General features: G+C 43.7%; 2 protein-coding genes across 2 annotated transcripts; one reads left to right on the forward strand and one right to left on the reverse strand.

Annotated features, from left to right (window-relative positions):
• The first annotated feature begins 6,927 nt into the window (after positions 1-6,927).
• Positions 6,928-9,688, forward strand: LOC123090633 (endo-1,4-beta-xylanase 1). The gene is made up of 3 exons (XM_044511954.1): positions 6,928-7,330; positions 7,435-7,612; positions 7,846-9,688. Exons 1-3 carry the CDS (start codon positions 6,996-6,998, stop codon positions 9,514-9,516), a joined length of 2,184 nt encoding a protein of 727 aa, XP_044367889.1. The 5' UTR covers positions 6,928-6,995; the 3' UTR covers positions 9,517-9,688.
• Positions 9,689-15,366: 5,678 nt separating this feature from the next.
• On the reverse strand, positions 15,367-24,935 carry LOC123090634 (homeobox protein knotted-1-like 4). The gene is made up of 5 exons (XM_044511955.1): positions 24,596-24,935; positions 24,287-24,403; positions 23,952-24,063; positions 16,058-16,314; positions 15,367-15,905 (listed from the first exon to the last, which is right to left on the reverse strand). The coding sequence occupies exons 1-5, from the start codon at positions 24,845-24,847 to the stop codon at positions 15,669-15,671; spliced, it is 975 nt and encodes a 324-aa protein (XP_044367890.1). The 5' UTR covers positions 24,848-24,935; the 3' UTR covers positions 15,367-15,668.
• Positions 24,936-72,089: the final 47,154 nt, after the last annotated feature.

Raw genomic sequence — 72,089 nt, forward strand, 5'->3', positions numbered from 1 at the left:
CGAGGGCATCAGTTCAGTTTAACAGCCATGTCGTGCGTGGGCTATTTACCTGCTCAAATGTGTCGCACCACAGCCATTCGCTCGAACAACGTCGCACACAAGCCAATTCACCTCAAATGTGTCGCACAGGAGCTATTGGCCCATTAATATGTACACAGTGAGGATACATGCAGAATAAAATTATTTTAGGTTACATGTTTTTGCCAGAACTCTAGTCTTCCTTGTGAACCCATTTTGTTGGGCAGCTATTTGCTGACGGCCAAGTTGAATTTACTATCGTCCGGTGCCTGCATTCTCTTGTGTTGAGAGTAGACTTCTCTTTGTCACCCCTAGTGCATGGCAGTTGTGAGAGTACATGGGAGTTGTGATCATCCTTAGCGATGGTGTAGTGAGAAAACTATATTCCAAGGCCTACCAGGGATGTTTTTTATTTGGCTGCGTCCAAAATTTTAGTTAGCTGACCTGTGAATGTAGCCTGCTTCGTGTCAAAGTCGCCAAGTTGATGTGGGAGTGTGATGAAGCTGAATCGCAAACTAAGTTTTTGCACTCCAAAATATGAATGGTAGACAACGGAAGTCTTTGAAGAACATGCACGGAGAAAAATTGTAAGCTCCTTATAGAGGTAGTCTGCTGTAGAAAGTATTGGATACTGGAAATAACAACTTACACCAACATCCTGCATCATTATGTTGACATAGCAAGTATTTTAACATGGCTAGAACATGGCAGTACAAACTTTAGAATCTTCATACAAATAAAATCCGGCCAACATGCACAAAAAGACAGCTCAGCAAATGGAATGTCCCAAATCCCATGCAAAATTGCTGGACGCACCAAAGATCGTACCCAGCCAGATCCCCCACTAACTACATGTGTCAATACCTCATTGACCAGTTTTCGGATGTAATTTTTTTTGAAAAAACCTCACAAAAAAAATCCTAGTGAGAAATAGAGAACTTAATCATTGACATGCATGCATCTGCCACGACATGGATTAAATTGAATAACAAAAAGATAAAAATCTGAAGAAATAGCTACAAACAGGGAACAACATAAAACATAAAACCTAATGTGAATATGTCTCAAACATTCAAACATCCGATAGTAGCGGCACCTTTCCGATCAATATTCTCTATCAAAGTTCTGGAGAGAATGTCGCGTCAAATTTGCTTCTAAACCGCCACAACACCGAGTAAAAGTTTATAATCTTCTCTAATATCTGTTGGCTACATTTCTTCCTTCTTCATGCACAACTTCAACACCTAGGATATAAAAATATGAAATACCATACAATAAACACAAGATTGAATAAAATAACATTATTCATTATCTCGTGTCCCGATGAAGATACATAATTTGAAATACAATGCCGGAAACATAACAGTGAAGCATCACTTTTAAAAAAATTCAAAGAAGGGAACACATAACCAGATATTTGAAAATAATATCATACTAACAATAAATCCTTATACATAATTGTTTACAATATTAATTTTTTTATTTCAATTAAAGCTGGTTGCTTTTCCGCATTCATTCATTATGCTTAACAAACTTATAAATATACAAAATTAGTAGCACAAGAACTTGTCTAAATTACATGACCTGTAGTTAACGCAAGCGTATGTCTGCAAATGGAAATCCGGCCAGACAAATAAAATGAATTAGCTGATAAAAATCAGGAGATGTAGTACGTAATGAAAGGAGAAAGAGGAGGCGTCGCATCAGTCTATTATATACGAACAGGAGATCTCCATAAGATACGAACGCACAGAAAAGGAAATATTACAGGAATCGAAGTAAGGAGATGAACTTTCATTATACGTGCCTGGGAGAGGAAGATAGTAGCAGCATGGCAGCATGCGAGACGAACGCCGGCGCATGGCGGCGCTTGTTCCGTCAGGTCGTTGAGGGAGGCACGCGGGTGTCCGTGGGCAGCAAAGCATGGAGGTGGGGCCTGGAGATGGCACCACGAAGTAGCTCCCCGGCGACGGTTTTTCTCGGTGGAGCAGCTTGAAGGACGCACCGGCTCTGTCGTGGTGGCGGCTGCTGCTCCTTCGTCGTAGATGCCCGACGGCGGCACTGGCGCCACTCCCGCTCAAACGGCGAGAGAGCGGCGATGCAAGTTCTTCTCGCTCTGCAGAGCAGCAGCGGCATCGGCTCGACGCGGCTCCTGCCCAGTACAGGCCCCTGATGGCGGCAACAGAGCCCCGCTTTGCAGACGCACCCTGGGAGATCACTGATCCTTGTGCGGCCCACTGACTGCACACCCATCGGCCTGTTCTCGATGTCCCCGACGGCTTCCAGTCTTTCCATGGCCCGCCCGCAGCAATAGGGCACCATGAACTGCAGCCTGAAAAAGAAAGAAAAATGATGAGATCGGAAGTAAGTGGCGGAGGCAGGGGGTGGCCAGCAGGGGCCAAGGCCCTCCCATGATCACACTTTCCTTTGTATTATGCATGTGAACAGTGAATACTTTTCATTTTTCTTTAAGCCGGCCCTCCCTAAGATCAAATTATAGGCAATCCTGCCTCCGCCACTCTCGGAAGAGATGGGCAGGCAGCGACAGCGAGTGAGCGAGAACATCAAGAACAGCCACAGAACGGCGCGCTCCGAGACGTCCGCTCGTCCCCCTCGTTCCGCAGCGGCTTTCGCGACCTCCACCAAGCCCCGCTCCTGGGCGTCTTCGTCGACATGTATGACTCCGACATGCCTGCCTCCGTGCCTAACCGCCACTGGTCCGATCCAGACCACACTGCCACCGCCCATGGCAATGACGTCTTCCTCGCCCGCGTCCCCGACGTTGAAGACGAAGGGTCCGACCCGGATCACATGTCGCTGCCGTCCGCGGCTACTCTCTAGATTGAACGATCGAAGCGAGGCCGACCCGATACACAGAGCAAAGCAGCGGAACGGCCCGAAACACCATGCCGGCCAATCACAACCCAACACAGCCGAGGAGGTCGACCCGGACGCCGCAGGCCATTACGGCTAGACGAAGAACCAACCATGGAGCTAACGTAGATGAAACAAAAGCAAAGGAAACAGTCGACAAACCACCGGAAAAGGGCCTATTTATAACCCTTGGCGCGTGCTGCTGTCGTCCAATGTAGATCAGCCATCGGGTGCCACTTGTGAGGATGGTGCGGGGGCCTCTGGAGTGTCCCGGACTCGGGATTTTTGCAATGTCGCTGTCCTTCCTCCCTTTCAAAGACTTTGTGATGTGACAAGCGTCTCTTGTGCGTATGTAGCTGCAATGACTGTGGAAAGTGGAAGAGACAATAAATGATGACTTTTATTGGGTGCTTCAATTACCTGGTCTCGAGTTTCGGGGTGAAACCTATAGGTGTGACCTTAGTTTCTTATACTTCACAATGGCGATGTTCTGTGCACCATTAACTTAGCGCATGAATTGCTCGAAGTTTGTTGAGACTTGATATCCGGAGTGAAAACCCACCATTTGGCCTTCAATTGTTGGACCTGGCCATGGTGGCGCTTGCGCATCATTCCCTTACCGCATGCGTCCCTTTTGGAGAAGCCCTTCAACTGTAGCCGTGACTCTCCTAGGTCCTCAAGGTGCACAATGATCACATGGCTTGCTGGTGATTTATTGTCTTCATCCTGTCGGTGTTGGAGTTCCTTCGACGGATCGAACACTACTAAATCCGCTACTTGTCGATCTGATCTTATGGATGGGTGCTAAATTCTAGTGGCTGCTTATTGTGTTAGTTATTCTATAGTTTGAAGCATTGTATCTCTTATGTTGTCAATTTTGATTAAAAACTACATGTCATTAAAAGATATAGGATAGACTAGATCATACAGGTTGCTCCAAGGCATTTCAATAATTTTGCTTGACATTGAGTTGACATGGGAAATAGTTCTTCTGTTGTCACTTAAACTATTGATACTACCTTGAAAGAAGAAAGGAAATAAAAGAAAAACTAGAGTAAATTCAAAATAATGAAGCTTTCTAAAAAGTATGAATTAGTGATATTGGTCTTACCCTTAAAAAAGAAAGGAAATAAAATAAAAAACAAAATCAAAACAATGAGGTTTTATAAGGAATAATAAATTAGTGGTATTGATATTACCCTTTAAGAAGAAATAAAATAAATAAAGGAGAAAATTTGCACACAATTTATAGGAAATTTACGTTTTTTAACAATATGCAAGTATAAACATATAATACTGGAATTTCTGCAAAAAGAAGTTTTCTAAAAAGGAATGATAGTGGAATGAATATTACACTTAAATAATAAATAATATGAAATAAAAATAAAAACAAATAATAATAATGAAGTTTTTTTAAGGAAGGGTCAATTGTGGCATTGCTTTACCGTTTAAGAAGAAAGCAAAAAGGAAAAAAATATCTAATACAAACAATGACAAATTTGCACACGGTTTACAAAACAAATGTGTTTCCTATAATATACAAGAATAAGCACATAATAGTGAATTTCCACAACAAAAGTTATCATCAGAAGGAATGAATTAGTGACGTTGGAAATGAAAAAAAAAAATGAATAAAATTTTCTAAAAAAGAATGAATAAATGGCTTTGGTATTACCATTTAAGAAGAAAGATAATGAAATTAAAATAAAATAAAATCCAAATAATGAAGTTTCTAAGTAAGAATGAGTTAGTGGCATTGATATTACCACTTAAGAAGAAATGAAATGGCAAACAAAATCTAAAACAAATAATGAGAAAATATGCACACTATACACACAAAAATTAAACTTTTTAATAAATATGCAGGAATAAGCATAGTGGAATTTTCACAAAAAAATGTTACTATGAATGAATGAATTAGTGGCAGCGGTGTGACCCTTAAAGAGTAAAGAAAATGAAATAAAAACAAATAAAATAAAAAGTAATGAAATTTTAAAAGGAATACTGAATTATTGACACTGACATTACCATTTATGAAGAAATAAAACTAAAGAATAAAAACTTGCACCTAACTTTAATCTGAAATTGCACTTTTGTATTAGGCAAAAAGTAATAATACAATAGTGCTATTTTCGCACTTATTAAATACTCCTCCGATCCAAAAAAAGTGTCGTGGCTTTAGATCAATTTTAGTTCAAATTTGAACTAAAGTCACAACACTTTTTTTGGATCGGGTGGTGTAGTATTTGTGTGTATACATTTATACTCATCGAACGTCCCAAAAATACCCACAAATAAAAAATAGAAACCGGCTAATAAAAAAGAAAAAAATTAGCAAAGGTGCATAAAAACAAAAAAAAGGGATAGAGGAGAAGGTTAGGTCGTTAGACGGGCGAGATAGGGCTCGCTTGGTCGCAATAGGTAATGGGTCTCAGCCCGTTAATGAATTGACTGATCCAAAACAGAGGCCAACCAAACGTTACCGGCCCAAAACAAGACCCACCACACAACTAATATATAGAGTCCGTTATGAGAAATTGCCAGACTGGTGCGCTGTCTGTGGTCACTTAGGGCATATGTATAAGGAGCATGGGGATGGTGTTCATCCTCCGTCTTCTCTGTACTTCAAGGACCACAAGGGTCAGTTAGGGCATATGTATAAGGAGCATGGGGATGGCGTACAGTAATATTGAAAAGCTGCATGCTCGAGCAGCTTTCATGCTAGAACGGCACACAAAAGGAAAACAAGATGCTAGAGCCACACAATGATGAAGCAAACACGTTCAAAAAATTTGCAAAACAAACTTACAGCCACACATGAGTTTTACCTCCCCACATCCCAAAGAAATGCACGTGTCACCAACCAACATGCTGAGAAGTTGCTTTCATCCAAGTGGGTAAACGTGAGCGCAAAAAGCCTCCCAGAAATAGAGGCTTGGGTATTTATACTGAACCCCCACCTCAAATAACCCCCTCTTTTTTTTGAACTTTCAAATAATCCCCTCTTAATTTACTAGTGTAGCACCGTCCAGATTATACATTTTTCTTTCTGATAAAATCTGCCCAGATATTGTTTCAGTAGTAAGGAAAGTAATCTCCCGTCATCCAGTAGTAGCACACACAGCCTGCTTGAGCAAGCCAGCAGTAGTCCGGCTACTACCTTAACGTGCCCATATTTTCGCCGACGGTGACAGATCAACCGCCGATCCAGCCAGTTCTCCTCGTATACCATCGCCCAGCGCCCTGAGCATGCAAAAGCGCCTCTCCATCTATCCCCTGCTTGGGAAAAAAATTATATGAGACCAGGTCTCATATAAATCAGATGAGACCCGCCTTGATGGATGACATGTGGCATTCACAAATCACAAAGTATCTAATCTCTCCCCCCCTGATTTCAGGTGGGGGTGGGGTGGATGCTTTGTGATTTACGAATGCCACGTGTCATCCATCAGGATGGGTCTCACCTGCTAATCTGTGAGACCTGGTCTCATAGAATTTTTTTCTCCCTGCTTGCCGTAGCCCTCCCGCTCCCAACTCCAATTGGCTCACAGACAATCTCGCATTTAGGTCGTCGTCCTCCTCCTCTCCTTCACTCCAAAGTCTTCCGCCATGCTCATCCAGACTCCTCCTACTGGCATCCATCTCCCTAGTGTAGAGAGAGAAGAGAGAGCCTTATATTGCAGTGCAAGAATTGATTACGATCATTCAGAATCAGATTGTAATGTCTCCGATAATTCAACTCCTAAGCTGAAGCAACCATCCGCTCCACGGCATGCGGTAAGTGGATTAACCCATGAGCCAGTGGCAGATCAAGTGATCGCTACGGTTTGCGTATCGCAGCCATGTTCGGTTCCTTTCTCTCAATCTCTTTGAATAACGGCGCCTTGTGTAGCTTGCATTGCAATCCCAGGCAGATTACTTGCTTGGAATGGTTCGTTGGCCACTCTCCGTCTGGCTTTGCGGAACCTGGGATCGGCAATGGGTAGTATATATAGGCCACCGGTTATCCGCATTAGCCTCAGAGATCAGATTAGCCGGCCAGATCAAGCCAGCCGCCCTCGCGTACAGCACTCTCGATCGGTGCGCGCGCGTCGAGCAAAGCAATGGCGATCGCGGACGACAACATCATCCTCAACCCGGAGTTCGACGGCGGGCTGGACGGCTGGTCCGGCAGCGGGTGCAAGATCGAGCTCCACGACTCGCTCGACGACGGCAAGGTGCTCCCGGCGACCGGCAAGTACTTCGTGGCCGCCACGGGGAGGACGGACACGTGGAACGGCGTCATGCAGGACGTCACGGCGCGGCTGCAGCGCAAGACCGCCTACGAGGTCGCCGCCACCGTGCGCCTCTCCGGGGCCAACGTCTCGCCGTGCGAGGTCCGCGCCACGCTCGCCGTGCAGACCGCCGACAGCAGGCAGCAGTACATCGCCGTCGGCAAGTATGGCCATTTCCCTGCCCTGCCGGGTCACGGTGATCAACATTGCCTGCCAAGTGCCTTTGGTCTCATGCCGTGTGTCTTCTTCTTGTGCGTACGTTATGCAGGTTGCAGGCGTCGGACAAGGACTGGGCGCAGCTGCAGGGCAAGTTCCTGCTCAACAGCACCGTCGCCAAGGCCACCATCTACGTCGAAGGGCCAAAGGCCGGCGTCGACCTGCTCCTCGACTGCCTGGTGGTCAAGCACGCCCAGAAGGCGCCGCCGTGCTCGCCGCCGGACTTCCAGGTGAACGCCGGCCATCCATCAAATTTTACTACTCGATTAATTAGCTAAACTGTCACATTACGGTTTGCGTCAAGCTTTGCATGCACAGCACGTAGTGCTACAACGCAAAATTGAAACTGAAAACGGTGCAGCTTAAAGCAACCGCCATATGTTTTGCGCGGATCTTAAAGCATTCACAACAAGATCAACTGGTCAAAAGGTTTGACCATGTGTGTGTGTTTTTTTTTTCCCAGAATCTTGAGTACGGTGCCAACATCATCCAGAACAGCAACCTGGACGACGGCCTCAACTGTTGGTTCCCGCTCGGGCCGTGCGCGCTCGCCGTCCGTGACGGCTCGCCGCGCGTGCTCCCTCCCATGGCGCAGGAGTCCCTGGCATTGGACGACGAGCCGCTCAATGGCAAGCACATCCACGTCACCGGCCGCACGCAGACATGGATGGGCCCCGCCCAGATCATCACCGACAAGCTGACCCTCCACGCCACGTACCAGGTCTCGGCCTGGGTCCGCGTCGCTGGCCAGATGAGCGGCCCGCAGAACATCAACATCGCCGTCGCCGTCGACAGCCAGTGGCTCAACGGCGGCCAGGTCTTGGCCCGCGACGAGCGGTGGTACGAGATCGGCGGTTCGTTCCGCGTCGAGGCCAAGCCGGCGTCGCGCGTCATGGTGTACGTCCAGGGCCCTGATGCCGGCCTGGACCTCATGGTCGCCGGCTTCCAGGTTTTCCCCGTCGACCGAAAGGCCCGGGTCAAGCACCTCAGGAAGATCACCGACAAGGTGCGCAAGCGTGATGTGGTCGTGAAGCTGACGGGGGCTGACGGCGCCGTGGTGCAGTCGGCGGAGTGCGTGGAGGTGCGCGTGCGCCAGGTGTCCAACAGCTTCCCGCTGGGCGCGTGCATCATGCGCACCAACATGGACAACGAGGACTTTGTGGATTTCTTCACCAAGAACTTCAACTGGGCCGTGTTCGGGAACGAGCTCAAGTGGTACTGGACGGAGCCGCAGAGGGGGCAGGTCAACTACGCCGACGCCGACGACCTCCTCAAGCTCTGCTCCGACAACGGCATGTGCGTGCGCGGCCACTGCATCTTCTGGGAGGTGGACAACATGGTGCAGCAGTGGGTCAAGACGCTCTCCACCGACGACCTCTCCGCCGCCGTCAAGAGCAGGATCGACGGCCTGCTGACCCGCTACAAGGGCAAGTTCCGGCACTACGACGTCAACAACGAGATGCTGCACGGCTCCTTCTACCAGGACAAGCTCGGCAAGGACATCCGCGCCACCATGTTCAAGACGGCCAACGAGCTCGACCCGGACGCGCTGCTCTTCGTCAACGACTACAACGTGGAGGGCATGTGCGACATCCGCGCCACGCCCGAGGCGTACATCGAGCAGATCATCGGGCTGCAGGAGCAGGGCGCGCCGGTGAGCGGCGTCGGGCTCCAGGGGCACGTGAGCAACCCCGTGGGGCCGGTGATCCGCAATGTGCTGGACCGGCTCGCCGTGCTCGGCCTGCCGCTCTGGTTCACGGAGCTGGACGTGTCGGCAGCGAATGAGTACGTGCGCGCCGACGACCTGGAGGTGATGCTGCGGGAGGCGTACGCGCACCCGGCGGTGGAGGGCGTCATGCTCTGGGGGTTCTGGGAGCTCTTCATGAGCCGCGACTCGGCACACCTCGTCAACGCCGAGGGGGACATCAACGAGGCCGGACGCCGGCTGCTGCAGCTGAAGAAGGAGTGGCTCACGCACGCACATGGTCACGCCGACGAGAACGGAGAGTTCAAGTTCCGTGGGCATCACGGCGCGTACCACGTCGACGTGGTCACGGCCACCGGCTGCAAGATCACGCAGGAGTTCGCCGTCGACAAGGACGACTCACCCATGGTGCTCAACATCAATGTGTGAGCAATGCACGCGCGTTCCATCGATAACTCGATTTATATGGCGGGGAATTAAGTCCTACTAGATACTCCATGAAGCAAGGGGTTGTGAATCTAAGCTCGGATCGATGTCCGAGAAATAAGGGGTTGTGGAAATTCTTATGTTCATCAACTTGAACGTGCTATATACACGCAAATATGGGATTTGTACTGCATTTCTACGGTGTGCTTGTGAGAAAACAAAGTGCTAGCCAAATTAATATGTTTGCCTATTAATCATGAACATATTGCAAAAGAAGAATGGCGACGCGACTCCTTGCCCTTCGAATAGTTGCCCCAGGAACGGAGAGCATGTTCTGGGGTATCACGGCACGTACAACGTCATTGTGGTCACGCGTACTGGTGAAAGGATGAGTCGCTCATGGTACTCAACATCAATGTGTGAGCAATGCGCATGTTCCATCCATAAATTGATATATTGACCTTTCAAAAATAAATTGATCGGATTTGCTAGAACTCATTTGAATGTTTTTTTCTTTGGTCTCATTCGTTTTTGTGGCCGTCAGATCGAAACGCTCCACGATTCGTGTGTCCAGGTGGAGACTTCGCCCGACGGGGTGGCGCGGCCCATGTGTTGTCCCGCTGGCAGCCCATCTGTTGTTTTTTGTTGTATGGGCTGCAGCCTCCTCGCACTTCCGTCAGGCCCTGATGTGGATGTGCATGTGGATGGATCGGTTAAGTACACAGGAGAGGAGAGAAGGTACCTATTCCACCAACAACACAGAGATAATTCCCTGACTAGCCCACAAGACATAGAGGTTATACACCAACAACACAGAGATAAGGAGTAAATCAGTCCGCGTCTGCATCCTTTGAAACCACAATAGTATGCCAACTTTGAAACCACAATGGTAGTCGGGTGATGGTCCAAACACTGAGTTGTTAATGGGGAGTGTTTGCCCATTTATAGCTATGCTATCCATGTTATCTATTTATAACCCATGCATTTCATCAATAAAGTTAGGGGAAGCACCACTAACTTGATATGGGGGTGGGAGGGCATTGGTCCCCTCACCCCCAATGAATCTCCACAAGTGCACCAAATTAGAAAGGTCTTTTATTTTTTATAATAATGTTAATGTTATATTTGGAATGTTTTTACACGAAAGGAGGTGAAAATTAGCAAAATATTTTTAAGAACCCGAGTGCTACTTCTACTGCCTCGCGCCTCAAAGAGGGCAGCGAGTAACTCGCGGCGGCTTCTGGCATGCGAAGAGGCGTGAACGCATCCATAGCACGGATGGCTCTCTTCTAGGGACGAAGAGGAGATATTTGTACATGACAAGCAGGACAAATGCAGTCTGTATCGGCTGGATTATGTTCGTGGTATCGACAGAGAAGAACGATTAGTGGGTGTTGTGCGCTATCTCCAAATCTAAGCGTGGCAAGTCCAAGCGCAATCGCAAGTCGGATCGACGCGACGAGTCGCTGGGCTCGCAAATAAAACCCCCACCAAAGATATTCCCCACTTGGGTAACTACCACCTTCTTCCGAAAATAGAATGCCCATTAGTTTTAGTCAAAGTCATGTTATGCGCCACATTTACAACAAACAAGACACGGTTTCGTTTACCCATTTATAGTTATGCTATCCATGTTTAACTATTTAAAACCCATGCATTTCATCAATAAAGTTAGGGTAAGCACTGTTAACATGATATGGGGGTGGGAGGGCATTGGCCCCCTCACCCCCAATGAAGCTCCACAAGTGCACCAAATTAGAAAGGTCCTTTATTTTTCTATGATGATGTTAAAACTATATTTGAAACTTTTTTATATGAAAGGAGGTGAGAATTAGCAAAATATTTTTTAAGGAGTTACATGTAGGGGGTAAGCTAGTTCAGATCTCTTCTGGCATCCCGAAATTATTTAGAGGCTACAAGTAAGTTGCTTATAAAAATTAAGTATTAGGAATAGGATAGAGATGCCCTCATGTATTATCTTTACTTCTAGCTCATCATCCGGGCAACTATTCTATTATCTTTAGTGACAGTAACAGAATACAAGCCTTTTTCTCTTGCTATCATCGAGATAAATTACTTGGAGGTTATACCCAACTAGTGCACACTACACCCTCATGCAGATCACCCATCTAAACATGTCTAGTGAATAAACTAATAGATCCAAAAGCACGTATATCTATAAATCATCCGACAAAGAACCAAAACAAAGCAAAACATATCGTATATGATCTTAAGTATTTTTTCACAGTTTTTTATTCTTCATCTTTGTTTAATTTAAGTAATTTGCAGCTTCTGAAGAATCTCGTTGAAGACTTCCACAGAACTTACATGTTCCGCTGCATCCAATTTTATGTTGTTATTCAGTGTTCCTGTACTGAGGTGTATCTGTCTTTGCTTTAGACTCTTTTAGATGTCATGTTTCATTGTTTGCATGTTATAATTTACACTGATGATCTTGTCTCGATTCTGATTGCATGTGCACATTAGTATTTCTTCAGTTTATTTTATTTCAGTTCTATATTATTCAAAAATTAGGCTGCTCGAATAATTCTGAAAAATCTCCCATTCACTCTCTAATGGTTGATTAAACTTTATTATAGTGTTGCTTCATCCTTAATGTCTATCTCATCAATAAGCTGGATGAGTTTTTGTTTTTCAACTTTATGAAACACACCATCAATCTTTAGCCCAGCCCCACACAAAATTTTCAAATATGTTGGATTTTTTCTACCATCTTTGAATAATCGTGTTACATCTATTTTCTGTACCTCATTCGAAAGCTACCAACTCCACAAAGCCTTCTCGCTCAAACCACGATAATTCAAAAGAAAAGGCCAACTTCTTTCACACATGAGTCACCTCACCAAAGTCAACAAGTAGAGCTGTATGATCAGACAAATCCCTAAGCAACCCTTGCACTGTTAGGAGGGGACATTTGTGTTTCGATTCCAACTTGCTAAAATGCGACCCAACTTTTCATAGGTTGGAGTTTCAAGATTATTTTCCCGAGTATATTGCAGACCAGCAAGAGCTATCTCCATCAAGTTGAGATTTTCAATTATAGCATTAAACATGAACATACATCTATCATCAAAGTTATCAGTATTCTTCATGCATGCCTATGAATAATGCTAAATTCAGGCCCCACAAATAGGGCACATTCTGGTCTCCACAAGTACAGACTAATTCAGCAAAGAAGGTGGGTTCGTGCTCAGGTTGCGCCGCTCCATAAACAGCAACAAGGGGCCAGTCAGTTGATGTACGAGTTAGTTGAGACTTTTTCATTTCTCTTCTAGATGAGAATTAGCAAATTCGTCTTTTAGTAGTAAGATCTCTCCTACATACTTTCCCTTTTTTTTCAACATCCCTCCATGCCCCGCCTCTCTTTTTGGTTCTACGGATTTTTCATCGGGTTTTCTTGAAAAAAAAATCCTCATATTCATTTAAATGTTGGTAAATCACACCCATTGTGTATAAATTACTTACTTTTGGAAAATATGCAACATAAACGTTTGCGCACATAGTGTATTGTGTTATGCCAACTGCACCATCTGATCACTGCCATGTAGCAGATGTACACTCCACTCTTGCTTGTCCCATGACTTCCTGGGGACATGCAAGTGTTTACAGGACTCGCAGTGTTGCACCATCGTGATGTTCAATATTTATTCCCCGTTGCAACATACATGTGTATCTAATTTTAAAGAAAAAGAAGGTGGACGGTAGCTCGCTCGAGGTCGAAGATTGTGGAAAATGTTATTTCACGCGGATTTCGTATGAAAGTAGTATCTTTGCTAGAAAACTCACAGCTCCTTCGGGCATTGGGGTTGGACCAGTTATCCTTTCCTCGTCTCGTAAGTTACTCATAAGAATGGTTTTCCTTTACATTTTCTGATTTTCTATGCTGAGCTGGCTTTCTGCTTTTTTCCCTTTTTGTTTGCTTTTCTCTTTCATGTTTTTCGATTCTCTGTTTTTAAGAAATGGTATTGATATTTTTAATAATAATATTTAAAAAAATCATGGGTTGTTTTAAAATTCTGTTCAAATTTCCTTATTCATAATTATTTTTCATCCATAAACATATTTTCAATCCGTGATTTTTTGTAACACGGAATTTTTTTAATACATTGCTTTTTCGAATTCATGAACTACTTGAAATGCATCAAAAATTGGTAAACATTTTTCCTTTTGAGCCAAATCCATTGATTTTTCAATATGCCGTTCGTTACGACTGCAAAAAGGTGAGCACAGTGGAAATCTTGACCTTATGCTATTTGAACCTACCACATTCAAGTGTTTGTCAGAAAAAAAACCTGGCCCATTCAAGCGATAGAGGGACTATTCAACACTTAAGCGCCGTATACGGGTACTCCTGGTATGACGTATGTTGGGTCAAGAAGTCGAGCAACTAGTGTCTGGGACGGCCCAAGTAGCATACAACATACGAGTGTTGCCTACCCCCGGTTTTTTAGTATTCTTTTTGTTTGGCTAGGTTTATCTACAGTTTTGTGCTTTTCCTTTTGTCATTTTCATTTCCTCTTTTTCTTTTTAAATTTGATAAACGTGTTTCTAAATCCAAGAACTTTTTGAAAATCCCTGAACAGTGTTCTTGATTTATGAACAGTTTGAAATATGAGAGTATTTCTAAGTTCATAGACTTTTTAAAATTCACGAACATTATTTCAATTTTGCAAACATTTCTTAATATTCAGTTTAAAATTTTAAAACCTATACACAATGGCCTGTGGGCCATTCGGATTCTGTTGCTGCATATTACATTATTGTTTTTTGTTTATTTCTATCGGTTTATTCCGTTATTTGATTGTTTTTATAACATAAAAACATTTTACAATTTTTGGAAAAATGAATGTGTTTTTTGAATTCCTGTAATTTTTTAAAATCCGAACAATAGTAAAATCTACAATAAAAAATCGACATGTGCACATTTTAAAATAGTTACGAACATTATTTAGACCATTTTAAAATTCTAAAACTGGTAAATATATTTTTAAAATTAATGAATACTTATATAAAATTTTAGAATTTTAATTCTAAAAAACTATAGTTCTTAAAAAACTTTAATTTTGAGAAAATTTAAACACTTTTCGGACAAAGTGAAAATTCTTTTTGAAAACTTTGAATTGATAATTAAAAATAAGAAAATAAAAAATAAAAGGCAATTGAAAAATGCACTAAAGTTGGTCAGCACGTGCTAGGCTATTAAAAGGTCTGTGGGTAGGGCCTAAACTGCTTATGTTTTGAGAGAAGTGCATATTTCAATCCTGAACTTTAGTGCTACTGAATCCACCACTCCAAACTATGAAACAGCTTAGACTACACCCTTCAATGCTAATATCGGTTAAATTACCCCCACGAGTTGATGGGAAGGTGGCTTTGTGCGACGTTAATATCGGTTAAATTACCAACTCCTATATGTTGGTCCTATATGTCAGCCTCTAATCTTCCTTTCTCTCTCCTCTTCCAACTCCACTCCGGCCTGGGCCTCATTGTCACGGTGGCCTCCTCAACAACCTGGTGCGCCTGCGGCCTGCCCCGCCAAAGCCAACACGTGGGCCGCCTACAAGTTCTCGTCTGGCATCCCTACGCTCGTTCTCTGCCTCTCCCGCGCACGGCCGTAGTTCGAGGGTGTAGTCCAAGTGGTTTCATAGTTTAGGGTTGTAGATTAAACTCGCCCTAGAGTTTAGGGTTAAAATATCCACTTCTGTCTTATGTTTTAGAGACACAACTTTTTTTGACAATCTAGTCTAGCACAAAGTTAGAAAAATATCACAAAGTCACACGGCACAAAAACTTGTTAGCACCAATTAAGAGTCAGAAAGTTGTGTATTAGCATTTATCATTCAAATCAACTATAAAGCCACGTATACAAACATGCAAACATAGACGCATACAATGTCAAATCCCGGTCCCTATATATATGACCATTACACGAAAATGCCTTTCTCCTCAGCTGAGCTGCTGGATCCCGCCTAGTAGCTTGAAATCACTCCCGTTCGTTTGCTGTGGAATTAATTAATTCTCACTCACATCTGTGTATTTAGCTTTGTACGTGTACACACCACCAGTAAACCTCAATCACACCGTGCATCTCATATACTACCAACTTACGTACGTTACCTACGGCGGCGTGGCCATCACGGTCCACGGGGATACGCGCTTCCTCCGGCGAAGTAATGCCCGTCCGTCGTCCGAAAGGGGGCGGGAGAGCTGCTGGAAGCGCCGCCGTAGGGGTGGTGGTGGTGGTGCTGCGGCATGTACTCCATGGCCGGCGGCGTGGGCTTCCAGTGCCGCTTCCGCTGGTTGATGAACCAGTTGTTGATCTGCTTCGCGTCCAGCCCCGTCGACTGCGCCAGCGCCGCCTTCTCCAGTTCCTGCCGAGGCATGCACGCCATTAACTGCTGAAAAGGCCTTGCACACACACACACACACACACACACACACACACACACACACACACACACACACACACACACACACACACACACGAACGCCGTGACATGCATGGCCGGCGTAGGGTACGTACCGACGGGTAGGGCCATCTGTAGTGCAGCTGCCACCAGTGCAGGAGCTTCTGGCGCGCGTCTCTAGGCAGCTTGCCCTTCTTCTTCTTCTTGGAGAGATCCCGCCAGAGGCTGCTCAGGTAGCCGCTGTACTTGTTCAGGAGGTGGCTCTTGAGTTCCTTGTCCTCCGCGCAGTGACTCGTGATCTCCGGCAGGCCGCCGACGTCGCCGGCTTCTTGCTCGTCTTCCGAGGAACCGCCTCCTTCGTAGCTGTGGTCATCTGCTTTGTCACGTTGGCAATCGAGTAAACAAGGATGTCAGATAAACTTGCGGCTGTGACCTCAGATGCATGTATTGTAAGCAGCGCTTGCATCTTGTTCCCGAATAGATCCACTCAATGTGCATGAAATTTGCATAGCATCCGGAGTTAATATACCTTGTATTTTTTTATCTATATAAATAGTTAGGGTGTGAATAGATCTTAGTGGCTATATAAATTAATGACATAACCTATAAAAGTGAAGAAAGAATTATTTTCTACACGGATCTTCACATAAGATCTGACAAATACATCATCGACTAGACTTAAGTCTCACTCGACTGACATTTAGTAATCCTCAAATAGTTAGCCCCCGCTAAATCTCTACTACTTAAAAAGAACGTAAGGTTCTCATTTTACCTTTCTTCCCACCACCACTTCGTCCAACCTTCCATATATATGACAATCAATCATCTTACATTAATTTACTTACCTTTTGAACCAATTCCAATTTAATTTACTTACCAAACTTCTAATCAAAATATAAGGTAATTCATGGTCAGAATTTGATGAACATTTATTTACACAATCGCAGTATTATTGACAGGTAAATCACAAGCTAACGTACTAGAATATTTATATCCCGTTGCAACGGCATTGTTCTAGTTTATTTTAAAGAATATACAACTAACGCCACATCATTATGATTGACACATCACCCTAATTAGCTTAGCAAATGCATGCATGCGTCCCCCATATCCAGTTTCCTTCTCCCACACTCCCACGTGTTTATGTCTAACTTGCTTTCAACTGATAACCAAGAGCACATATAATGTTTATATTATTAATCCAAATATTCATCTTCATACAACCAAATTATTAAAATATATTGCAATCAATTCCCAGGGCAACACAAGCAGGGTATCATCTAGTTGCTATATAGCACACTTAGACTTAGAAATAATTATTTCTCAATTTGGTATTTTTCGATCGATCCTTATGTATTTGTGTCAATCTGCTTGTTTAAACTGAGTGGATCTTAGCGGGCTTAGGAATAGTTGTTTGTCAGTAGATAGATATAACCAGGCTAGCTTGGTCACACTTAAAGAAGTTTGACTTATGTTAAAGATAGCACTCCAAATAATTTGGAATAGAGTGAGTTACATATTAGCCGGTTAGAAAAATCTAGCTGCATGGGATCAAGAAGGCACCACTTCTCTATTGTTTTTTTTTCATTGGTTCCTCTGCCTCTCACAAGTTATATAGTGCCCAAAGAAAAGGGAATCCTAGTAGGAGTAAGCTTGTTGTGTAGCTTAGTTATATGTTAGGATAGTGTGTCTTTCACTATGGGATCAACAGACTAGAAACATGTTGCACGACCCCTTAAATCCCTATCCTGGTGCGGTCATCACAACCAAAAACAGGGAGCCAGTGGTATCCAAAATTGGTTTGGTGGCGATGGTGTTGATCCTTGGTGCTAAGTTTAGTTTTAATCAATGGTTTCTCCATTCTTCCCTTTTTTGTCTCCTTCCTAATCAATTCAGTAATGAAACATTGGTTTGGCATCCTGCCATGCATCATCATGGTGATAGTATGTTTAACAGTCTTAGAATGAAGTTTGTTCAGTTTGTGATGGCCGGTCTTCGACTTCTTCATTGGAGCATTGGATGAATGCCGAGATGCAGAGAATAGAAACCAAGATAACGATTTCGGCTAACCCTGCATGCAAGTTCTTATAATCACCATGGATCTGTTGTAGGTGTTGTTCATTTTATTTTGATTGATATGCTATATTATTTAATGAATAGGTTATGTTCATGCTCAAACAAATTATTGAGCTATCATATCTATCAACATCCTTTGGATTTTTTTTTGCATTGTTTTAGCGAGTGAAGTGCATCCTATGTCCTCTAACTATATTTCAGGTGTCTCACATAGGCCCCCGAACTATTAAAAGTGTCATCCAGGTCCATGAAGATCTTCAAAGTGCAATAAGTGTGTACATATGTACGTGACATCTTTGAAATAGTTTGAGGACCTACGTGGCACATGTGAAATAGTTTGAGGACCGGGATGACACACATATTGCACTTTGAGGATGTGGATGGCGATCTTCATAGTTCAAGGACCTACGTGATACCTCTGAAATGGTTCGAGGATCTATATATGATGCACTTCACTCTTTGTTAGCACACCACAAGAACACCCAAATGTTTTCCCTCCAAATGTGTATTGAGATGTTTTTCATTCTAAAGTCCTCTGGTAGCTATGGCGAATTAATCACAAAAACATGCGGTTGTCCCACCCCAGCCTGCACACAGTCCTTGCATATATGTAACCAGCGCATCACGGGATCAAAGTCTCAAAGCTAATTAACAAGGCAGACGCGTGCAGCGCCACAGAGAGCAAACATGTGATTGAATCAGACGCCCACATGCCCGTGCAGAAACCTCTTGTTGTGGCGACTGGCGACCCTGGCATGCATAGTGCTAAGCGTAGCCACCACCCTACGTAAATCAGACCGATTAACTAGTGTCCCCCCTCGTCCCTTGATGAACCCGTGTCAGTGGGCGGACCCGCGTCGTCGTCGACGTACGGCCACGACGACGATCGGCCGGCAGGCGCCAGACCAGGCCTAGTGAAATCGTGCTGCATCTACTGTACGATCTGTACCCTTCTCCTGCATGACGCTGTACGTTCCTCGTACCTTTGTCACGGTTAGTGGGCTCGCCATGCACTCTCTCTCTCTCTCTCTCTCTCTCTCTCTCTCTAGGAGGGTAAATAATTGTCACGGTTGGTGGGCTCGCCATGCACGCTCTCTCTCTCTCTCTCGTAGTAGTAGTTCAGATAGAAATTAGCGCTCTCTCTCTCTTCTCTAGTAGGGTAACTAACGTCTGTAGTAGCTGCTGCAAGCTTGCAACTAGCAAGCTTTCACTTTTTGCAATCGCTGCAGCTACGAAACACTTCAAAGAAGATACGAGGAGCGTTGCGTGTTTAGAGAAAAAGATCAGGGCTCTAATTCAAGACCCGTGCCATCTGTGCGGATTAAATACGGTTTGGTTTGGTCGTGTACTGTAGGACTATCATGATACGAGAGCAGCGATTCGGTGCTCAGGCTCATCTGCATCCGCTATAAAGATTTTTTTTAAAACAATACTAGAAAACTTTAAAAGAATTCTATTTTTTTGTATGGTAGATAATTTGATGCGTGAGGTGCGCTCTAAATTTCAAATAATTTGGACATCTGAGTGTTCTTGGAAAAAAATAGGGTCTGTAAAAAATATTACTATTCATGTATTGTTCTGACACAATTTGTCTTTTTTGTGGGAGCTACATATATGTCCAAATGATCTGAAATCTGGAGCGCACCTCACGTCACTAGTAGAAAACAGACCTTACGTTTGGATCATTAGTCCCCGTTTGATTTTGTTCCAGGACTAATGTGACCATGCAAAAGAAGGATTCTGTTGATTTTTTTATTGAATTGTTTCTTGACCGAGTGCAGATGAACCCGGGCTCATAAATGGATATTCGACATGCAAGTGCCTACCTTATTTAAATGTACCAGCATGCATGTTTTTGAAGGGGTGCTTAATTATTTTGAAACATGAGTGCTTGATCTGGAAACAATTCTTACGATGTGCCTGTATATACCTTTCACTCGTCAAACCTTGCAAACTAGGACAAGATAAAGAAAGAGTTGAAGGTCATATTTTCAACAAGATATGTGAAAAAACTAATGCAAAATTATTGGGTTATCCATCTCCTACGGTCCTACCGATATGAATATGACATGAGTAGAACAAATATGGATTACGTATTGAAAGGGTTGTATCTACATATAGATTTAACGTGTTCTGTAAACTTTAGATGCAAGTTCTAGTTACAAGATTCGGTGCCCATGCTCATCTGCACCCGCAATGAAGAGAACTTTTTTAAAACAATACTAGAAAATTCATTCTATATGTTTAAAATCTTATGGCTCTTTTGTGTAGAACTTGTTTTTTTTCAGGGAGTTATGTGTGTAGAACAAGTGACTTGCCAAGTTCATATGTAGGCCTTATCAATAACAATAAAAAAATGGCTCCCTCGACACCCCTTGACTTGCAAGACCTCGGTCCAATAGAATAGATTCATATCTACTTCATTGTACCCTGGTAAACAAGCTTAAATTCCCTCTTGCAACAATGCAATGTCCCTAAGCTAAAAAAACCAATGCATTGTCCCACCGACCCCACCTTGAGTGTGTTCTCTCCCAATCCCTTTCCCACCCCGCCTCTTCCATGTCGAACCCGCTCTTTGGTCATAATTAAAGCCACCCTCTTTCCACCTTCTTTGCTAGCTTAGGCACTATCGCACGCCAATTTCTAATGGTAGCGGGCTAATTATCTCCTCCATCGGCATCAAATCACACATTTAGTGTTCTTCTCAACCATAGCTAGTGGGATGCCTAGCATCCCTTGACATATCCCAACTACAAGTTGAAATGACATACTTGCCCCTAAGTGGTTTTGTGTTAATTACAACATGATTAGTGATGCAACCATGTGCTTGGGTCTATAAATAGTGTCTTCATACATTGTAAGGTAAGCAAGCATGGCGAGACCCCCCCCCCCCCCTGAAAAGTGAAAAGAGACGACATCCCAAACATCCCAATGATTTTTTTATTTCTTTGAGATATTAAGAAAGACATACTATAAACAGGTGGTGCGCTTTGGAGTAAGTGGTTGGAATCAACTCGCGTACACATGTAAATATTGCACAACGAAACCCACCCAGACTAAGAGAGAGCCCTTAAATTCCCCGTTTTGCAACTGCTCTATGTACCCTAGAACCTCCAGTCAGCCTCTGAGATGTCCAGAAGCTTGCTACCCCTGAGTTGCAGCTCTCAAAAAAGCTTGAAGCCTGCTCGGATACTTCCCAAAATCTCTGAGGTCCGAAATAGCTGGGTTGTCAAAAAGCATGCAACTCCTGAGTTGTAAATCTCTGGATAGCCCGAAGCATGTTCAGATGTTTTCCTGAGCCCCCAAGGCAGGTAGAATGACTGCATAATGTTTTGAATTTTGGGCTACCTATATAAGCACACCTTCTTTCCCATGAATAAGGTAAGGAATCAAGTTTCTTTTCCTCCATTAATGTGAATCTCAAATATTTGAGATCTCCTTCCCTAGTGCTCCAGTCTTGCTCAAACTTTAGGGGTAGCTAAAGGAGATCTTGATCTACACTTCCACAAAAGGAAAGATTGACCCCCCTAGATCCTAGGTGGATATCATTACCCGTGGAGTTTTTAGGGACTCCTAGATGGTTGGAGTCCTTCCAGAAGCTTCCTTGTTATGGTGTCCTCCGGATAAGTTTTTATAGGTTTTGGTGGTCACCTCAAAACCGACCTTTAATGGATTGAGGTCCTTCCTTTGGTGGGAGACACAAGGAGAATAAGGTGAACCTACCGTGGCATTCAGGAAGCTTTGACCCTCGCACCCCTCCAACTAAGATTAGCACTCTCCGAAGAGTGTGGACTTTTGGGAACATCCTAGCCTTCAACTTGTGGTTAATCTATATCCCACTCCTTTACTTTGTGCCCGTGCTTGCTAGCTAGCTGTTGCCCTTGCTTAACTGGTGTAGCTAGATTTTCCTTGCCATATAGGTTATTCTCACCTTAGACAACATATCCAGAGAACTTATTAGTCAACACTTATCATTAGAATTGTTAAGAAAATCCAAAAAAATTAGTCTTCTATTCATCCCTGCCCCACTCTAGTCGACCTCTTGATCCTTTCACAAGTCCCCCTTCCAACCTCCTCCCGAGTCCCATAATGCAAGAGTTTATCTAGCAATTTCTCCATTGAATTGTGGCATCCAACTCACCATGAGGGATATGCATGTATATATGATTTTATACGGTGGCACTAGCCATTGACTGGAAATGAATAATAATGACACCATTAATTGATCCTAGCACACAATCAAAAGGGTAGTACCAAAAGGATTCTCTGTTGATAACATAATAATGACTGGTTTTGTTTTGACGGATTCTCTTTTGACCTAGACTTATCAAACCTAGAATATTGATAACAAACATTTGGCCGTCAATCTTAGGAGATGAAAAATCGAGCATCGTCAAATGATGTAATAGGAGGATCATGGGAGGAAGGAGAAGAATGAAGAAGATGGGGGGGGGGGAGGTTGCAGAAGGAGAGGGGAACAAGGAGGCCACAAAGGCAATTATGATTGGAACATGACATGCAATGAGCTCTCCACTAGGCCTAAATGATGGACTGGTTGGGGTGGATGTGAACCTACCTGACATTGCTAATGGTGGAAATGTAAGATTGTCGTGCCACCTAAGCAGGATGAGGTGGTGGTGGTAGAGGGAGGAGGGAGTGACGACAAGTCAATACTAGAGAGGTAGGTAGAAGAAGAATGCAATGGATGATGCTGGTGGAAGCAAGGCAGGGAGGAGGCACAATAAAGGGATGAAGATGCGTGACATGTCATGCATACAGAGAAGAGGGATGGTGGGTTTGTTCTGTGGCTTATACTAAGTCGAGGTGTCCACATGGTTCCACTCCATTATCAAATTTGTTAAATTCGACACCACCACTCTCTTTTCCTCACATGCACGCACACATGTATATGCATGCATACACCAAAAGAGACTAATGCATGAAAGCATGGTATCAGCGAGATTCTTTTGGTTTTGAATTTCAAAAACCTTTATCTCTCAATCTATGCATCCAAATGACTATCCATTTTTCCTATTGGCTTTGGTGCGACAAGATCTTGAAAACTAGAACCCATGTTGAGATGTTTAATTAGACAACTTATTTTATGAGCAATTATTAGGTTCGAGTGACTCACTTGCTGGTTATAGGTGGATTACAACCACTTGGTTACCATGTTATAAAAATTTGGTTACCCAGTTAATTAATTAGTAGCTGATATCACCTATTACTTGCTGAAACTTGAATACTCACTCTAGCTCTGCATCACATTGCAATGCCTAGACATATAAATTATTTTCTTGTAAACCAGGTATAATACTATGTGGTAACTGTTTGATGCTAACATGGCAACTTGAAGTCCTCAAATCGAGATGAACTCAACGAGGAAGACATATCACTGATCAGATTAATAGTTTGTGTGATAATAAATACATCTGAATCCTAGTAATAGTTTATAATGATTATGGTGGCAGCAAAATTAATGCACGCACACACCTCCTCTCTCTACAGGAAAACAAGAGCACAACACTGTAAAGCAAGAGCGATGCTATACACACGACGAAATTGCAGCCGACATGCGCACGATCCCATGTGGCAGCATCAGCAGCGCTCGTACATGCAGGAGGTAGTTGGTTTTCGTGTTAGGTGATGCATGCACACTGTGTATCGTCCGCAGATCGTCCAATCATGCCGTGTGTGAAGCCATAAGACGCGTGCGCTACTTAGACTTGTTAAATTAGATTTTTTTTTTGCGGGATATGTTAAATCAGATGCACAGGAACAACTCACAGCCACATGCATGGTTGTTTGCATTTGCTCTGTATATTGACAAACGATCGTGTACTAGGGTCCCTGCTCTGCAATAGTCAGCACTGCCGTTCCCAATTTCTGAATCTGAGAAGCAAATACTAGTAGTTGTAACAAATGCGCATATACCTAGCGTAAACGACTCCATCTGCGCCTCCATGGCCCTGAAGAACTGGTCGGCTTCTTGGATTGGTCTTGTGAGCTCCTGCTTGTACCTGACCAGCACATCGCAGTAGGTCTCCTGTGCATGGAGAAAGTAAACATACTCATCTGTAAACCATACATATATATGTCGATGGTGTGCAGGCATACTATTCATCTCATAGAATTCTGTAGCTACATCTGCTAAACATGTAGATTCTGAGTCACACAGATCAATGAGGCCATACAGAAAATTATAGCTAGCCTCCATGGAAGTTAGATCGTTAAGATACTTATAGCTAGCCATTGGAGAGTTAGATTACCATGAACTCATCAAGTTCTGGGTCCGGCACCGGGTCTTGGTGCCGGTCGCCAGGATCTGAATCGAGGTCGCCGGCGAGGGCGGATAACCGACCGACAATCTCCGGCGGGGCTCCCACCTTAGATTAGGCAAAATAAATTAAAGGAGCACTAATTTGCACAGGTACAGAGATGAACACAGGAATTTTGAACACAGAAAGCTAGAGAATAAGAAGGATCTTGCTGGTGATTTTGTGATTAATTCCACGAACCATTAGTTGCAATATTACATGCGTTCGTAGAATTAACCCAGGAGGCCGGGACGTACGTACCTTCTGGCACTCTATGAAGGCTGTCAGGAGAGCAGGATAGAGAGGGTGCGACATGATCTTTGCTTTGACTGTATCCGTTCCCCTGTCATGATAGGAGTGTCTGGAAGGTTCAGGCGGCGCCGGCGCTGGCTCCGGCTCCGGCTCCGGCACTGGTGAGGTGGATGGCCCCGAGGTTGTGTTGTCTAAGGTGAGGTACAAGGGTGTGGAGGTGTTGGCCTTGGAGCCACTAGGAAGAAGGGGAAACTGATCCATGTTTGCGTACTTATCTTCTAGCTGATCCTAATTATCTAGTGAGGGGATTAAGTGTGCAGGAACGGAAGGACAGGCCGACCCTAGCTAGGGCAAGGAAAAGCTGAGAGAGAGAGAGAGAGAGAGAGAGAGAGAGAGAGAGAGAGAGAGAGAGATCCAGGCACAGCACAGTTGGCCAGTAATCCAGATAAGAAACCGGTGTCAATAATGGAAGGGAACAATTGTTGTTGTTAAGTGCATTGTGATTCAAGAAAAGGAATAGTTGTTTGTACCATGCCATCAATACTAAAACCCACACATCAATCGGATATCATATTTTAACACTTCTCCTCACATCTAAAGGTCAAAAGTTTTGCCCGGCTCCGATGTGGGAGGGGCGATGACGGCAGCGCGCTTCAGTTTTGTAGTCGTCGCTAGGTGTTATACAAATCTTGATGTAATTTTTATTATTTCTAGTGTTTGTTGTACTGTCATGATTGAAAATGAATTGTTTGGAAGTTTTCTCGCAAAAAAAAGGTCACACATAATTTTACTAAATATTGTGTTGGTTTTGTTTTAAACTTTTGAGACCTTTTGATTCAGATAACATACTTCCACCATTCCATATGTACATCATATTAGGGTACGACCTTAAGAAAAAGCCTCTAGCTAAAAATTTGATTGTTAAACTTCCATCCTTTTTTTTTGAGGGGATTAAACTTCCATCCTTGGTGAACATAATTGTCATGAAAAGTGTTTGACTTGCCATGCCTAAAAATCTAACATTCGATGGGTATTCGTTAATTCGGGTCCTATTTTATTTAACAGTCTTCTTAAATCTCAGTCGACTGGGACTTCGTTAAGTCTACGTTGATGCTATATCCATAGGATTTTACATTGAAATCTGTGCAAAATTTTCTTTTCTATTTTTTTTGTTTTTCTCTCTTGCATGTTATGTCACTTGATTGAGACTTAGTTAAATCCCAGTCGACTGTGACCTAGCCACATCCTTTATTTAAATATTACACAGGCCCTTAGATGGATCTAAACCACATTTGGTTTATGGACTCCACTACAAATCTGGCAATTCGAAAGTTTTTGATTGAAAATTTTGTTCGTTGTGGATGACAAGTTTAGTTGGTGAGCATAACAAATCCGTCTTAGTTCATTTTTTTTGGCCAGAAAATTGCCATGCTTGCAAGCTAAATTTGCCATCATCACACCAATATAAATTGCCATGAGAAGTGAGATTTTCCATGCCTAAAAAGCTGACGTCAGATTTTTACTGTTTTTGTTATTCTATTTAACACTTCTACATGTCTTAAATTTAGATCTCTTATTGTGAATTGTCATACTATATTGAATTGTATTGACCATACTAGTTCATTCAAAAATGAGAATTGTTGGAGAAAATCCAATAAAGGAGCAATATTTTTCAACAATGAAAAGTCTAAGCTGAATCTACTTACTAAATACGAACATGATCGCTCATCTATATATAGCCCGTATAACATGAAAAATATTCAGAAGTGTGATACTGCAATCTAAGTGTAAGTTAAATGAGAAAAATGAGGATGCGGACTAGGTCATGCCTCTTTTTATTGCGTGAATAACTTGCGTTCCATTCATCAACAGTCATGCCAGTACAAAGAACACCAAAAGTAACACAAATTACATCCACTTCACGTCTTTCAGTACGCAAAGATCGGTATGGCTGCACATAGGCCCCCCTTGTATCGATGAGCTTTTGTTGGCTGATTGTAACCTTACAGTGATTGAATGAATAAAACTCCGTAGTTTTATTCGCAAAAAAAAAAGAAAACTTCAGCATGGCCGCAAAAAAAAGACGATGGCAAAAGCTGAATTGGAGTTCAAAATGATGGCAAATGTGTAAACTTCTTTCTCGGGGGGTGGCTTTCAGCCACTATGATCCTTTCGCTTTCAAGAAAAGGCCAGCACTGTAGAGATGGTAATAAATACGGCAATAGCAGTTCAGAAAGCGCACCACAGCTCTCAGCTAGAAGTTCACACCGCACCTCGTCGAGAAATGAAGCGCGCGCACTGCAGAACGATGGAGACCTCACGGACATATGGGAGCCGCCCAGGCATCGTCGTACCGTCGAACGACAACAGATTATCGTCGGAAAAGAGGGGATTATTTATGCCTTTCTTCGTTAGCTCATCCGTTTTTCTGCTCCACCTGCCGGCTGTCGCTGCCCGGCTGCAGTGCCGAGGTAGCTACTGCGGCGCCATTCATACGCGGTACGGCGACCGGCCAGTGGCACCGAGCCTTAGATTTATTAAGGTTGCGCTGCGACAGAGCCGGAACTATTTGGTCAGTCCATTGATTTTTGGTGATTGCGGCTTGCGGTTTTGGAGCTTCCCTGGACGTGTCGCCGGATATGTGTATCCGAGCGGTATGCATGGCATGGGCGATTTTTTTTATAAAAAATTGCGTCTATAAGTTTTCAAATATTCAAATAAAAAATTGGGTTGGCACTTAGCCACACAATTTTTGGTAAAGGAAAATTGAGAAAAGGGTCATTTACATCCCCCCTCTAATTTTCGCCCGGCCTCATCTTTACCCCTAAATAAAAACAGTGCTCAACTATACCCCTTTCCATCTAGTGTCTTTATGAAAATACCCCTCCATGCCGTTTTCATCCGGTCAAAGTCCTTTGACCATATACGGGACATTTTATAGACATAGTTGCCCTTGTGTGCATATGTCACTAAAACATGTGGGATCTACCCTTGAAAAAAGAAGAAGAAAAAACCTCTCTCTTACAGGTGGACCTCACTCCGGAAACTATCTCTCTCACACAACATAAAATAAAAAAGGTTAATTAAAGGGATGGGGCCTACTGTCATAGAGTCGGGGTGTTGGGGAACGTTGCAGAAAATTAAAATTTTTCCTACGGTTTCACCAAGATCCATCTATGAGTTCATCTAAACAACGAGTCAAGGGGAAGAGTTTGCATCTACATACCACTTGTAGATCGAGTGCGGAAGCGTTCAAGGGGATGGTGATGATGGAATCGTACTCGACGTGATTCGGATCACCGATGACCAAGTGCTGAACGGACAGCACCTCCGCGTTCAACACACGTACGGGACGGACGACGTCTCCTCCGTCTTGATCCAGCAAGGAGGAAAGAGAGGTTGAGGAAGGCAGCTCCAACGGCAGCACGATGGCGTGGTGTAGTTGGTGCAGCAGTACTCCGACAGAGCTTCGCCAAGCACGTACGGAGGAGGAGAGGTGTTGGGGAGGGGAGGGGCTGCGCCTTAAGTTGTGTCCAGCAGCCCTCCCCTCACCCCTCTATATATAGGAGGAGAGGGGCAAGGGGGCCGGCCCTCTAGGGGAAACCCTAGAGGGGGGCGGCGGCCAAAGGGTGGGGGGCTTGCCCCCCAAGCAAGGGGGTTGCGCCCCCTTTGGGGTTTCCCCCCCAAACCCTAGGCGCATGGGCCCAAGGGGGGGGCGCCAAGCCCACTAGGGGCTGGCTGCTATCCCTACGCAGCCCAAGTGGCCCCTCGGGAGGGGTGGTCCCTCCCGGTGGACCCCCGGAACCTCTCCGGTGGTCCCAATACAATACCGGTATGACCCCGAAACTTTCGGTGTCCGTTTAACAACTTCCCATATATAAAACTTTACCTCCGGACCATTCCGGAACTCCTCGTGACGTCCGGGATCTCATCCGGGACTCCGAACAACATTCGGTGATCACATACTTGTCTTCCTGATAACCCTAGCGTCACCGAACCTTAAGTGTTAGACCCTACGGGTTCGGGAGACATGCAGACATGACCGAGACTCTCCGGTCAATAACCAACAGCGGGATCTGGATACCCATGTTGGCTCCCACATGCTCCTCGATGATGTCATCGGATGAACCACGATGTCGAGGATTCGATCAAACCCCGTATACAATTCCCTTTGTCAATCGGTACGTTACTTGCCCGAGACCCGATCGTCGGTATCCCAATACCTTGTTCAGTCTCGTTACCGGCAAGTCACTTTACTCGTACCGTAATGCATGATCCCGTGATCAACCACTTGGTCACTTTGAGCTCATTATGATGATGCATTACCGAGTGGGCCCAGAGATACCTCTCCGTCATACGGAGTGACAAATCCCAGTCTCGATCCGTGTCAACCCAACAGACACTTTCGGAGATACCTGTAGTGTACCTTTATAATCACCCAGTTACGTTGTGATGTTCGATACACCCAAAGCACTCCTACGGTATCCGGGAGTTACACGATCTCATGGTCGAAGGAAGAGATACTTGACATTGGAAAAGCTCTAGCAAACGAACTAACCGACCTTTGTGCTATGCTTAGGATTGAGTCTTGTCCATCACATCATTCTCCTAATGATGTGATCCCGTTATCAACGATATCCAATGTCCATAGCCAGGAAACCATGACTATCTGTTGATCACAACGAGCTAGTCAACTAGAGGCTCACTAGGGACATATTGTGGTCTATGTATTCACACGTGTATTACGATTTCCGGATAATACAGTTATAGCATGAATAAAAGACTATTATCATGAACAAAGAAATATAATAATAATACTTTTATTATTGCCTCTAGGGCATATTTCCAACACGGGGCTTAACTAAACCGAGATTAGCCTAAGCTAATCTCTGCCACGTCAGCTAACCGGCAGCTAAGCCGCCGCCGAGCACAGATCGCAGTGGAGGGCCTCGGGTCATCTCCTACGGCGACCAAATGGATGGTGGAGTGGCGCATTGGGTAGATGGAGATGGCGCGCATCCATCGGGGGTTGCGGGGCCGCCGGGGGTGGATAGAATCGTAGCCGACGGTGAGGATTGCGGCGGTGCACGCACGGGCTTGACAGAGAAGTCACTAAGGGGGCACGGGCGAGCAGGTTGAGCATCTTTGGTAGCACCCTGGGAGCTCCACAAGCATGCTGGACAGAAAAAAAGGGGCAACTCGAGCTTGAGGTGCTCGGGTTCTTCGTCAATGGCGGACGAAGGCTTTAGAGCTTGCGGGGAACGATGCTACGACACGGGAACAAGCAAAGGAAAAGGGGGGGGGGCACGAGTAGTGACTAACGTCGGTTCTTATGGGTAGTCCGGCAGGGTCGGGGGAGCTGTGAAGACGAGAATCGACGATGGCAACATTCGGCGTCCGGAGGTAAATATGACAATGAAGGCAACGATGTGGTGCTTCCTGGATCATGGGCATCATCGTTGAGATGTGGTGGAGCTCAGCGGAGCTTCTGGACATGGTTAGATGGCGGGGAGAGTGAGGTGGTTATGCGAACGATGGCGGTACGCTCTTAGTGCTCTTCTGGCATGAGGTTGAAGACGACGACTCGCAGCGCTGGTGGGTTGGGATGGCTACATGGGCTGGCTACAGGTAAGGTTCTCTCTGCCTTTTTTTCCTCTTGTTTCAGTTTTCTTTATTTTCTTTGCGAGGGGTAAAAATGTCCAGGAAACATCCGGTAGATGGTCAAAGGCCTTTGACCGGACGGAAACGACACAAAGGGGTATTTCCATAAGGGCATCAGACAGAAGAGAGGCAAAGTTGAGTACTGTTTATTTTTAGGGGTAAAGATGAGTCTGGGCACAAATTAGGGAGGGGGGGGGGGAATGGAATTGGCCCTTGAGAAAATAAGGATGCTATAATTTAAGTTTCAGCCGAGAAAAAAAAAGAGAAAACTGACGACGCAGACCAGGTCACAAATTGTCATGTTATTGTAGGTGAAATTTCATGTGTAGGTTTTAACCAATACAAACTTAAATCGTGGCCTCCTTATTTTCTCATTTTCACTCAGATCAGAAATTGTCATACCCCTCCTCTTCAAAAGGAACACATGTTAGCAAATACTTGCATACCAAGGAATCAAGAGGAATTGTTTAGGCTTCATGCATTTGGCTCGCTGCACCTCCATTTTGTTATATGGGTTGCAATGTGGAAAAAACAAAAAAGACCTAACATGCACTCCTCTTAAACTGGATGGAGTATTATTTTACGAAAATTTACATGAGTAAGCTTTTAAACAAAACGTACGTGCATTTTATTTCATAATTATAAAAAACTCACAAATACATAATTTGCTAAGTTATAGGAAATGGGTCCCGATATACCCAAATTCCAATATAATGTAGGTGTGGGTGTAGGAACACCTAAAGTGTTTGGAGGCAACACTGCTCCAAGTTGGGGTTCACATTGTTGTTTCTAAGGGTAACCGAAAACACTGCAATGCATAACATTGGAGTATAACCTCTAGAGCAGTCCAACAATTTTTTTTTACAATTAATCAAGCTGACATGCCATTCATTTTGCAACTCGGAGGCTCAACAAAAGGGGTGCCATGTAGAAATATATGATTGTCTTAATAGAAACAAAAGTTTGGAGGCAGCTCTAAGCTAGGAGGCCATGTCAAGCATTTTTCTTGGAGGCTCACATTTGTAGTGTATGGAGGCCTCCACTAAGAGGAGAGAATGCTTAGAGGAAAGAAATGCATACACTACATATGTTGTAGTTGCCCTTTTAGGGCTCTATTGTATTCACATAATTTTAAATGATATATGCATTTTATTTGTACAATTCATTTATGAGTAGTATGCTCCATGCTTAAAAGTCAGTCGAATGTAGAAGTTGGCATGACTCATTCACAAAGAGGAAGTTAAATGATACCAACGGCCAAAGATAAATTAATTGTTGAAGGGGAGAATAACACGCGATATTTCCATATTGTAGAGAATAGCCCCCATCGATGAAAGCTGCATTTGCAGTCTCCGGCAGATTTTGGGAGGAGAAATGGTTGGTTAATGCAACACCCCTGAGAAATATACCAAGCCTTCTACCATATATATCATGTGAGAAGTTATACAATTGCACATGTCATGAGTATGACCTCGCCCGATATTTCTTTTAGATGAGATTTAGTTGCGCCCCACGTTACCTCATGGCATGCCCTTTTAGGGCGGTTGGCATATGTCCAACTGAAGCAAAGACAAGACGAATTTCGTTGGAATCAAACCCAGAGCAGAGGATTCTCGGTTGACTCTATTTACCGGGCACTCACCCACTTTGAAGTCTTCAATGGACAACAACAAAAGATTTTGGGAATAGAAGGTAACCCTGAAGATAAAATAAATCATATGGTACCTTCGTTGAGGGGTGATCCTCACATAGAACAACCTCGCCCACCGCAATTGGACTGGAAGTAAAACAGAAATGTTGTTTCTGCCACGATGGTGAGACAGTAAAATACTTTTTCATCCACTGCAATTTTGTGCACCTACATGATCAATTATCCAAGTCGTGTCAGACTTTTATATTCTTTTTTAGTGTTGCTAATATGTTTGTTCACTGGGTCGACATGATTCCACGCAAGTCTACCACGCTAATAAGTATAGGAGCGCCGACCTTGTTTTCATAGTTGTTATTGTGTAAAGCTTACCGCGCAGTTGTCGAAATATGTTGCATGGAGCTTTTTACATGAGAACCACTACATCAGCACCGTTGGAAGGGAGAGAGAGGATTGGTGGAATAGTTCAATGTATTGCTTGAGCCTTATGGGCGTATATATAGGAGTACAAAGACCAACTTGGAGTACAAGACAAGGCAGAACCGAATCCTAGTCTATCCTATACTTCCTAATAATCAATATACTCAACATCCCCCGCAGTCACAACGGTAGCGACGTAGATGGTGAGACTGGAGAAGAATCCGAAGGCAAACCGACGGACAACCCCCACAGTAATAACGGTCGATGCATCATGGAAGTCATAGCTAGAGTGAAAACAGACTAGGTTGCTCAAGCAAGGCGGTAGCCCTTTGTGCCGTTTGTCGATATAACCGAGAGCGTGGGTGGTAGAGCCGTGGTGGAGGTAGCCGTGCGAAGAATGCCATGGTCGATGTCGAGTCGGGGTAGTCGGTGTCGAGGAAGTCACTGTGGAGCCGCGGACGCAAGGAGGCGCCAAGTTAGTCATGGGCGCAGTGGTGTCGAAGTAGTGGTGCGCCAGGAAGTAGATGATGTTGACGACGCGTCGCGCCGGGGTTGCCGACCCCGGGGACACATCATAGACGAAGGCACGCGTCGGTGTTGCCAGCATCGGGCATGCGTAGACGGACGAATACGAAGTTGACGAAGCGCCGCACTAGGCTTGCCAGGCCCGGGGACATGTCGTGGACGAAGGCACGCGGCGTTATTGCAGCACTGGGCATGCGTAGACTAGGACCTGCACGAGCTGTACACCATGTCGAAGAAGTCGGAGAGGCCAGCAGAGAAGGACTCAACGACGGTTGCGGCACCAATTAGCGCGGGGCCAATGTCGCCGCGGTTGTCGGAGTAGATGAAGCAGTCGGGATAGATGACGGCGGCGCTGGTGACGGGCTGGTGTTGGACGAAGACGAAGGGGGTGGACGGGTGGCTACGGCGGCTACGGGGGTAGCGGCGGCGGCTGAGGGAGTCTTGGATTAAGGGGTTCTCGGACTGCCGGACTATTAACATGGGCCGGACTGTTGGGCTATGAAGATACAAGATAGAAGACTTCCTCTCGTGTCCGGATGGGACTCTCCTTGGCGTGGAAAGCAAGCTTGGCGATTCAGATATGTAGATTCCTTCCTTTGTAACCGACTTTGTATAACCCTAGTCCCCTCCGGTGTCTATATAAACCGGAGGGTTTAGTCCGTAGAAGCAATCATAATCATATAGGCTAGACTTCTAGGGTTTTAGCCATTACGATCTCGTGGTAGATCAACTCTTGTAATACTCATATGCATCAAGATCAATCAAGCAAGAAGTAGGGTATTACCTTCATAGAGAGGGCCCGAACTTGGGTAAACATTGTGTCCCCCGCCTCCTGTTACCATTAGCCTTAGACGCACAGTTCGGGACCCCCTACCCGAGATCCGCCGGTTTTGACATCGACATTGGTGCTTTCATTGAGAGTTCCGCTGCGTCGTCACCAAAAGGTTAGATGGCTCCGTCAATCATCTACAACAATGCAGTCCAGGGGAGGTTTTCCTCCCCGGATAGATCTTCGTATTCGGCGGCTTCGTACTGTGGGCCAACTCGCTTGGCCATCTAGAGCAGATCGAAAGCTACGCCCCTGGCCATCGGGTTAGATTTGGAAGTTTGAATTACGTGGCCGATATTCGCGGAGACTTGATCTTCGACGGATTCGAGCCCATGACGGCCGATCCCTGCCACCACGATGAACATGACCTAAATCTGTCATCTGACTGTGCTCAGGAGATAGCACCTATAACCGCCCTGGCCCTAGACCGGAGCAGATGGCGCCATCCAAGGACGGGATGCTCAACCCCGCCATGGAAGCCGCAGACTCAGTGGCGTTGGAGCCACACACAGATCCATCCTTGAGCGGGGCCTGTGTCTTCGGAACCTCGGATCCGTCTCCGGCCATAAGCTCCAAACCGCGTACATCTGCGCCCATTGAATTTGATCGGGCGCCGATCGTTGAGTTCAGCTCCACAGACATCTTCCGGCACTCACCCTTAGGCGACGTGCTGAACTCACTAAAAGCCCTCTCCTTGTCAGGAGACTCTCAGCCGAATTATATCTGGTTTGAATTGGAGGCTGGTGACGGAGAATTCCGTTTCCCACCCACCACCCACTGCATGCCACTGTCGAAGACTTAACCGACATGCTCGATTACAACTCCGAAGACATCGATGGTATGGACGACGATGCCTGAGAGGAGCCGGCACAAAACCCACCGCCTATAGGGCACTAGACAGCCACCTCCTCGTATGATGTATATATGGTGGATACACCCAAAGAAAACAACGGCGACAATGAGAAGGATCCAGTCAAGGATAAACCTCCTAAGATACAGCCAAAGCACTAGTGTCAGTGGCGCCGCTTTGAACCACGCCGTGGAAAAACAGCAATACCGTCACAGGAGAAAACAATACTCCGGACGATGCCGAAGACAATGAAGACCCCATTGAGCCAACTTCCGAATATGACGAACGGGAAGATGAGCGTGTTAGCACTGAAGAATAGGCCATGAATGAAGACTCGGAGGACAGTAACTACCTTCCGCTCTCCGAGGAAGAGGTGAGCCTCGGCGACGAAGACTTTATCGTGCCTGAGGAGCCCGTCGAACAGGAGCGCTTTAAGCGCCGGCTAATAGCCACTGCAAGGAGCCTGAAAAAGAAGCAGCGGCAGCTTCAAGCTGATCAAGATCTGCTCAACGATAGATGGACTAATGTCCTAGCAGCCAAAGAATACGACCTCGAGCGACCAGCCAAAAGTTACCCGAAGCGCAAATTGTTACCCCAATTCAATGATGAGGCGCTGGAGCCTGTTCTGCCAGCGCATAATGCGGCTGACCGACCACAACGTGGCCGAGACAAAGCGGCTACTCGAGCCGAACACCAGCCCGCACTGCCTCGCCGTAAAAACAGAAACACAACAGCTCGAGGATATACATATGACCTACGGCATGACCTGGAAAGTAGAGCAGGTCAGACCAGATCGATCTATGGATCGCAGGGGTGTGCCCCGATGCGCGATGATGGCCACCCGGCCGGACATGATAAATATAACCACGTCCGGGCCGAAAACCACAGGCAAACTCCGTCCGAGCTATGTCACGACTTGGCCCGATACAGAGGCGCGACACACCCCCTTTGCTTCACTGATGAAGTAATGGAACATGAATTCCCGGAAGGGTTTAAACCCATGAAGATCAAATCATATGATGGGACAACAGACCCTGCAGTATGGATTGAGGATTTCCTTCTCCATATTCATATGGCCCGCGGTGATGATCTTCATGCCATCAAATACCTTCCGCTAAAACTCAAGGGACCAGCTAGGCACTGGTTGAACAGTCTGCCTGAAAACTCCATTGGCAGCTGGGAAGACTTGGAAGATGCCTTCCTCGACAACTTCCAAGGTACATATGTCCGACCTCCAGATGCCGATGACTTAAGTCACATAGTTCAATAGCCCGGAGAGTTAGCCAGGAAATTCTGGACTAGGTTCTTAACTAAAAAGAACTAGATCATCGATTGTCCGGATGCCGAAGCCCTAACAGTCTTTAAGCACATCATCTGCGACGGATGGCTCGCCCGACACCTCCGCCAAGAAAAGCCGAAGTCCATGGTAGCCCTCACGGCACTCATGACCCGCTTCTGTGCGGGCGAAGATAGCTGGCTAGCCCGTAGCAATAACAATACAAGTGAACCTGGCACTTCTGAAGCCAGAAACAGCAACGGCAAGCCCCGACGCAATAGGCAGAAGCGTCAAAACAATGGTGACAACACCAAAGACACGACGGTCAACACCGGATTTAGTGGCTCTAAGTCCGGTCAGCGGAAGAAGCCATACAAAAGAAACAATCTGGGCCCGTCCAGTTTGGACCGCATACCCGATCGTCCATGTCAAATCCACGACACCCCTAATAAACCAGCCATTCATACCAACAGAGAGTGTTGGGTTTTTAAACAGGCCGGCAAGTTAAATGCCGAGAACAAGGAGAAGGGGTCCCAAAGCGAGGACGATAATGAGGAGCCCCGGCCACTGAACACAGGGGGACAGAAGAAGTTTACCCTCCCCCCCAAGTAAAAACGGTGAACATGATATACACTATCCATATCCCCACGAGGGAGCACAAGAGCGCACTCAGGGACGTCTACGCAATAGAGCCAGTCGCCCCAAAGTTCAACCCATGGTTATCCTGCCCGATCACCTTTGATCACAGGGATTATCCGACCAGTATCCGTCATGGCGGTTCAGCCGCACTGGTCCTCGACCCAATCATTGATGGGTTCCATCTGATGCGAGTCCTCATGGACGAAGGCAACAGCCTGAACCTCCTTTACCAGGATACAATGCACAAAATGGGTATTGATTCCTCAAGGATCAAGCCCACAAAAACCACCTTTAAAGGTGTCTTACCAGGTGTAGAGGCCCGCTTCACGGGCTCAATCACACTGGAAGTGGTCTTCGGATCCCCGGACAATTTCCGAAGCGAAGAGTTGATCTTCGATATCGTCCCCTTCTGCAGTGACTATGACGCACCGCTCGGACAAACCGCATTCGCTCGACTCAATGCGGTGCCACACTATGCTTATCTCAAGCTCAAGATGCCCGGACCACGCGGTGTCATAACAATCAATGGAAACACGGAACGCTTCCTCCGTACTGAGGAGCACACTACTGCCCTCACACTAGAAGTAGAGAGTGGCCTTTTTTAGGCAGAACCTTAATTCGGCGGCCAAGATCCCGGACACTATCAAATGAGTCAGAACTACCCTGCAGCAGGACAGTCCAGCTCATCAAGAGCTTGACTAGCAATTCAGCCTCCGTCCCAGTCCATACCAAGCGGCGACTTTGTACCGCGCGTACATAACTACGCACTTAAAATACCATGGGCATAGACGGAGGCACAACTAGATCATGGTCCATAGTATGGCTCAACCGCTCCTGGACCTACATACTTTTTCTTTTTTTCTTTTCAGGGCTCTTCTCTTTCCCAGGTCCTTCCTAGTGACCTGATCGACGGACCTATAGAGGGACGGATACGCCAAGGCGGCAAGAAGCATTGAAGTAAGGGGGAATTTCCAGGTGGTTTCTTTAAATAATCGTTATGCCTGCTTTAAGGACCCGCACGCAGCTCTCCCTTGGTCGTGGCATGTTAAATAGCCCTTTTGCCTATCGGACTATTTGTACAAAATATGCTTTAATGTATTAATCAAACAACAATGGAAAATGGTTTGCGGCCCAATTTCTGTGGCATTAGCCATTTGCTTGATTTTTCCTTTTTGGATATTTTTATTAATTGCATCCGTACACTCTGGTACGCCTTAATTCGCCAGGGCTGCATTACGCTCCATAATACGGCAACAAGTCTGAACACCTTTTTATAGTGTAGTTCGGCACCCCAAACTTATAGGATTATATGCATAGGCTCCGAATCATGTCTTTGGTCAATAGTTGGGTTGCCCGACTCCTATTCTTGCTACCTTACGTTCCGCTATATCGGCTAGGGCAGCAAAGGGAGAACTACTGCGATTGTGTCCTGATTCATCCGGATGAGCACCTCAGTAGAGAAAGCCGAAAATTGACTGTCATGATGCGGTGTGAGCCGCTCAGCTGTTCGAGAGGTTACAAATTGTTAGCGATTTTTACCGCATTATGCGATGAATCGGTTTTTCTCCGATAAGGTGTTTACAGCATCCCAAGTTCGGATTTATGAATACTAGGGGCTGGGCCTAAATTTTATTGTCAAACTCCTATGGCTAAGTGAGGGTGATAAAGCCATATAGTCCGATTGCCTGGTTCGTTGTGCTAAACACCTCCTTTAAGGACCAAACTTTGGAGTAAAGAGTGTTTAGATTTATCCCGAACACCCCCGTACTACCTACGTGGGGGCAGAAGCCGACGACTAGCCAACTCTCAGATTTAACAATACGGCCGCACATGAGGTAAAATTTTAAATAACAAGCACTATATTACATAACGATCTTGTTTCATAGTACATGACAGGATAACATGAATGTATTCATTCAAAGATAACATCCTTAGCACATTGCTCCGCCACACGGCGGGATCCGTCTAGGACACTGTCAAAATACAGCTCGGGCGTGCGGTGCTCCTTGCTCGCGGGCGGTCCCTCGGTCACTCGGGCGAAGGCCATGTGCGCGCCTTCGATGTAGACCGACCGCTTGATGGCATCAAGCCGAGGGCAGGCATTGACCAGCCACTTCACGAGTCCGAAGTAGCTGCTGGGAATGGCTTCGGCAGGCCATAGCCGGATTATTAAATCCTTCATAGCCAGTTCGGCTGCCTTGTGCAGTTCAACCAGCTGTTTGAGCTGATCGCTAAAGGGGACCAGATATTCTGGCGCAAGGTATTGCGACCAAAATAGCTTCTTCGTAGAGCTCCCCTTTTCGGCTCGGAAGAATTTTGCAGCGTCTGAAATGCTGCGCAACAGACCCGCAAACGCCCCTGGAGAACTCCAAATCTGGGTCAGTAAGAGGAACCTTTTCTTCACATATTTGCTCTGCATAATAAAGTCCTTACCCGCCGTGATTTTCCTGGCCTCCTGGATTTCCTGGAGGGCTCCTTGGGTTTCAACCCGGGCATCATGTCCATTTTGGCGGGCCTTGTCCAGTTCGGACTCTTGATCCGCAAGTTTGTTCTCCAAGGACTCGCATTTCTTCACGACGTCATGGAGCTCTTGCTGGACCTCACTGACACTGGCCTCGTGCTTTTCATGGGCGGCCTTTTCCTTGGCCTTTTTCTCCTCGGCCTCGGCCAACGCCTTCTTGAGGGTCTCCACTTCGGTCGCCGCCCCTAACAAATAAAATGGCACTTCAGTCAGCACAAATAATTCATCCTTCCTGAATATATACAAGGTTATTGCATACCTTGACTGTCCTCCAGCTCCTTCTTCACGCGGCGGAGCTCTTCCTCGGTCTGCTCTAGACTCTGCTTCAGTCCGAAGACCTCAGCAGTGTGAGAGGTCGCAGTCAGCAGCGACGCCTGCTCATTCAAGAAGACATTTTAGGTTAGTCTCCTGCAAAAATTATTTGATCCTCTGTTCGGCTTTTCTTTTCGAACACCGGGCAGAGTCTCAGAGGCTACTATCTATACTGTGACATTCTTTCTGCATAATTGCGTTACTTACCTCAAAGCCTGTTAGAAGGCTTGTGTAGGCTTCAGTCAGTCCGCTCTTCGCAGACTGAATCCTCTCAATCACCGTACCCATAAGGGTATGGTGTTCCTCAACAATGGAAGCGCCTCACAACGCTTCCAGCAAATTATCTGGTGCCTCTGAATGGACAGAGGTCACCGGCAGAATAGGCGGCGCCTTCTGATAACCCACAAGTATAGGGGATCGCAACAGTTTTCAAGGGTAGAGTATTCAACCCAAATTTATTGATTCGACACAAGGGGGCCAAAGAATATTCTCAAGTATTAACAGTTGAGTTGTCAATTCAACCACACCTGAAAGACTTAATATCTGCAGCAAAGTATTTAGTAGCAAAGTAATATGGAAGTAATGGTAACAGCGACAAAAGTAATAGTAGCAGTTTTGTAGTAATTGTAACAGTGGCAACGGTAAAGTAACTAAGCAAAGATCAATATGTGAAAATCTCATAGGCATTTGATCAGTGATGGATAATTATGTCGGATGCGATTCCTCATGCAACAGTTATAACATAGGGTGACACAGAACTAGCTCTAGTTCATCAATGTAATGTAGGCATGTATTCCAATATAGTCATACTTGCTTATGGAAAAGAACTTGCATGACATCTTTTGTCCTACCCTCCCGTGGCAGCGGGGTCCTATTGGAAACTAAGGGATATTAAGGCCTCCTTTTAATAGAGTACCGGACCAAAGCATTAATACTTAGTGAATACATGAACTCCTCAAACTATGGTCGTCACCGGTAAGCATCCCGATTATTGTCACTTCGGGGTTAACGGATCATAACACATAATAGGTGACTATAGACTTGCAAGATAGGATCGAGAACTCACATATTTTCATGAAAACATAATAGGTTCAGATCTGAAATCACGGGACTCGGGCCCTGGTGACAAGCATTAAGCATGGCAAAGTCATAGCAACATCAAATCTTAGAACATAATGGATACTAGGGATCAAACCCTAACAAAACTAACTCGATTACATGGTAAATCTCATCCAACCCATCACCGTCCAGCAAGCCTACGATGGAATTACTCACACACGGCAATGAGCATCATGAAATTGGTGATGGAGGATGGTTGATGATGACGACGGCTACAAATTCCCCTCTCTGGAGCCCCGAATGGACTCCGGATCAGCCCTCCCGAGAGAGATTAGGGCTTGGCAGCGGCTCCGTATTGTAAAACGTGATGAATCCTGTTTTTGATTTTTTTCTCCCAGAACGTGAATATATAGAGTTGGAGTTGAGGTCGGTGGAGCACCAGGGGGCCCACGAGGCAGGGGGCGCCCAGGGGGGTAGGCGCGCCCCCACCCTCGTGGATAGGGTGTGGGCCCCCTGGTCTTAATTGTTTCGCCAGAATTTTTTATTAATTCCAAAAATATTATCCGTGAAGTGTCAGGTCATTCCGAGAACTTTTGTTTCTGCACAAAAATAACACCATGGCAATTCTGCTGAAAACAGCGTCAGTCCGGGTTAGTTCGATTCAAATCATGCAAGTTAGAGTCCAAAACAAGGGCAAACGTGTTTGGAAAAGTAGATATGATGGAGACGTATCAACTCGTCCAAGCTTAATCCTTTGCTTGTCCTCAAGGAATTCAGTTGACAAACTGAAAGTGATAAAGAAAAACTTTTACAAACTCTGTTTTCTCTTGTTGTTGTAAATATGTAAAGCCAACATTCAAGTTTTCAGCAAAGATTATGAACTAACCATGTTCACAATAACACTTAGGTCTCATGTTTACTCATATCAGTGGCATAATCAACTAGCGAGCAATAATAATAAAACTCGGATGACAACACTTTCTCAAAACAATCATAATATGATATAACAAGATTGTATCTCGCTATCCCTTTCTGAGACCGCAAAACATAAATGCAGAGCACCTCTGAAGATCAAGGACTGACTAAACATTGTAATTCATGGTAAAAGAGATCCAGTCATAGTCATACTCAATATAAATTAACAGTAATGGATGCAAATGACAGCGGTGCTCTCCAACTGGTGCTTTTTAATAAGAGGACGATGACTCAAGATAAAAGTAAATAGATAGGCCCTTCGCAGAGGGAAGCAGGGATTTGTAGAGGTGCCAGAGCTCGAGTTTTGAAACAGAGATAAATAATATTTTGGGTGGCATACTGATACGTCTCCAACGTATCTATAATTTATGAAGCATTCATGCTATTTTATTATCTGTTTTGAATGATTACGAGCTATACTATACACTTTTATATCACTTTTGGGACTAACCTATTAACCGGAGGCCCAACCCATATTGTTGTTTTATTGCCTATTTCAGTATTTTGAAGAAAAGTAATATCACACGGAATCCAAATGGAATGAAACCTTCGGGAGCGTGATTTTTGGAATGAACGTGATCCAGGAGACTTGGAGTTGAAGGTAAGGAAGCTTCGAGGTGGCCACGAGGGTGGGGGGCGCACCCACCCCCCTAGGTGCGCCCCCTATCTCGTGGGCCCCTCGAGGCTCCCCCGACCGACTTCTTTCGCCTATATAGGTCCACATACACTAAAACCTTCGAAGAACAAGATAGATCGGGAGTTCCGCCGCCGCAAGCCTCTATAGCCACCAAAAACCTCTTGGGAGCCTATTCCGGCACCCTGCCGGAGGGGGATCCCTCACCGGTGGCCATCTTCATCATCCCGGCGCTCTCCATGACGAGGAGGGAGTAGTTCACCCTCAGGGCTGAGGGTATGTACCAGTAGCTATGTGTTTGATCTCTCTCTCTCTCTCATGTTCTCTCTATGGCACGATCTTGATGTATCGCGAGCTTTGCTATTATAGTTGGATCTTATGATGTCTCTCCCCCCTCTACTCTCTTGTAATGGATTGAGTTTTCCCTTTGAAGTTATCTTTTCGGATTGAGTCTTTAAGGATTTGAGAATACTTGGTGTATGTCTTGCCGTGCTTATCTGTGGTGACAATGGGATATCACGTGATCCACTTGATGTATGTTTTGGTGATCAACTTGCGGGTTCCGCCCATGAACCTATGCATAGGGGTTGGCACACATTTTCGTCTTGACTCTCCGGTAGAAACTTTGGGGAACTCTTTGAAGTACTTTGTGTTGGTTGAATAGATGAACCTGAGATTGTGTGATGATTATCGTATAATCGTGCCCACGGATACTTGAGGTGACAATGGAGTATCTAGGTGACATTAGGGTTTTGGTTGATTTGTGTCTTAAGGTGTTATTCTAGTATGAACTCTATGATAGATTGAACTGAAAGAATAGCTTCATGTTATTTTACTACGGACTCTTGAATAGATAGAACAGAAAGGATAACTTTGAGGTGGTTTCGTACCCTACCATAATCTCTTCGTTTGTTCTCCGCTATTAGTGTCTTTGGAGTGACTCCTTGTTGCATGTTGAGGGATAGTTATATGATCCAATTATGTTATTATTGTTGAGAGAACTTGCAGTAGTGAAAGTATGAACCTTAGGCCTTATTTCCTACAATTGCAATACCATTTACGCTCACTTTTATCATTAGTTACCTTGCTGTTTTTATATTTTCAGATTACAAAAACCTATATCTACCATCCATATTGCACTTGTATCACCATCTCTTCGCCGAACTAGTGCACCTATACAATTTACCATTGTATTGGGTGTGTTGGGTACATAAGAGACTCTTTGTTATTTGGTTGCAGGGTTGCTTGAGAGAGACCATCTTCATCCTACGCCTCCCATAGATTGATAAACCTTAGGTCATCCACTTGAGGTAAATTTGCTACTGTCCTACAAACCTCTGCACTTGGAGGCCCAACAACATCTACAAGAAGAAGGTTGTGTAGTAGACATCAAGCTCTTTTCTGGCGTCATTGCGGGGAGGCTAGGTAAGCGGCACTCACACCCCGTCAACTAAGCTCTTTTCTGGCGCCGTTACCGGGGAGGTGAGTGCTTGAAGGTCTATCTTTAGATCTTGCAATCGAATCTTTTTGTTTCTTGTTTTATCACTAGTTTAGTTTATAAAAGAAAACTACAAAAAAATGGCATTGAGTTTGCCTATTACGCTTGATCTTTTTAATATCTTTCGTGAGAATGATGGAAAGGAAAATTGTGCTCAATTGCTAGAAGAAGAATGCATTAATATGCTTGGTACTAAATCTTTGTATGATGAGCATGATTGCAATGTTGTTAGTATGAATTCCTTCAATATCCATGATGCTAATGATATGCAAAGCCACAAGCTTGGGGAAGCTATGTTTGATGAAGATGATATTTTTTGTCCCCCAAGTTTTGGTGAGCAAATTTATTATGATGAAAGCATGCCTCCTATTTATGATTATGAAAGTGGATTTGGAGAGGACATGACTTTATTTAGTGATGAATCCACTATTTTGGAAGAGGTTTCAATCGATTATGATGAGAACAAAGTTGCTACTTATGATGATTATTGTGGTGAAACTTATGCTATAAAAAGTAGTGATGATTATATTTATAAAACTTGGAATGATTATGATTACCCTTTTTCTGAACATTACTCTTTTAATGTGGAAACAATTTTTAGTATTCAAGTCTCGTATGATACTCCCACTATTCCGAATGAGAAGAATTTTGCTTATGTGGAGAGTAGTAAATTTTCTGTGCTTGTAGATCATGAAAAGAATGCTTTGGGTGCTGGTTATATTGTTGAATTCATTCATGATGCTACTGAAAGTTATTATGAGGGAGGAACATATGCTTGTAGGAATTGCAATGATATCAAGTTTCTTCTCTATGTGCTTAAAATCTTGAAGCTATGCTTGTGTTACCTTCCTATGCTAGTTGATTATTATTCCCATAAGTTGTTTGCTCACAAAATCCCTATGCATAGGAAGTGGGTTAGACTTAAATGTGCTAGTCATATGCTTCATGATGCTCTCTTTATGTTTCAATTCTTATCTTTTATGTGAGCATCATTGTCATCATCATGCCTAGCTAGAAAGGCATTAAAAGAAAGCGCTTGTTGGGAGACAAACCAATACTTATCCTTACTATTTTTGTGTGTCCACATGATTATGCTAATCATGTTTTATATCTTTTATTTCAATAAAGTGCCAAGTAAGACCTTTAGGATAGCTTACGGTGATAGTTGTGTTGATCCTGCTGAAAATCAGAAACTTTTTCACCCAGTAAATTAGTTTTGATAATTCACACAAACGTGATTTTGATCTAATTCTTGTTGCTATGGATTGTTACACAAATTTCTTAGGACTTCCTAATTTGGTAGGATTTGTGCAGTTCTAGAAGTATACATTTTATACAGATTACTACAGGCTGTTCTGTTTTTGACAGATTCTGTTTTCTATGTGTTGTTTGCTTAGTTTGATGAATCTATGAGTAGTATCGGAGGGTATGAACCATAGAGAAGTTGGAATACAGTAGATATTACACCAATATGAATTTAGAATGAGTTCATTACAGTATATTATGTGGTGGTTTTTCTTTCTTTTACTAACGAAGCTTACGAGTTTTCTGTTGAGTTTTGTGTTGTGGAGTTTTCAAGTTTTGGGTAAAGATTCGATGGACTATGGAATAAGGACTGGCAAGAGCCTAAGCTTGGGGATGCCCAAGGCACCCCAAGGTAATATTCAAGGACAACCAAGAGCCTAAGCTTGGGGATGCCCCGGAAGGTATCCCCTCTTTCGTCTTCGTCTATCGGTAACTTTACTTGGAGCTATATTTTTATTCACCACATGATATGTGTTTTTCTTGGAGCGTCATTTTCTTTTGTTAGTATTTGCTTGATTTTATTTGGATTAATGTTTTTCATCTTTAGTTTCAATAAAAATATCAAGGATAGCCTTTACCATGCTTATTTTGCTAGTATACATGTTGCTGTTTGAAAACAGAAAGTTTACCGCTGTTGCAAAAATTTCCTAGAAAAGTCAGAGAATGGTATAATGTTGATTTTTTTTTTGCATATTGAGCTCTCATAAATCTTCTACAGCATAGTATTTTTCTCATAATTTTTGGATGTAGGGAAGTATGATGAATCTTGCATTCTTTGCAGACTATACTGTTTTGGCAGATTGCTGTTATGTTTGCATTGTTTTCATATGTTTGCTTGTTTAATGATTCTATTTGAGTATAGGAGTATTAAATATGCAGAGACATTTACTATGCAATGTTGAATAATAATTTTAGTGATTTGTTACAGTAGAAAATGATAAGGTTTTGCATTGGTTTATACTAACCTATCTCATGAGTTCTTGTTGAGTTTGGTGTACTATGCAATGTTGAATAATAATTTTAGTGATTTGTTACAGTAGAAAATGATAAGGTTTTGCATTGGTTTATACTAACCTATCTCATGAGTTCTTGTTGAGTTTGGTGTGGATGAAGCTTTTGATAAAAAGAGAAACCATGGTATGAGAGGAATTAAGGAGACACAAAAGTTCAAGCTTGGGGATGCCCAAGGCACCCCAAGATAATATTTCAAGAAGTCTCAAGCATCTAAGCTTGGGGATGCCCCGGTAGGCATCCCACCTTTCTTCTTGAACAACTATCGGTTAGTATCGGTTGAGCCTAAGTTTTTGCTTCTTCACATGAGTTGTGCTATCCTTGCAATGTCATTTTCTTTTTCTTTGATTGCTGTTTGAATGAAATACCAAGATCTGAAATTATTAAATGAGAGAGAGAGTCTTCTCATAGTTACGTAATTATTTAGCTACTCATTGATCTTCACTTATATCTTTTTGGAGTAGTTTGTCATTTACTCGTGTGCTTCACTTATATCCTTTGAGTAAATCGCTGAATGAGTTGAATGTCATAAATTTGAAATTATATGTCTCATTTGCTTATCCCACGGGGAGTAATGACTTCACATCTAAGAAGTAGAGGTTGTAAATTTATTGAAGGTTAGCAAGCATTGTATTGGTCATTTGAACAATTCATGAAAGAATATTGAAGGAAGAGAGATTTCACATATAAATATACTATCTTAGACATCTTTTATAATTGTGAGCACTCACTAAGTATGACATGCTAAAGAGTTGATGTTGGACAAGGAAGACAATGTAATGGGTTATGTTTTCTCACATCTCAGTTAAAGTATATTGTCATGGATCATTCAAACATGTTGAGCTTGCCTTTCCCCCTCATGCTAGCAAAATTCCTTGCACCAAGTAGAGATACTACTTGTGCTTCCAAATATCCTTAAACCCAGTTTTGCCATGAGAGTCCACTATACCTACCTATGGATTGAGTAAGATCCTTCAAGTAAATTGTCATCGGTGCAAGCAATAAAAATTGCTCTCTAAATATGTATGATCTATTAGTGTGAAGAAAATAAGCTTTATATGATCTTGTTATGGAAGCAATAAAAGCGACGTACTGCATAATAAAGGTCCATATACAAGTTGCAATATAAAGTTACGTTCTTTTGCATTAAGATTTTGTGCATCCAACCATAAAAGCGCATGACAACCTGTGCTTCCCTCTGCGAAGGGCCTATCTTTTACTTTATGTCTTTTACTTTATGCAAGAGTCAAGGTGATCTTCACCTTTCCCTTTTTCATTTTATCCTTTGGCAAGCACCTCGTGTTGGAAAGATCCTGATATATATATATCCAATTGGATGTAAGTTAGCCTGAACTATTATTGTTGACATCACCCAAAGGTGAATACACTGGGAGGTAACACTATAAGCCCCTATCTTTCTCAGTGTCCGATTAAAACTCCATAACCATTAGTATTGCGTGAGTGTTAGCAATTGTAGAAGACTATATGATAGTTGAGTATGTGGGGTTTGCTAAATCAAAGCTCTGACATAGACCCTTCCTGAAAATAAGATGAATTGTAATTGTTTGATGACTAAGAATGAAGTTTGCTAGTTTTCAAGAAAGTTTATGGTCTATGCTTTATCATGTGAATTGCTTGTTACTTGACCTTGAGAAGTTTTATGAGATGAACTACTGTTATGACATATAATCATGCTAGAATAGGTGATTGAAATTATCATTGATCAAACTTGTGCACCTTCTAGCATTCACACTTCATAAATTCTTTCTTCTATCATTTACCTACTCGAGGACGAGCATGCATTAAGCTTGGGGATGCTGATACGTCTCCAGCGTATCTATAATTTATGAAGCATTCATGCTATTTTATTATCTGTTTTGAATGATTATGGGCTTTATTATACACTTTTATATCACTTTTGGTACTAACCTATTAACCGGAAGCCCATCCCACATTGCTGTTTTATTGCCTATTTCAAAGAAAAAGAATATCAAACGGAGTCCAAACGAATGAAACCTTCGGGAGAGTGATGTTTGGAACGAACGTGATCCAGGAGACTTGGAGTTGAAGGCAAGGAAGCTTCAAGGTGGCCACGAGGGTGGGGGGCGCGCCCACCCCCTGGGCGCGCCCCCTGTCTCGTGGGCCCCTCGAGGCTCCCACAACCGACTTCTTTCACCTATATAAGTCCACATAGTCTAAAACCTTCGAAGAATAAGATAGATCAGGAGTTCCACCGCCGCAAGCCTTTGTAGCCACCAAAAATCTCTCGGGAGCCCATTCTGGCACCCTGCCGGAGGGGGGATCCCTCACCGGTGGCCATCTTCATCATCTCGGCGCTCTCCATGACGAGGAGGGAGTATTTCACCCTCGGGGCTAAGGGTATGTACCAGTAGCTACGTGTTTGATCTCTCTCTCTCTCTCTCTCTCTCTCTCTCTCTCTCTCTCGTTTTCTCTCTATGGCACGATCTTGATGTATCGCGAGCTTTGTTATTATAGTTGGATCTTATGATGTTTCTCCCCCCTCTACTCTCTTGTAATGAATTGAGTTTTCCCTTTGAAGTTATCTTTTCGGATTGAGTCTTTAAGGATTTGAGAACACTTGATGTATGTCTTGCCGTGCTTATCGGTGGTGACAATGGGATATCATGTGATCCACTTGATGTATGTTTTGGTGATCAACTTGCGGGTTCCGCCCATGAACCTATGCATAGGGGTTGGCACACGTTTTTGTCTTAACTCTCTGGTAGAAACTGGGCACTCTTTGAAGTACTTTGTGTTGGTTAAATAGATGAATCTGAGATTGTGTGATGATTATCGTATAATCATGCCCACGGGTACTTGAGGTGACAATGGAGTATCTAGGTGACATTAGGGTTTTGGTTGATTTGTGTCTTAAGGTGTTATTCTGGTATGAACTCTATGATAGATTAAACGAAAAGAATAACTTCATGTTATTTTACTACGGACTCTTGAATAGATAGAACAGAAAGGATAACTTTGAGGTGGTTTCATACCCTACCATAATCTCTTCGTTTGTTCTCCGCTGTTAGTGGCTTTGGAGTGACTCTTTGTTGCATGTTGAGGGATAGTTATATGATCCAATTATGTTATTATTGTTGAGAGAATTTGCACTAGTGAAAGTATGAACCTTAGGCCTTGTTTACTACCATTGCAATACCATTTACGCTCAGTTTTATCATTAGTTACCTTGCTGTTTTTATATTTTCAGATTACAAAAACCTATATCTACCATCCATATTGCACTTGTATCACCATCTCTTCGCCGAACTAGTACACCTATACAATTTACCATTGTATTGGGTGTGTTGGGGACACAAGAGACTCTTTGTTATTTGGTTGCAGGGTTGCTTGAGAGAGACCATATTCACCCTACGCCTCCCACGGATTGATAAACCTTAGGTCATGCACTTGAGGGAAATTTTCTACTGTTCTACAAACCTCTGCACTTGGAGGCCCAACAATGTCTACAAGAAGAAGGTTGTTGATGACCCGCAAGTATACGGGATAGTTGTAGCCTCTTTAGATAAGTAAGAGTGTCGAACCCAGTGAGGAGCTAAAGGTAGAACAAATACTCTCTCAAGACCTATCGGCCATAGATACGACTCTACGCACGCTTGACGTTCGCTTTACCGAAACAAGTATGAAACTAGAAGTACTTTGTAGGTGTTTTTGGACAGGTTAGCAAGGTAATAAAGAGCACGAGAATAAAAACTAGGGGCTGCTTAGATAAAAACACAACTAAAGTAAATATGGCGAGTGTGGAAAAGTGGTGGTAGGAGTTGCGAAATTGTCCCTAAGCAATTGACTACTCTACTAGACCGATAGCAAGTATCATGTGGGAGAGGCCACTACTAGCATGTCATCCCTTACTTGGAATTCTATGCACTTATGATTGGAACTATTAGCAAGCATCCGCAACTACTAAGGTTCATTAAGGTAAAACCCAACCATAGCATTAAGATATATCGGTCCCCCTTCAATCCCGTACGCATCAATTTCTTGCTAGGTTGAAGCTTCTGCCACTCTTTCCCTCCAATACATAGTCCTATCAACATACAACTAACCCTATGGTGTGATCCACATGCGCGCTCATATGATGGGCACCAAAGGACAGCAACATAACCACAAGCAAATTAAATCAATCATAGCAATTCATCAACCACCAAATAGGACAATGAAAATCTACTCAGACATCATAGGATGGCAACACATCATTGGAAAATAATATGAAGCATAAACCACCATGTTCCAGTAGAGGGTATAGCGGGTTGCGGGAGAGTGGACCGCTGTAGATAGAGGTGGGAAAGTGATGGAGATGTTGGTGAAGATGACGGCGGTGTTGGTGAAGATCGCGGTGATGATGATGGCCCCCGGCGGTGTTCCGGCGCCACCGGAAGCAAGGGGGAGAGGGCCCCCCTTCTTCTTCTTCTTCTTCCTTGACCTTCTCCCTAGATGGGAGAAGGGTTTCCCCTCTGGTCCTTGGCTCCCATGGCTTGGGAGAGGCGAGAGCCCCTCCGAGAATGGATCTATCTCTCTGTTTCTGCGTTCCCTGATTCTATCCCTTCACCGTTTCCTTTATATCCGGAGATCCGTAACTCCGATTGGGGTGAATCTTTCACCCAGATCTTTCTCATAAAATTAGCTTTCTTGTGCCAAAAGAAGAGCGTCAACCGCCTTATGGATGGACCATGAGGGTCAGGGGCGCGCCTGGGGGGTAGGGCGCGCTCCCCTACCTCGTGACCACCCCGGACACCGTTTCGCGTTGATTTCACTTCCCAAAAATCATAAATATTCAAAAAAAAATCTCCGGCCTTTTTATCCCGTTTGGACTCCGTTTTATATTGGGTTTCTGCGAAACAAAAAACATGCAACAGACAGGAACTGGCACTAGGCACTGGATCAATATGTTAGTCCAAAAAAATAGTATAAAAAGTTGCCAAAAGTATATAAAAGTTGGAGAATATTGGCATGGAACAATCAAAAATTATAGATACGATGGAGACGTATCATCATCCCCAAGCTTAATTCCTGCTCGTCGTCGAGTAGGTAAATGATAAAAATGATAAATTTTGATGTGGAATGCTACCTAGCATAATCTTGATCATATGTCTAATCATGGCATAAATATTAAGACACGAGTGATTCAAAGGAATAGTCTATCATTTGACATAAAAAACGATAATACTTCGAGTGTACCAATAAAGCAACCATGTCTTCTCAAAACAACAAGGCCAAAGCAAGCTTATCCCTACAAAATCATATAGTTTGGCCATGCTTCATTTTCATCACACAAAATGCTCCCATCATGCACAACCCCGATGACGAGCCGAGCAATTGGTTCATACTTTTTAATGCGCTTTAGCTTTTTCAACCCTCACGCAATACATGAGCGCAAGCCATGGATATAGCACTATAGTTGGAATAGAATATAATGATGGAGGTTTTTGTGGCGAAGACAAAAAGGGAGAAAGTCTCACATCGACGCGGATAATCAACGGGCTATGGAGATGCCCATCAATTGATGTCAATGTGAGGAGTAGGGATTGCCATGCAACGGATGCAGTAGAGCTATAAGTGTATGAAAGCTCAACAAAAGAAACTAAGTGGGTGTGCATCCAACTTGCTTGCTCATGAAGACCTAGGGCATTTGAGGAAGCCCATCGTTGGAATATACAAGCCAAGTTATATAATGAAAATTCCCACTAGTATATGAAAGTGACAACATAGGAGACAATCTATATGAAGAACATGGTGCTACTTTGAAGCACAAGTGTGGAAAAAGGATAGTAACATTGCCCCTTTTCTTTTCTTTTCTTTTCTTTTTTTTATTTTTGGGTGGGCTTCTTTGGCCCCCTTTTTTTTATTTAGGCTTCTTTGGCCTTTCCCTTCTTTTATGGGGCAATGCTCTATAATGATGATCATCACACTTTTATTTACTTACAACTCGATATTACAACTCGATACTAGAACAAAGATATGACTCTATATGAATGCCTCCGGCGGTGTACCGGGATGGTGCAATGAATCAAGAGTGACATGTATGAAAAATAATGCATGGTGGCTTTGCCACAAATACGATGTCAACTACATGATCATGCAATGGCAATATGACGAATGTAATGTATGTCATGAATATGATGATGGAAGTTGCATGGCAATATATCTCGGAATGGCTTTGGAAATGCCATGATAGGTAGGTATGGTGGCTGTTTTGAGGAGGATATAATGAGGCTTATGTGTGATAGAGCGTATCGTATCACGGGGTTTGGATGCACCGACGAAGTTTGCACCAACTCTCGAGGTGAGAAAGGGCAATGCACGGTACCGAAGAGGCTAGCAATGATGGAAAGGTAAAAGTGTGTATAATCCATGGACTCACATTAGTCATAAAGAACTCATATACTTATTGCAAAAGTTTATTAGCCCTCGAAGCAAAGTACTACTACGCATGCCCCTAGGGGATAGATTGGTAGGAAAAGACCATCGCTCGTCCCCGACTGCCACTCATAAGGAAGACAATCAAAGAAACACCCCATGCTTCAAATTTGTCACACAACGGTTACCATACGTGCATGCTACGGGACTTGCAAACCTCAACACAAGTGTCTCTACAATCCACAAACACCCACTAGCATGACTCTAATATCACCATCTTTATATCGCAAAACTATTGCAAGAAATCAAACATATCATATTCAGCGGTCTACAAGTTTTTGTAGGATTTTATGACTAACCATGTGAATGACAATTCCTGTCATCTCTCTAAATAGATATAAGTGAAGCAAGAGAGTTTACATTCTTTCTACAAAAGATATGCCCACTCTCTAACAAATATAAGTGAAGCAAAAGAGCATTCTACAAATGGCGGTTGTCTATGTAAAGAGAAACAGGCAATCCAAACTTCAAATGATACTAGATCATAGATGGCGCGCGTTGCCGCGCCCTTCCATTTCTTCAATATAGTGGTAGGAAATTTTGTAAAAATATGATGACATGAAATATGGATGTTAAGTACGAAATAAGTTGATTGGAATTTGAGGGCAGCATTGGATTGGCAAAACAGAGTACTGGTACTTGTTTATCAATGCAATGTGTGTACTGTAGTTGTAAGATCAGACACTAAAATCTGATTCGAAACTGCTAGAAATTTTAGCTACAACATCATATATTGTATAATAAAAGCACAATTCTAAGATGACATACAATCAATCTTAAACAATGTCTCTGAGCACTAAAACCGTAAAAACACACATCAACTTGTTTGGTCTTGCTTTTCCTTACTTATTATCTTTTTTACTGCATTGACATCTTATTGGCAGTTTATCAATTGTTCGTTTTATAAACATTGGTCCTTGCTGATGAACTGGTTTGTCCTGTTTCAGAATTGACAACAAATATTTTAAAAAGGTTGATAAATTGGTGAACGTAAAGGAGTTTTATTTATTCTATATACGAAATTATATTGAACAGTAGATCACTGCAAACCATTATATTGAGTATCTAGAAAATCCTTATTTTGAAGATTGAAGAATACTATTAACCAAAAAACATTTAATCATGAAATGCAGATTAGCAAATAAGTTCTTGTCATAAGAACAACAGGAGAACTAGAGAAGTATACACGGAGAAAGAAAAACAGCCCCATGCCTTCGAAATTTGAACAAATAGCTTGTTTTTTTTCTAGTTTTCGTATCTTCACATTAGATAACAAAATATGTATGTAATCAAAGGGACCATCACATTACTTCACTATATCTGGCATTGTCATTCTTACTCGTATTTAAAATGTTGGAGGATATCTGTAGTCCAACAACATTTATGTTATTGCTTTGTCATATATGTTATAAGTGAACTGTGCACAACTTTATAGTCCCTCTTGGCTCTTAGAACCCACATGAGCAAACAGAAATGCAGAGTAATAACACACTTACCTCGCGCATTCAACATCAATTTGTATTGTCACCTAGCTCTGTGTCCTAATTCATAGTGAAGTTGAACTCCACAACAATCAGGCATATCACTCCTGCTTGCCACTCGAAGTTTTGAATCCAACAGCATCTACACAAATTGAATCCATTAATGTTTTGGAGTTATAAACTCGAGATTGATATTATGGCATCTATTTTTTTCTTGTTAGAAGCCAGATTATCACGAACGGAGTTACACCGCATCATAGGCAACCTGAAGGCAACGATTTACAGACTGAGCCCCTTCTCCTTAGTTGATAGTTGTGGTCATTTTTCGTTGTAAAGTAATACATATACATATTGAGTTGATAGTCTTATAGCTCATTACTCTTCTGAGATTGACGATGACTCACCAGTCTTGCCCAAAATTCAATTGTCATTGAAATACAGAGTTATCAATAAAAATGTTGTAGAGGATTTAGGAAAATGAGACAAGGTGGTCGTAACTGAAAAAGGCACTCACTTACACTGTCACATTCGTATCAATTCTTGCATACTGCCACCCAGATGAGCATTGTCCGTGCACACTTTACTGTTCTCATAGGAATAGTTTCTACATCAACAAGGAGGGAATTGAAGGGAATGGAAATCAATTTCCATAAGAAAGATGCCCTTTCATTCATATGAGGATGACCGGTGACATATATGATTGAAACAGTAGTATTTACGTGGAACTCCATCCAACAAAGATGCAGTCCTGCATTCGATTGCATGCTGGGAATCTGGGCCTAGCATCGTCCCGACTACAGCGTCGCTGATATCAGCTGGGTGGATTCCAGTTTTGTCCAGAACATCTTGTACACGGAAATATGAAGTGAGCAAAAAATAATGAGGCTTGAACGATGAAGTGAACTATACCACGAAGGGAAATACGACGAGTGCAAACCTGAAGGATAGAGTAAGAAGGTCCTCCGGGTACGTGTCCTTGAAGCCTTCCATATCAGTGTCTTGTAGGTACTGCGGGCGACACAGAAAAGAAGATAGTGCAAACCTTAAGGATAGAGTAAGAAGGTCCTCCGGGTAATAATCAGAACAGACAGTGCATATATTCCATCAGTGGGTTCAACAGGCCTGCTGCCCACCGTGGGCACCGACGCTCGAGGTCGAGGTCACGGAACAGCTGCGCGACGAGGAGGAAGATATTGGCAACTGGCAAGAGTCTGCCTGTTACACCTCGACTCGCCTTCCCATCCCTCGGTCCTCATCCTCTCACCTTCCACCGGCATAGAGCAGCGGGGCAGGAAGACCGCATGGGGAGGGTAGCGTGGAGGCTAAGGAGAAAGGGAGCAATCAATCATGGAAGAGAGGAGGGAAGTGGCGGCGCTGCTTCAGGTTTCTTCAGCGGCGGCGCTGCGTCAGGGACGGCTGCTTCACCTAGGTCGTTCGGACGAGAGCCCTCGGGGAGGCGATGACATGAGGTGAGAACTGAGAAGGCGAAACTGGGCTGGAAAACGAGGCTAAAAGAATGGGCTTTCGGAGGTAGAAGGCCCAATCAATCACAGGCCACGGTTTCGGCTTCTAGAAGAGCAGCCCTCAGGACAGGTCGCCAGTTCGCGATGAGAAGTCAGTCGGCGGCCAGGAATGTGTAAAGCACGGGATCCGAGCGCCGAGAATGCTGAGAGCATGAGAAGGCTCGCTTTAGGCTCGGTTATACTGTCCTTAATAAGTGAAGCACATGAAGCATTCTATAAAGCCATACTCAAAAGGTATAAGTGAAGTTCATAGAGCATTCTATAAATCAACCAAGGACTATCTCATACCAGCATGGTGCATAAAAGAAAAGTGAAAACTAAATGCAAAAGACGCTCCAAGACTTGCACATAATGCATGAATGAAATGAATTTGAAAACATATCGATACTTGTTGAAGAAAGAGGGGATGCCTCCCCAGCATCCCCAAGCTTAGACGCTTGAGTCTCCTTGAATATTTACTTGGGGTGCCTCGGGCATCCCCAAGCTTGAGCTCTTGCCTATCTTCCTTTTCCTCATATCGAGACATCCTCGATTAGACACTACATCCACACAAAACTTCAACAGAAAACTCGGTAAGATCCGTTAGTATAATAAAGCAAATCACCACTCTAAGTACTGTTGAAAACCAATTCATATTTTTTTTACATTGTCTCTACTGTAATATAACTTTTTATGGCTTAATCCACTGATATAAATTGATAGATTCATCAAAGAAGCAAACTATGCATCAAAAACAGAATCTGTCAAAAACAGAACAGTCTGTAGAAATCTAAACATCCACCATACTTATAGTGCCCCAAAAATTCCATCAAAATTAGGAAAACTAAACAAATTGTATAGCAAGACAGTGCAAAAGGAATCAGAACCAATTGACATTCCAGATAAAAATGTAAAATCGCGCACTACAGACAAAGTTTCTGTCCTGCACCGTACAAACCAACAAGCATTGTAAACATCCTAAAGGCAAACCTTGGCACATTATTTTTATAATACAAAGGAATTGTACAAGGGAATAATTATTTTTATTGAAAAGTTTTTGTAATTAAGATTCACAAAGTTCCCATGGGCATGAACAAAGTTCAAGGACGTCCCCCACTTTCACAATGCTCGTCTCTCTCACTTTCACTTCTCTTTTTGAAAAGTTTTGGGTTCCCCTCTTTATTTTTGTGGTTTTTAAACTATATGAAAGCACTCAACAGAAATAAATGAATCTCTAAAACTTCCGGGTTGTCTCCCTGGCAGCGCTTTCTTTAAAGCCATTAAGCTAGGCAAATAGTGCTCAAGTAATGGATCCACCCGGATCCAAGGTATATCAAAGCCAATTTTAATTAACAATGATTTGTAATTTAGTAGTGAGCACAAAGTAATATATATCATCCAACAACGAAGTCTAACTCTTTTCCTATGCATCGGCATGTCATAAAAGAACAATTCATGCACACATAGTAAAGTCCAATGCATAGTATAAACAGTTTCTTGCAATTTTATCATGTTGGAAGCATAGAGAGGTGGAGATATAGTTCCTCTCTCATAATAATTTCAAGTAGGAGCAGCAAGCACATGCATATTATATCCATCAAAATCATCATGTGCAACGGTAAAAGGCAACCCATCAATGTAATCCTTAATAAGTGCAAACTTCTCCGATATAGTGTAATTGGGAGAATTCAAAAAGATAATAGGACTATCATGCGTGGGTGCAATAGAAACAATTTCATGTTTAACATAAGGAACTATAGCAAGTTCATCTCCATAAGCATAATTCATATTGGCATCTTGGCCACAAGCATAGCAAGCATCATCAAAAAGGGATATTTCAAAAGAATCATAGGGATCATAAAAGTCATCATAGCAATCATCCTTCGGTAAGCACGAAGGGGAATTAAATAATGTATGAGTTGGAGGGTTACTCTCATTAGAAGGTGGGCACGGGTAGCTAATCTGCTCTTCCTCCTTTTGTTCTTCGCTCTCCTCATCATCTTTTTCATCCAATGAGCTCACAGTTTCATCAATTTCTTATTTCATAGCTTCCTGCAAAATATTAATCTCTTCTTGGATAGTGGAGACTTTCTTTATAAAAGCATTAATATAGTAATTGTATTTATAATTTTCTTAGCAGTATCTAAGCATAGCAAGATTTTCAGGCCTATAACCATCATCATCAAAAGCTTCATACTTTTCAAATAAAGCTTCAATTTCATAAGCAGCCTTAAAAGCAACAAAATCTTCTATTTGTTCTACATCATAGTAATCATATATACCATTAGCATAAGAAGCGAAGGTTTCATTATCATTAAATTTGCATGAAAAGGGAAGGTGTGGAGCCTCCATCCTAGAGCAACAAGTAATATCATATCTCAAGCATAGATCTAGGCATACCAACGCAACATAATAAATTGATCCCATAATACTTTCCCTTTTTGTGTCGAGCGATAATCCCTAAAGTATTCACGTTGCTCCAACGTGTCTCCCATTATAATGTTGAATGGGGTTTTCTCAGGATTATCGAAGTAGTACACAATATCTTTCGAATAATGATAATCAAGGGTTTTAGGAGTTACCCCATCCTCATGAGTAGCAAGTACAACTATTTTTTTTTGGTATTTTGCGTTCCATATCCATAACTAAAGATAGAGAACAACTTAGAACAACAAATAAAAATTACTTAGTGATAAAGCAAACAAGCACACACGAGAATATTCACCCCACATTATTGCTCCCCGGCAACGGTGCCATAAAAAGGTCTTGATGACCCGCAAGTATACGGGATAGTTGTAGCCTCTTTCGATAAGTAAGAGTGTCAAACCCAATGAGGAGCTAAAGGTAGAACAAATACTCTCTCAAGTCCTATCGGCCACATATACGACTCTACGCACGCTTGACGTTCGCTTTACCGGAAACAAGTATGAAACTAGAAGTACTTTGTAGGTGTTTTTGGATAGGTTAGCAAGGTAATAAAGAGCACGAGAATAAAAACTAGGGGCTGCTTAGATAAAAACACAACTAAAGTAAATATGGCGAGTGTGGAAAAGTGGTGGTAGGATTTGCAAAATTGTCCCTAAGCAATTGACTACTCTACTAGACCGATAGCAAGTATCATGTGGGAGAGGCCACTGGTAGCATGTCATCCCTTACTTGGAATTCTATGCACTTATGATTGGAACTATTAGCAAGCATCCGCAACTACTAAAGTTCATTAAGGTAAAACCCAACCATAGCATTAAGATATATCGGCCCCCCATCAATCCCGTATGCATCAATTTCTATGCTAGGTTGAAGCTTCTGTCACTCTTGCCCTCCAATACATAGTCCTATCAACATACAACTAACCCTATGGTGTGATCAACGTGCGTGCTCATATGATGGGCACCAAAGGACATCAACATAACCACAAGCAAATTAAATCAATCATAGCAATTCATCAACCACCAAATAGGACAACGAAAATCTACTCAGACATCATAGGATGGCAACACATCATTGGAAAATAATATGAAGCATAAAGCACCATGTTCAAGTAGAGGGTACATTAGGTTGCAGGAGAGTGGACCGCTGTAGATAGAGGGGGGCAGGTGATGGAGATGTTGGTGAAGATGACGGCGGTGTTGGTGAAGATCGCGGTGATGATGATGGCCCCCTACGGCGTTCCGGCGCCACCGGAAGCAAGGGGGAGAGAGCCCCCCTTCTTCTTTTTCTTCCTTGACCTTCTCCCTAGATGGGATAAGGGTTTCCCCTCTGGTCCTTGGCTCCCATGGCTTGGGAGGGGCAAGAGTCCGTCCGAGATTGGATCTATCTCTTTGTTTCTACGTTCCCCGATTCTATCCCTTCACCGTTTCCTTTATATCTGGAGATCCGTAACTCCGATTGGGGTGAATCTTTCGCCCAGATCTTTCTCATAAAATTAGCTTTCTTGCTCCAAAAGAAGAGCGTCAACCGCCTTACGGGTGGACCACGAGGGTCAGGGGCGCGCTTGGGGGGGTAGGGCGCGCCCTCCTACCTCGTGACCACCCCGGACACCGTTTCGTGTTGATTTCACTTCCCAAAAATCATAAATATTCCAAAAAAAATCTCCGTCCGTTTTTATCCCGTTTGGACTCCGTTTGATATCGGGTTTCTGCAAAACAAAAAACATGCAACAGGCAGGAACTGGCACTGGGCACTGGATCAATATGTTAGTCCCAAAAAATAGTATAAAAAGTTGCCAAAAGTATATAAAAGTTGGAGAATATTGGCATGGAACAATCAAAAATTATAGATATGACGGAGACGTATCAGTTGTGTAGTAGACAGCACATACTTTCATTGTCAACATAACAACCAAGAGATCTCGATATCTTCAATGCTACACACATTATAGGCGGTTCCCAAACAGAATGGTAAAGTTTATACTCCCCCACCACTAACAAGCATCAATCCATGGCTGGCCCGAAACAACGGGTGCCTCCAACTAACAACAATCCTGGGGGAGTTTTGTTTGCAATTATTTTTTATTTGAGCATGGGACTGGGCATCCCAGTTACCGGCCATTTTCTCGTGAGTGAGGAGCGGAGTCCACTCCTCTTGAGAATAACCCGCCTAGCATGGAAAATATAGACAACCCTAGTTGCTACATGAGCTGTTCGAGCATACAAAATAGAATTTCATTTGAAGGTTAGAGTTTGGCACATACAAATTTACTTGGAACGGCAGGTAGATACCGCATATAAGAAGATATGGTGGACTCATATGGAATAACTTTGGGGTTTATGGAAGTGGATGCACAAGCAGTATTCCCGCTTAGTACAGGTGAAGGCTATAAAAAAGACTGGGAAGCAACCAACTAGAGAGCGACAACAGGCATGAACATGCATTAAAATTAATAGACATTGAGTGCAAGCATGAGTAGGATATAATCCACCATGAACATAAATATCGTGAATGCTATGTTGATTTTGTTTCAACGACATGTGTGAACATGTGCCGAGTCAAGTCACTCGAATCGTTCAAAGGAGGATACCACCCTATCATACCACATCACAACCATTTTAATAGCATGTTGGCACGCAAGGTAAACCATTATAAACTCCTAGCTAATTAAGCATGGCATGAGCAACTATAATCTTTAATTGTCATTGCAAACATGTTTCATTCATAATAGGCTGAATCAGTAACGATGAACTAATCATATTTACAAAAACAAGAGAGGTCGAGTTCATATCAGCTTTTCTCATCTCAATCAGTCCATCATATATCGTCATTATTGCCTTTCACTTGCACGACCGAACGGTGTGTAAAACAATAATAGTGCACGTGCATTGGACTAAGCTGGAATCTCTAAGCATCTTAATACACACGAGAAGACAAGGTGATATGGGCTCTTTGTTAAATCAATAATAATGCATAAAAGAGCCACTTCAACATTTTCATTATGGTCTTCTCCTCTCGACCCCCAAAGAAACGAAAAGAAATAAAACTATTTACATGGGAAAGCTCCCAACAAGTAAAAGAAGAACAAGAAATCTTTTTGGGTTTTCTTTTAATTACTATTACTACAAGCATGGAAAGTAAACTAACTAGAAGCTACAACTAATTTTTTTTGTTTTTCTTAAGGTTATTCAAACACACAAGAAGAAAGCGAGAAAAAGAAAATAAACTAGCATGGATCTTATAATGAAAAAGCATGAGCACCGACAACTAGCATGGATCTTTTGGCCTAAGTTGGTCTATGCCCATGGATCAAAGTGACCCTCTCCGGTGTGCGGAGGAGTGTCATCAGGGTGCCACTGGTTGGCGATCTCCTCCGGATCCCACTTGTAAACAGACTACCGATAAGGGTCAAGTGCTGGTTCTGGCTCATGCTCTGGAGCTGGTGTCAGGCTCCAGTATGCGTAAACAGCCTCGGGAAAGATGAGGTACATGCCTGAAAGTATGTTAAACAAAGAGGGTGCAGGCAAGATAATAGTCTCACGGTGAGTTTTATTAAATATCAAATTATACTTAAGCATCATCTTCTTATTTTAACAATAAATTCATGTGCTACCATACTCTTATAATTTATAAAAATAGGGGGAAACAACTTTTCCTCTTTCTCATAATGCCTAATAGGTATCTCAAAGTGTTTAGCAAGGCGTGAAGCAAAGACGCCTCCAAAGATGGGGCCCTTTGTACGGTTCAGACTTAATCGTTTAGCAATAATAGCGCCTAAGCTGAAGGTTGTATCATGAAACAAAGCATGGCGCAAAATGACAAGATCAGGAGTACTAAGATTTCCACTGTTCCCGCGACCAATTAAGCATCTGCCAGCAAATATCGCAAAGTAACGTAGAACAGGAAAATGTATACGTTTCCCCTACAGCAATTCTATCAATAAATCCATCCACATCACTATGATGTGGTTCCTCTATGCTGCCCACAAAGGGTATCTTGCCGACCCAACAAAAATCATGGAGTGACATCCCCTTAAACTCATCATATAAGTGAAACTCCAATGAAGGTGGTGATTTCCGAGCATGGAAATAAAAAATTTGCACGAAAATATTAGTGAGTAGGAGATACTGTTCGCGTTGGTCGCGGAGGAAGTGGTGAGGCCTGCATTCTCAGACAAGTAATAAAAACCATCATATATTCCGGCGGCTCTCAAGAATTCTTCACAGGGCCATTCGCACGGGCGAACCTCCGCAGTGCAAGGCAGGTTGTATTTGGGCTTTTTATTCTCCTCATTTTGTTTATCCTTTGAGCTTCGGTTCGAAGAGCCTCTCAACAATCTCCTCAACATTTTCTTCGTCTGAAAATTTCTGAAATTTTTAGCGACTCACAATAAAAGTGAACCAAACTCAACATGATTGATAGCAACTACTCCCACAAGTGCCTAGAGACTATATCATGCATTAAAACTACTTTGGACCATATAAATTTGACATGCAAGCTCAAGAACAGGGTCACCTTAGCAGCAAAAATTTGCAATGAATAAGGCACTAGAACAAAAACTACTTGGACCATTGGAGGAGTCACATACCAAAGAACAATCCCCCAAAACAGTTTCCTGAATGAAGCTTTGAGCAAGGAGATCGAAAATCGCAGCAAAACGAGCTAGGACACGAGTTTGAGTTGTGTGGTGATTTTTTCTGGAGGAAGTCGAAGTGTATGGTTGCTAGAATAAGTGGAGAGGGGCTACCAGCGGCCCACGAGGCAGGGGGCGCGCCTAGGGGGTGGGCACGCCCTGGACCCTCGTGGCTAGGTGGTTGCCCCCTCTGGTGTGCTCTCAGTGCCAATAATTCTTAAATATTCTAGAAAAAAATCATATTTCATTTTCAGGACATTTGGAGAACTTTTATTTTTAGGGTATTTTTTATTGCAAGAATAATTCCAAAAACAGACAGAAAATACTATTTTTTCTTTATTTAATCTAAATAACAGAAAGTAAAAGGAGGGTACAGAGAGTTGTGCTTTCTAACTTCATCCATCTCATGCTCATCAAAAGGAATCCACTAACAAGGTTGATCAAGTCTTGTTAACAAACTCTTTCCGAATAACATGGAACCGGAAAAATTTCGAATAATAACACTAGGTTACCTCAATGGGGATATGCACGTCCCCAACAACAAGAATATCATATTTCTTCTTGACAGTAGGAAGAGGAAATTCAAAACCTCCAATAGTAGTAGTTGGAGTTTTTCCAATAGAATTTATACTGTGGACTTGAGGTTGTTTCCTCAGGAAGTGTACCGTATGCTCATTACCATTAACATGAAAAGTGACATTGCCTTTTTTGCAATCAATAACAGCCCATGCAGTATTCAAAAAGGGTCTACCGAGGATAATCGACATACTATCGTCCTCGGGAATATCAAGAATAACAAAGTTTGTTAAGATAGTAAAGTTTGCAACCACAACAGGCACATCCTCACAAATACCGACAGGTATAACAGTTGATTTATCGGCCATTTGCAAAGATATTTTGGTAGGTGTCAACTTTTTCAAATCAAGTCTATGATATAAAGAGCATAACACTAACACCAGCTCCAAGATCACATAAAGCAGTTTTGACATAGTTTCTTTTAATGGAGGATGGTATAGTTGGTACTCCTGGATCTCCTAGTTTCTTTGGTGTTCCACCCTTAAAAGTATAATTAGCAAGCATGGTGGAAATTTCACCTTCCAGTATCTTTCTTTTATTTCTAACAATATCCTTCATATACTTAGCATAAGGATTCATTTTAAGCATATCAGTCAAAACATACGCAAAAAGATAGGTCTAATCATTTCAGCAAAGCGCTCAAAATCCTCATCATCCTTTTTCTTGGATGGTTTAGGGGAAAAAGGCATGGGTTTCTGAACCCATGGTTCTCTTTCTTTACCATGCTTCCTAGCAACAAAGTCTCTCTTATCACAACGTTGATTCTTTGATTATCAAGATCAACAGTAGGTTCAATTATACATCATTATTATTGCTAGGTTGAGCATCAACATGAACATCATCATTAGCATCATCACTGGGTTCATGTTCATTACCAGATTGTGTTTCAGCATCAGAAATATAAATATCATTGGGATTCTCAGGTGGGTCAACAACAGGTTCACTAGAAGCATGCAAAGTCCTATCATTTTTCTTATTCTTCTTTTTAGCAGGACTAGGTGCATCAACATTATTTCTCTGAGAATCTTGCTCAATTCTCTTAGGGTGGCCCTCAGGTTACAAACGTTCCTGAGTCATTTTACCACCTCTAGTCACAACTCTAACAGCATTATCATTTTTCTTATCATTTAATTCATTGAGCAAATCATTTTGAGCTTTAAGCACTTGTTCTACTTGAGTGGTAACCATAGAAGCATGTTTACTAATAAGTTTAAGTTCACCTTTAACTCTAGACATATAATCACTCAAGTGTTCAATCATATAAGCATTGCGTTTCAATTGTCTACCAACATAAGCATTAAAGTTTTCTTGTTTACCAATAAAATTATCAAACTCATCCAAGCATTGACTAGTAGACTTATAACGAGGAATATCACCTTCATCAAATCTATAGAGAGAATTTACCTTTACTACCTGTGTCAGGTTATCAAGACCATGTATTTCTTCAATAGGTGGTAAATTCTTAACATCTTCAGCTTTAATACCCTTTTCTTTCATAGATTTCTTTGCCTCTTGCATATCTTCAGGACTGAGAAATAGAATGCCCCTTTTCTTCGAAGTTGGCTTAGGAGTTGGTTCAGGAAGTGTCCAATTGTTTTCATTAGTCAACATATTATTCAATGACAATTCAGCTTGATCAACAGTTCTTTCCGTGAAAACACAACCAGCACAACTATCCATGTGGTCTCTGGAAGCATCTGTTAATCCATTATAAAAGATATCAAGTATTTCATTTTTCTTGAGAGGATGATCAGGCAAAGCATTAAGTAATCGGAGAAGCCTCCCCCAAGCTTGTGGGAGACTCTCTTCTTCAATTTGCACAAAATTATATATTTCCCTTAAAGTGGCTTGTTTCTTATGAGCGGGGAAATATTTAGCAGAGAAGTAATAAATCATATCCTGTGGACTATGCACACAGCCAGGATGAAGAGAATTAAACCAAGTTTTAGCATCACCCTTTAATGAGAACAAAAATAATTTAAGGATGTAGTAGTAACGACTTTTCTCATCATTAGTGAATAGGGTGGCTATATCATTTAACTTAGTAAGATGTGCCACAACAGTTTCAGATTCATAGCCATAAAATGGATCAAGAGAAACCAAAGTAATTATCTCAGGATCGACAAAGAAATCATAATCCTTATCAGTAACACAGATAGGTGAAGTAGCAAAAGCAGGGTCGTATTTCATTCTAGCATTCAAAGACTTTTCTTTAAGTTCAGCTAATAATTTCCTAAAATCATATCTATCATTGCAAGCAAGAAAGTCTCTAGCAGTTTCTTCATCCATAACATAACCCTCAAGCACAACAGGCAATTCAGATCTAGGGGGAGAATCTTCATCATCACTTTCATCAATATTATCAGTTTCAATAATTTCATTCTCTCTAGCCCTAGCAAGTTGTTCATCAAGAAATTCACCTAGTGGCACAGTATTATCAAGCATAGAAGTAGTTTCATCATAAGTATCATGCATAGCAGAAGTGGCATCATAAATAACATGCGACATATCAGAATTAATAGCAGAAGTAGGTTTAGGTGTCGCAAGTTTACTCAAAATAGATGGTGAATCGAGTGCAGAGCTAGATGGCAGTTCCTTACCTCCCCTCGTAGTTGAGGGAAAAATCTTAGTTCTTTTGTCTTTCAAGTTCCTCATAGTGATCAGCAGATATAAATCCCAAGTGACTCAAAGAATAGAGCTATGCTCCCCGGCAACGGTGCCAAAAATTAGTCTTGATAACCCACAAGTATAGGGGATCGCAAAAGTTTTCGAGGGTAGAGTATTCAACCCAAATTTATTGATTCGACACAAGGGGAGCCAAAGAATATTCTCAAGTATTAGCAAGTGAGTTGTCAATTCAACCACACCTAAAAGAATTAATATCTGTAGCAAAGTATTTAGTAGCAAAGTAATATGGAAGTAACGGTAACAGTGGCAAAATTAACAGTAGCAGTTTTGTAGTAATTGTAACAGTGGCAACGGTAAAGTAACTAAGCAAAGATCAATATGTGAAAAGCTCCTAGGAATTGGATTAGTGATGGATAATTATGTCGGATGCGATTCCTCATGCAACATTTATAACATAGGGTGACACAGAACTAGCTCTAGTTCATCAATGTAATGTAGGCATGTATTCCGAATATAATCATACGTGCTTATGGAAAAGAACTTGCATGACATCTTTTGTCCTACCCTCCCATGGCAGCGGGGTCCTATTGGAAACTTAGGGATATTAAGGCCTCCTTTTAATAGAGTACTGGACCAAAGCGTTAACACTTAGTGAATACATGAACTCCTCGAACTATGGTCATCACCGATAAGTATCCCGATTATTGTCACTTTGGGGTTAACGGATCATAACACATAATAGGTGACTATAGACTTGCAAGATAGGATCAAGAACTCACATCTATTCATGAAAACATAATAGGTTCAGATCTGAAATCATGGCACTCGGGCCCTAGTGACAAGCATTAAGCATGGCAAAGTCATAGCAACATCAATCTTAGAACATAATGGATACTAGGGATCAAACCCTAACAAAACTAACTCAATTACATAGTAAATCTCATCCAACCCATCACCGTCCAGCAAGCCTACGATGGAATTACTCACACACGGCGGTGAGCATCATGAAATTGGTGATGGAGGATGGTTGATGATGACGCCGGCTACGGATTCCCCTCTCTGGAGCCCCGAACGGACTCTAGATCGGCCCTCCCGAGAGAGATTAGGGCTTGGCGGCGGCTCCGTATCGTAAAACGCAATGAATCCTTCTCTTTGATTTTTTTCTCCCCGAACATGAATATATAGAGTTGGAGTTGAGGTCGGTGGAGCACCAGGGGGCCCATGAGGCAGGGGGCGCGCCCAGGGGGTAGGCACGCCCCCACCCTCGTGGACAGGGTGTGGGCCCCCTGGTCTTGATTCTTTCGCCAGTATTTTTTATTAATTCCAAAAATATTCTCCGTGAAGTTTCAGGTCATTTCGAGAACTTTTATTTCTACACAAAAATAACACCATGGTAATTCTGCTGAAAATAGCGTCAGTCCGGGTTAATTCCATTCAAATCATGCAAGTTAGAGTCCAAAACAAGGCCAAAAGTGTTTGGAAAAGTAGATACATATCACCTTCTTTTGAAAGAGGCGGGTTGCCTGATTTCGGAGCCTTATGGGTCTCCGGAACTGTATTCAGTTGGGGCCAAATTGGATATGGCCCCCGTCGTGAGTGTCCATGGGGGTTTGCTCCCCCATGTGTTCGGTAGCCAAGGCTTCACCCTCCGGCGCCCCCTTGACGGCCTCCTGAGTCTCTCCCGGGCCTGGGATCCTTCGGGATGATGCCTCGACGCCATCCATATCCTTGGGAGAGGAGGCCGCTGGAAGGGTCCCGCTGTCCATCGCCTCCAGGTCCAGCGAATCCTTCGAGGATAGGGACCGCTCGAGGTTGGACCGAACCGGACTGCAAATACATGATTCAACATGTTAAAACAATGAAGTAGAAAGACTGGATATATGAATGTGTCCGGATACTCACGATTTGGCCAGGGGCTTCTCCCTGGGCTACCACTCTCAGCTGCTCTCATTGGCCGCGATGGAGCTATCCGGAAGGGAAGCTTTCCCCTTCTTGGACGCCTCGGCCTCCAGACACGTGGAGGTCGTCCTTTTCTTTCTTCCCCCCTCAGAGGGGGGATGGCTTTCTTCCTCCTCATCCTCTTCCTTGTCGCCTCGGCAGCGGAGGAGTGAGCCTCGGCATCTTCGGATGTCACGTCTGAAGCGCCCTTGCGACAGAGACAACCTCTGGTCCCTGTGGCCTTCTTCTCCGGCGCTTGATAGGGCGCCGGAATCAGCATCTTCGTTAGAAGAAGGATTTTTGGGTCTTCAAGCAGCGGAGCCGGACACTGAATCCGCTCCGCCTTCTTCCTCGAGTATGCAAGTAAAGGACATACCTTGAAAACATGAAAAAACTTACTGGACTTGCGGGATGGGTCAAGTCATGCCCACGGTCCTTGGTCGTAGCTGGCCGCGTCTCGTTGGCCTTGAAGAGCACCTTCCAGATGTCTTCGTGCGTAGTGCCGAAGAGCTCCAGCAGGGTCTGGTGCTTGGCCGGATTGATTAGCAAGTCCGGCGCTGGCACGGAAGGATCCGTCGAATAAGCATCACCTGGATCACATTAATGAGCTTGATGTTCTTGTTTATCATGTTCGGTACGCGCGTCTGAAGCGCTGTCAGGTCGTCCGGCGAAGACCAGTCCAGGCCCTTCTCTTGCCAGGAGGTGAGCTGCATTGGGACTCCGGACCGAAATGCGGGAGCCGCGACCCAGTTGGTGCCATGCGACTCTGTGACGTAGAACCACTTCGACTGCCACCCTTTGACAGTCTCCACGAAGGAGCCTTCGGGCCATGTGACATTGGGCATCTTGCTCACCATGGCGCCTCCGCACTCTGCTTGTTAACCACTCACCACCTTCGGCTTCACATTGAAGGTCTTCAACCATAACCCGAAGTGAGGTGGGATGCGGAGGAAGGCCTCGCACATGAAAATAAATGCCGAGATATTGAGGATGGAGTTGGGGGACAGATCGTGGAAGTCCATCCCGTAGTAGAACATGAGTCCGCAGATGAACGGGTGGAGAGGGAATCCTAGCCTGCGGACGAAGTGGGAGATGAACACCACCCTCTCATGGGGCTCGGGGTGGGTATGATCTGTCCCTCGGCCGGAAGCCGATGGGCGATTTCCTTGGGCCAGTACCCGGCCTCCCGGAGCTTCGTGATGTCCTTCTCCCTGACGGAGGAGGCTGATACGTCCATTTTTCATCATGCTTTTATATCGATATTTATCGCATTATGGGCTGTTATTTCACGTTATGTCATAATACTTATGGCTATTCTCTCTTATTTTACAAGGTTTACCATGAAGAGGGGGAATGCCGGCAGCTGGAATTCTGGCTAGAAAAGGAGCAAATATTGGAGACCTATTTTGTGCAACTCCAAAAGTCCTAAAACTCCATAGAATATCTTAAAATAAATAAAGAAAAATCATCGCCAAAGATGAAGGCCAGGGGGCCCACACCCTGCTCACGAGGGTGGGGGGCGCGCCCCCTCCCCTGGGTGCACCCCCTACCTCGTGGGCCCCCTAGTGGCTCTCCAATGCCCATCTTCTCCTATATGAGCCCTTTAGATGAGAAAAAAATCAGAAGAAACCTTTTGGGACGAGACTCCGCCGCCATGAGGCGGAACCAATCTAGGGCTCCGGCAGAGCTGTTCTGCCGGGGACACTTCCCTCCGGGAGACGAAAATCATCGCCAGCATCATCACCAACACTCCTCTCATCGGAAGAGGGCAATCTTCATCAACATCTTCATCAGGACCATCTCATCTCCAAACCCTAGTTCATCTCTTATATCCAATTCTTGTCTCCAAGTCTAGGATTGGTGCTAGTAGGTTGCTAGTAGTGTTGATTACTCCTTGTAGTTGATGCTAGTTGGTTTATTTGGTGGAAGATTATATGTTCAGATCCTTTATGCATATTATTACCCCTCTGATTATGAACATGAATATGCTTTGTGAGTAGTTACGTTTGTTCCTGAGGACACGGGAGAAGTCTTGCTATTAGTAGTCATGTGAATTTGGTATTCGTTCGATATTTTGATGAGATGTATGTTGTCTAAACTCTAGTGGTGTTATGTGAACATCGACTACATAACACTTCACCATTATTTGGGCCTAGAGGAAGGCATTGGAAATAATAAGTAGATGATGGGTTGCTAGAGTGACAGAAGCTTAAACCCTAGTTTATGCGTTGCTTCGTAAGGGGCTGATTTGGATCCATATGTTTCATGCTGTGGTTAGGTTTACTGACGGTGTCCTGGACTAGAGGGTACTCAATGTGTCGTCTCCCGATCAGTTGGATTGGGCCGAGGACCCCATGGCCGTATAGTCATGGGCCAGTCCGAACAGCTGCCGCATACAAGGAAGAATCAACAAGACTTGGCGATCAAGACAAGGACTCCTCCCCCACCGGCGTATTCGGCTAGGACTCTTGTTATCCTAGGCCTCTGGTGCATTATATAAACCGGGGCCAGGCTAGTCGATAGACATATACAACAACAATCATACCATAGGCTAGCTTTTAGGGTTTAGCCTCTACGATCTCGTGGTAGATCTACTCTTGTACTACCCATATCATCAACATTAATCAAGCAGGACGTAGGGTTTTACCTCCATCGAGAGGGCCCGAACCTGGGTAAAACATCGTGTCCCTTGCCTCCTGTTACCATTGATCCTAAGACGCACTGCTTGGGACCCCCTACCCGAGATCCGCCGGTTTTGACACCGACATTGGTGCTTTCATTGAGAGTTCCGCTGTGTGATCGGCGAAAGGATCAATGGCTCGACTGCAGGTCAACTGCGACGTCGGCTTCTTCGTCACCAGCTCGACTGGTCACCTTGGCTTGACCGAGGACTGCGCCCTACCTCCGATCGTCATGTTCGGATGAAGGCCTTCATCAACACCAACTCCGATCTCTATCAAGATCATGGAGGAGTCATCCATGGAGCTCGGGGGCTCAACGTCAACATTGCCCTCAGGCGACCGTGCTGTTTTTCTGGACAACAAACTTGTATCCGCCGCCACCGCCTCCTCGAGTGTCGCCTAAACGATTACTTCGGTGGAATTATGCGGAATTAAGTCTACAACAACCCTGCAAAAATTTCGTCGAGTTCCGATGGAGGAATCTCCGGCAATCTCCGATATACCGGAGCCCTGTTGAATCTGGACGAGAATCCGGACGAGTTTAGGGCGTGGTATCCAGCGTCTAGCTCGGATGTCCTTTGGAGGATCCAACCGTTGATTTGCTGCGGAATTCCCTTATCTACCACCTGCCAAAAATTCAGCTCGATCCGACCGTCCAAACTCCGGGAAACTTCCGATTAGTGCATCACTTTTTGGATCTGTTTTCTGCGCGAAAACGAATCCGACCCGAGTTCGTCTTTTTTATGAACGGGATTTCGGACATCCTTTTTGAAGGAAGTTTTGTATGGGGTATTGTGTTTTGTTCCCGAACACATCCCACTAACTTTAAGATCTTTTGAACATGATCTTCAACATCATGCTGGTGTCAAACCAGTCCGGCAATATTGCTCCACGGCTGCCGACCTGCGCTAGACACGTCGTCACTTTGTTGAGCCAAGCTCAACTTCTTCGGATCATCATCTTGGCAAGCCGAACAAGAGTCCGGCATCGCGAAGGATAAATCATCACCAACATCGCCGCCCCACGGATTACACGGAGCGGGCATACCGGCATCGCCGCACGGTCGCTTCATCAAGCCGGCATCGACCACGTCACGACCTGCATCGGCAGGGCCGCACTATTGCTTCTTCAAGCTGGTGTCCATCACGCCGACCTACTTCGACATCTCGGCTGGACCGGGGGCTTCGCCATCTCTTCATCAACCTACTCCGGACACTTCGGCGTCACTAGCCGACCAGGCATGGGTGCGCGGATCGAGTCCCAATTTTGGGAATCACCTTCCTTCGGATTGCTACAACAAATAAACCAGGTGCTATTAATCCTAGTATTTCTTTTTGCTTGTTTGGGTTAAATTTTTCCCAAGGAATTATTACTCTGGTTAGTCCAGCATATGTACACAGGTCTATCAAATGGTGGCCGCATTATCGACGGTCGCATGATGGTTCGGTCAGTTTCCGTACACAGTTCGGCGAACGCCGCATCCGGAACTCGGACCGACCTGTGAATCCAGGCTTTGCCACGCCTTTATTGCATTACGCCGACGACCTGCATCGACATCGACTTCGGCGCCAGGCCATATTTCTTTTACTACTCACTTTGCATAAATTATTTATTATGCAACATTTTTTTAATTCCTATTATTACTATTATCCCCGGTCTGCACTATTTTTTGTGCACAGGAAAATGATCCAGCCGGACTATATCCTTTGACGTCACCTCGGCTGGACGGGGGGCTTCGTCAACACTTCATTACCCCATGCCGGGGACTTCGGCATCACTCTGCCGTCCTGCATTGACCGTGCTATGTCACCACTTCGGAGTGCCGAGCTCCTTGCTCCGCCACCTCGGGACCGGCTTGGGGGATGGAACCTTGTCCCGCATCAAGCTCGGACCGCGTCGTCAATACCGAACACATTAACCAGCTAAGTTGCCTTCATGCTCAAAGTTTTAAATTTCTAACTTGTGTTCGGTTCGACCAAGAATTATACTTTTTTGTAAAAAAGTTGCTTGTAAAAATT

This window comes from Triticum aestivum, chromosome 4B (assembly GCF_018294505.1).
Source record: "Triticum aestivum cultivar Chinese Spring chromosome 4B, IWGSC CS RefSeq v2.1, whole genome shotgun sequence".
NCBI lineage: Eukaryota > Viridiplantae > Streptophyta > Magnoliopsida > Poales > Poaceae > Triticum > Triticum aestivum.

Coding starts and splice junctions, on each gene's coding strand:
- LOC123090633 (XM_044511954.1), top strand. CDS start 6,996: ATGGCGATCGCGGACGACAACATCATCCTCAACCCGGAGTTCGACGGC. Junction 7,331..7,434: donor CAGTACATCGCCGTCGGCAA/GTATGGCCATTT, acceptor TACGTTATGCAG/GTTGCAGGCGTCGGACAAGG. Junction 7,613..7,845: donor GCTCGCCGCCGGACTTCCAG/GTGAACGCCGGC, acceptor TTTTTTTCCCAG/AATCTTGAGTACGGTGCCAA.
- LOC123090634 (XM_044511955.1), bottom strand. CDS start 24,847: ATGGATCAGTTTCCCCTTCTTCCTAGTGGCTCCAAGGCCAACACCTCC. Junction 24,404..24,595: donor CCTTCATAGAGTGCCAGAAG/GTACGTACGTCC, acceptor GCCTAATCTAAG/GTGGGAGCCCCGCCGGAGAT. Junction 24,064..24,286: donor CAGAACTTGATGAGTTCATG/GTAATCTAACTC, acceptor CTCCATGCACAG/GAGACCTACTGCGATGTGCT.